We start from the raw sequence: 72089 nt of genomic DNA, 5'->3' as shown, positions 1-72089 counted from the left end.
TGTTCTATTAAAGCTCAGCTGGCAATTAGAGAATTGTGCCTGCCCAGAGCACAGCATTTCTAAGCACATGGTATGACTTTAACCTGACAAGAATTTAGAAGAGGATTATGCTGACCTTTAAATATCAGCAGGTTCAGAAAAGAGGAAATGGGGCAAAGCAGAGAATGACTTCAAAAAGACAGGACCAGCGGTGGGAACACAGGAAAAAATACCCCACAGCGTATAGATTATGAATTAGATGGAGCTAAATTAGGAAAAATCTGATCTAGGAACAATATGGGGATGAAGGAGATTGCTTCTCTTTCCCTCTTCTTTTCTGGGCACTCATCTAAAATCTATATAACTGCTGTATGAATTCTGTCCTGTACAACCTGTTCACTGATACACAATATTTAAAAGATGGGATCAGACTTATAAGACTTCTGTTTTCATAGAATGACAGAATCAATTGGGTTAGAAAGGATATTAAAGGATATCACTTAGTTCCAACTCCCCTGCAATGGACATGGACAGTGTTCAGCAGACCAGATTGCTTAGAGCCCCGCCCAGCCTGGCCTTGAACACTTCCAGGGATGGGGCATCTACCATTTCTCTGGGAAACTTGCACCAGTGCCTCATCACCCTCACAGGAAATAATTTCTTCATGATATTTAATCTAAATCTACTCTTTTTCAGTTTGAAGTCATTACCCTTTGTCCTATCCTACACACCCTTGTAAAAAGTCCCTCTCTGGACTTCTTGTAACCCCCCTTCAGGTACTAGAAGGCTGCTAGAAGGTGTCCTGAAGTCTTCTTCAGGATGAACAACACAACCTCTTTGAGCCTGTCTTCATAGGAGAGGTTTGCCAGTCCTGTGATCAACTTAGGGGTCTTCCTCTGGACTTTCACTAACAGGTCCATATCCTTCTTATGTTTGGTGTCCCAGAACTGGATGCAATACTCTGGTTGGGGTCTCACAAGAGCGGAGTAGAGAGGGAGAATCATCTCCCTTAACCTGCTGGTCATGTTTCTTTTGATACATGTAACTGGCCTTCTGGGTTGTGAGCACACACTACCGGGCCATGACTAGCTTTTCATCTGCTAACACGTCAAGTCCTTCTCCTCAGGACTGCTCTCAATCTATTCTCTGCCCAGTCTCTATTTGTGCTTGGGATTGCCCACCAGGTGTAGGACCTTGCACTTGGCCTTGTTGAACTTCATGATGTTCACAAAGGCCTACCTGTCAAGCATGTCAAGGTTGGTCTCAATGGTATCCCTTCCCTCCAGTGTGTTGACTGTACTGCACAGCTTGATGATGTCGGCAAACTTGCTTGAGGCGCACTCAAGCCTACAGCCTGTGTCACCCACAAAGATGTCAAACAGTGGTGATCCCAATCCTGACCCCTGGGGAGCACCACTTGTCACTCATCACTGGCCTCCAGTTTAGTAAATCCTAACCTCAACGAGGTAGGAGTTCAGAGGTATAAATAAAAGAGAAGGTGAAGAAGCCACCTTAAGAACTAAGATTGTTTGTGTCTTCTGAAATGAACAAAAGAATCATGAAAAACTAGACAACAAAAAAGCAATCTTTTAAAGAAATTATTCAGAAACAGATGTACTATTTATTTCAAATGTTAGAAGGCTATATTTAGGTGTCCAGAAAGACAGTTGTCTCCTTATGGTTTAGTATAATATTCGTCATCTTCCCCCAAAAAGGTGTCTGGTGTTATATTGCATTGAAAGTGACTAATAAGTAAACCTCCACTAATTAAAAAGAATTCTCACAGCTAACACTATTTCTGTATAAGAAATATCTTATATATCTGCACATATGATGTATGTATTGGGTGAAATCTAGGTTCTGCATCTACACATAGAAAATTAAATTTGACTGTATTGATCTCAGTCTGAATCCTATCTTAAAACTTTTTGTTTGGTTTTGAGTTTTTATTTATTTTTACTATCATCTAATTAGCAACATAAATATGATGGTCCTTACTTAAGAGATTAGTTATCTTTTGAATTCAAGATTTATCTCTTCATGAATCAATACATTAAATATTCCTCTATTTTTGAATGGTTTTGGTGCAGTTGTTTGTCTATGTCTAAGCAAATTGGAATGCACAGTAAGTAAAGCCAGATAATATGTTTTGTCCTTCCTTTTATTTGCAAATTTTATAGTTAGTGTACTACACCCAAGAAACAGGAGATGTTTCCTTACAGAGTAACTGTAAGGAAAATCTCTGACCTAAATCTTGACCTAAATAATTGACACTGTGGCATTTAAAACGATAGAAGCTCAGAAGTAACTTTTTATCTGTAAATAAGTAACTGACCGCTTTTCACAAGTACTGAGCATCTTCACTGCTTACCTGGGGTTTTTTTCCCTACTAAAAAGGTGTGTGATTCATCTACTTTAAATAACATACCTTCAAGATGCATCTCAAAGTCTGAGCTAGTCACTCAAAAGTCTTTTTGTAATCTCTGGAGAAAAATAAATACATGAAAAGGAAATTCATTCAGTCTTATGACAAACAATAATAGGTAGATCAGATTAATCATTATCTATAAAAAGCTGTTTGGTTCTTTTGCAATAAAAATATCCTTAAATAATTTTATTAGATTCAGATGTCAGCATTTTACATACATAACTCTAGGCTTAGTTTTAAATCTAAATTTAGAGCTGATACCCCCTATAAATTTTCTAATTTTTTGGTGTGGTAAACTTCCCATAATTTAAGGACGTTATTTTTAATGACATCTCATCGTGTTTATAATAATAATATTCATCTGTAATATTGCCGCACTGAAGCAGATTTAAGCAAGCAGCTCTAAACCATATTCATATAACTCAATGAAAACCCCAAGCTGATGTTATTTTTACTCAGTTTTTTATTGATTTAAAATTTTAAAAAGTCAGACCTGCTCATGTTGTTCTCAGTCTTTTAGACAATTAATAAATATATAATTATTTTTCATTATTATTCGAAGTTACCTTAATCATTATACAACTAGTGAACTACTTCCCTTTCTCTACAATCCCATTTTTTTGTTAGTAGTATAATGATCAGAATCAAATGAACTCTTAGGGATACAGAACATTCTTCTGCATATATACCATATTGAATTTGGTAATGTTCTTTGCAGTATAACATCCTCTATGTAAAAAAAAAACATGTAGTAAGAAGTTATACAGTTAGAAAGCCTTTATTCTTGTAAACATTTATATTTTTCTCCACTCTGTCTAAATTTTAAAATTCAAAATGGTAGAATTCAAAGTCAATGAAAGCATGAGTGAAAAATAAAAAGTAATGTCTGCAACACAGTAGATTATTTTAAGGTACAAAAGTAGTAGTAGATGAATGCGAGCACAGAAGGAAGAGAACTTTTCAGATTATAACAAAGCATTCAATGTTTCTGCCAAAAAATATGACCTCCATTTTAAACAGTAGATTACAGAATATGAATTAAATATTCTGAGCGGTCTCTGACACTTTAAAGTTAAGTATTTGCTATTAATAAGCAAACAGATCAAAGACAATACTTTACAGGTGAAGAATCAGAAAAACTAGTGAGCAGAAGTTAATGATTATAGACAAAACTTAGTTTCAGCCTTACATTGGTTTAGTGGACATACACTATAAGAGAAAAATTATGAGAAGAAGTAGGTCATGTTGACTGATTCACTCAGTTCTCTAGCAAAATGTTCACAGCTGGTTGTCCAACTACTTGAGAGTTTGGCAAATATACAGACAAAAGACAGATAATATTGCTATGCACAGATATGTGGAATAACTATAAAATAGGCCATATTTACTGCCTGTATTTGGTATATTCATAAATTGCTTCATCATTGAGCACTTATGCCACAGATGATGCAAAACCTCTTTGGGGAAACACCTTAGAAATGTGCAGCCACTGAAACCTCAATCATGAGTAGATGACCTGCTAGGCCTGGGTTTTCCTTGCTGCCTCCCTGCAGGGTGCTCCCGGGGCTTCTCCTTGCTATGAAATTTGTGAGTGTACAAAATAAAAGAACACTAATCTCAGCATTCTTGTTGTTCATTTCTAAATGCAAATCTATTCATGATATTTCACATATCTGGTGAGAACGGAGAATAAAAGCCACAGTAATTCAGAAATTATAGAAAGTAAAATGCCAAGATTTTGAAAGTGCTTACCTTGAAGCAAAGAGTGTAAGGAAGTAAAGCAAAAGTTAATATTGATTTTTTTCTGTATTAATCACAGGGTGAATTCTCAGACTGTATGTGAGTAGCTGCCTAATCAGAACTTCAGTTACGTACCTGGGGAAGCTGAGGAACATTCATCTGGAGAGGCTACTGAATCTGAAAATGATGAAAATGTATAAAAAACAAGCAAGATAAATGAAGAGGAGGTGTTTGCTGCCATAATCTATAGGGATCTATCATTGAAGTGGGTGCCACGTGATGGTGCTGAAGAAGTGGAAAAGAAAATCTGCATGAAGTATTAACAAGAAGAAAGAAAAAACATAAGGTGAAGTATTTGGAGAATCACTAAAAAAATACAAAAGACTAGGAAACATTAGTTACAAGATCTACCAGAGAAAAAGAAGCAACATCAAGATTAATTGTACAGGAATTTTTATTGGGCAAGATGGTTTTCATGGCCAGACTAAGGAGCAGTTTTAGTGACACAAAAACATGCTGGAGACAGTGCTGCAGGTTGTCTTTCAGTGTTGCTCAACAGAGTGCAGTAGTATAACTCTGTGAAGGAGACAAAGAGATATCAGCAATTATAGAAAATAATAATAATTTAAGTGGTTTAATAAATGGTAATAGTTTTGCAGTGTTTACACAGGAGCAGTTTTTTTGTCTGCTGGAAAGCAAGGAAGATAAATTGTTTATGTAATGTACATACTTCATCAAAATGGAGAAGACACATTCAAGAAAATGAAACCAAGAAGATAGTAAGTGGAGTAGAACAATTTCAATTGCAATACAATGTCCTCAATTAAACAGTAGCTTCATTACAAAGTCAGCTTTAGAAATATTTTAAAAGCTTTTGAACTACACTTTATGTGAACAATTATGTAATTAAGTGCACTTCCAAAGTTTTATTTTGTAATGCAACAGACATTGCTGTTAAGTTCAAAATAAAAACTTCTGAAAGGTCTTAGTTTATATCAGATACATTGGATTAGTAGCTTGCCATTTGTTATGATGTGGTAATGATAACAGCTATATTACCCACATAGTGAGGAACATTTCACCCCTTTGAGTTATTATTTACCGAAATACAATTTTCCAATTTGAAAGAAAAATTCCGATGGAAAGTTTCTGAGTTCACCCATATTTCATGTGATTGCAGTTTAGTAAAAACTTCCTTTCAGTGATATAAAAATTTGTGGAAATTTCCATTCTGATAAGAGGAATACAGTATAAAACCTCAGATTCAACAGAGTAAAATAGTACTAAAAAATAGTTGTGTGCATTGCTAATGAATAATACATCAAATGGAATTTTTTTAATACACTTACATTTTACACTTTTGTATACTTATTTTCTTGCATATATATATACACAGCAAAATACGTGATCTGCTTGCTGTGGACTAAATTTATAATTAATATTTTCACCTGGCTATTAATACTAATTTTTTCCAGACAGATATACTTAAAACCCTAGTTTTAAGTATATCTAAAGCTACAGAACCAGTAACTTCACCAATGGTAATAGTTGGTAAGTATCTGAAAATTACTTTGGTTTTGATTATCAAAAGATAGATTGAATTGCCTTAAAAAAATTACTGCTGATCATTTTAATGTACTTGGGATTCTGACATATCAGAAAAGGCTGAGAGAGTTGGAATTGTGCTGGATGTAGAAGAGAAAGATTGAGGAACTTAACAGATTGCAAAATACTTAATACGGGGAAGTTAGGAATACAGAGCCAGATCCCTCACTGATTATTCAGAGAAAAGAAAAGAGGCAAAGGGCACAAACTGAATCTCAAAAAATTCTGTTTAAACATTAAAGAAAAGAGCTTTGTCATTGTGAGGGCTCTCAAGCAATGAAACTGCTTTCCCACAGAGGTTGAGGAGCCTCCACCTTTGGAAATGTTTAGAAACTGATTGGGCATGGTCCTTGGAACCCTGCTGCAGCTGACTGCTTTGAGGGGAATTGGACAAGTTGATCGTCCGAGATCTCTTAGAATCTCAAATATTCTGTGACTGTGTATTTTGGGTTTATTGGTTTTGTTTGGTTTTTTTTTTTTGTTTGGCTTTTTCTTCTGTTTAGTATTATACATAAGATGGCTTAACTTAGCACAAATTATTTCTTTTGAACTTGAATTTCTGTCCGTATATAAATACAAGAAATAGGGATCTGATCTAAATAAAGTCTACCAAGTCAACCAAGAGGATGTCCACTGACACAAAAGAATTCTTAATCAAACATTCACTAAATGTATGTAAGTCATTTTACACACAGAACAGAATCACAGCAAATGATTATTAAGTAAAATACAGTAAAAATAAATAAACAATCCTTCTCTCCAAATATATTGAAGCTTCATAAATATTTATTTTTATTTTTTTTTTTTACAAAAAAAATGAAGATGGGTCATAGCTGAACCTGTATTGTTAAAAGGAATATTGGGATTTTTTACTGGGTTTATTCTGGTGCTTTATGTAGATGATGTAGATTTTTCATTACATCTTGTGCAAAAGTTTTGTTCACACTTATTTTGATTGGATTTAACTAGTTTTAATTAATGATTGTTGTGATGAATAATAGAGAATTTCAAATGAACAAAGAATTAAAGCAGAGGTGAGTGAATTTTTCTCTTAGTAGCAAAATGTTTCTCATCAAAGAAAGCAGAGTTTTAGTGACTTTAACCCTCTAAAATGGATGTTTTAAATAACAATAGGTTGTCTTTTCTCATTTTAGAATTTATTTATGTAAACAATTCCCCTGAAATAAATAAAACAACTAGAGACTTCCAGCCTTTCCTCAGAAGTGTCTCCCTTAAGGAAGTAATCACCTTGACACAACTTGTCTCTGGAGAACAGATGATTTACCATAGCAAATAACCAAGTGGATATGTGTGTATATATATAAAACAGAAGAGTTTTATCATTTCAGTTTTCCTCTAATTTTCTAAAACATCTGGTAAAACAAGAGAGACAGTGATAAACAGAAATAAGGTTTCACTTGTGATTTAACTGTTTCACAGAGGAAATAATTAAAACCACCGAGGGGTTTTTATCATATACCTTTTGATGACTAAAAAATAAATAATTAATTTTTAATTATGCTCTTTTTCTAGTCAGTATGCTTTTTTTTGCCACAGCATACTAGACTTCTTACCCACAGATGCACCAACCCTCGTTACCAAAGCTGTGAAGCTGGCAATAATAATTCCTCATAAGCTGGTGTTCGTTCTCCAGCATGTTGTACTTCCTCTTGAACAAGCAAGAAACAGCAAAACTTGTTTTTGCCAACATGCCTGAGATATGCAATTCTGTGCTGCTTCAGTTTGGGCAAGCAGGAAATATAGACTACTCCCATGAGTGGGAATTTTACATTCCTGCTGATACTGCAAGTTGTTTTCCCTCTGCAGCTCTGCTAAAGATTTCAACATCTTTTGTAGAACAGATTAAGTAACTTCAGAGTGTGTAGAACTGTTGCAAGTTTCAAATTCTTAATGTCTTTAGTATTAAAACTAATACTTAAAATCACTGAAGAGAGTACCTACAGAATAAAATGAAACATAATAAATTCTGAATAACTGCTGTCATCAACAGACCACCATGAGAAAAACTCTGACCTCCTCACCTGCATGTATAAGTGCAGGCAGACAATGCACATCTGAAGCACCTTCATATAAAGAAATATTTATTTAGGTGAAAAATCTGAACAGATTTTTTCCTATCTTTTATTTATTATAAGTGGTAAAAATAATGTATATTTTGACATTCATGTGTCCAAATGAAGTCCTTGCTTTTCACATGTCAAGGAAGAATTTTCTTGATCTGTGGATAGATAACTTGTCCCTTGTTTCCTTCTTAATTCTAGTTACTAAGTTCATTAAAAGGTAGATAAAATTGCCTTAGATTTTAATTTTTAATATTCCCCTTGTTTTTCTAATTTAAAGCATTAGCGTTGTTCTGTCATATATAACAAAATTACCAGTGGCAGAGTAGTTATTCATGTGAGAATTATTTTAATTAAATATACAGTATTAAAAGATTGCAAATTTGTGGTGTGACATCTTTACTTTGAGGTCTCCAAGAAGCAGTCTATCAAATGATTTTGGGATGATTTTCTCAAGAAGGTAAAAGGAGACACTCTTTAAATTGTATCTTTTACCATAGCAATCACCTAAGGAGAGAGCTGATGGTATACTTGGTATAAACATTAACATTCTGATTTAGTAGACTTTCAAATCCATTTTGCACTAAAATAAATTACTATATGCAGTACTGAGCAAAAGAAAATCAAAACCACTTTAATATAGTTATAGGAGATTAAATGTTTTAGTGGTTTTTTTAAAATATTTCTGAAATAGCTTTTCTTAACAGCAGAACACAATACAGTCATAACAGGAATGAAGAAAGAAAATTATCAAAGTAAAATTTTAGGGTTTTGATAAAGCTTTTCTTTCTTCTAAAAATATGGGCTTAAAAAACAAACAAACAAACAAACCCACAACAACTAAAAAAAACCTCAAAAAACTCCAAATAAAAAGTAAAACCCAAGCAGTCATCCTGTGGGCAGATTGGTCTGTGTCTCAATGCAACAAACCTCCTATTTTAAGAAATGAAAATAGTTATTAAACTCTCAGACTCGGGTTATGAAAATGAAGGAAATGAAAGTACACAAGGCCAATGTATTTAATGTCTTAATACCTAAAGAATGTTTTTGAAGTTCAAAAACTTTTTAAACTCAACTTTTCCACAATTAATTTGCCAATTGAAAACACATACACTTAGCATGAATCTCTGTCCTCCATTTAGTTCTTCTTCAAAACAGTCTCCCATTGTCCTACACCCATTATCCTACTCTCTATGAATCTTAATTGCATGCAGCAGTGCACCACTTACTCACAGACTCCAAAAGCCGTGTAACTATTTACACACTGTTACATTATGCTTTAACCAAGATCCTCACACAATGAAGGGAAATAAGTATGGGAGGAAAGTTCTCAAAGGGAGAAAGGAGGCAACACTTATCATTGGCAAGACAAATTTTCATGATAAATTCAATATACTTGCATGTGTATATCTACATTTGTATATTATTATTGTGTAAGGTTAACATTCGAAAATACTTTTATCTTAAATCTGGTCTTGGTTCTACAGAGCATCATGCCCATAACTGATGTCAGAACACATACTGCCACTTCAGAGGACTGAAGTGATTTGCCTACAGTGACCTTTATGAATGTTGTTATATTTCATGCCTGCCTAGTAAAGGAGTGCACAGGACTCTCAGTTCTCATGATTCATCACTAATTTTTTTCATTGAATACTATGAAAACAATTATGATTATTACAGTCCCTAGACAAGAATCCACGCACAATATTCTCACGGAAAGATCATATGGGTTTTATTTCATCTTATATATTTCTTGCACTAAAATTCACTAAAATATCTGTGTGGAAGAATCCTCCTTCTCTAATTATAAAACACATACACTGTCATTGCAATAGTGCTTATTCCAATGAATTAAACACACTCTGCAAAAGCTGTGTCTTTGACATTTGAATACAATTTTTCAAAGACCTCTCCAAAAAAACCCCCTGTATTTTGCTGGGAAGGTATGCAGCCTACAGATGTTTTATGTGTAAAGCTGGGGGGGGAAATTCTGAAAATAAAATACTACTAAAACAAAGAAAAACAATCGCATAATTTCTCAGCTACTTCCCTTTGCCTGGAGTAATCTTCTTAATGCAAGATTGTGGAGCACAAGCTAAATTCTTTAATCTTATACTGTGTCTTATGCATAGTTAACATTCATAATTTTTTCTATGCAGAATAGGATATTTCTATGCTTCTTTTATGTATTTGGAAGAATGAATTTTCTCCCCACCCTGGAAATACACTTAGAGCATCAAACATCATTTATGTTCTGTGGTGACTATTGCAATGCTATCTACAGTCAGTATTGATAACCCCTAAATAACATTTCAAGTTCATCTGACAGCTCTCCAACAGATTAAGGCTGCATCTGATACAGTGTCTATGTATGGGATTCAGCCTGAAGACCCCACAGGTTATGTATACCAACCAGTGGTCTGAATTGCTTACCTGTGTTTGTGTCAATAAGCAGACACTTAATGAAGTAAAGCTGAAAGTCACAAAGCTGTCCTGAATGACTTCTTTCACCTGCATCAATGTTGTACATACCACAGAGGAAAGCAAAAGTTAAAATCAATAAAGAATTTGTGCAGAGACATAAAAAACCTGCTGATATTGCCATCTTAAATCCTTTGTACTCCTTTCACAATAGGATAAAAACTGAGAATACTTGAAAACACTATTCTACGTCAACAGTCCACAAGCAACATATCTAGGCTGAGCCTAACTGGCCACTGGATGTTGCTGTTGCCTCAAAGAAAAGTAGCAGTAAACTCATTAAACTGGCTGCTGATCCTATAATTCATGTCAACAGTAAAGTTCAGAACTAATTCTTTCAGGACTTTTTCTTGGTTTTAATTACCTGAATCTTGTAGTTGCCATGCAGTAGGTTTTGAGAGCGTGTACTTAGTCTGTGCTGAAGGAAGATCTTTTATCAGCCATAATGTTTTCCAGCTAGGAGAACCATTCTACCTTTGACTTTCTACTGCTTTCGATGCTTTTTGTTGAGGAAGGCAATATTTGTTCCTTCAGGTAAACACACACACACAAAAACCCAAAACAAAAAAGCCCTCACGTTTCTTTTTAAATCAGGTTTATCATATTCAAAGCAGAAATGCTTTATTTTATTTTTTCTGCACTTTTTTCCTTAATTTCTACTGTAGTAAATGTCATATTAGTATCTATTAAGATTAATTAGAAATAAAACGCTTAAAGGTTGTGTGATAGAATAAATAGTCTATTTTTGTGGCATGACACTATCACTGTCTGAGATATTATGAATTAAGATATATGATTTTGATGTGATCAGGCTGTCTGCTTTTCCTGTTATAATACTTCAATGCTACATTGATACACATTGTACGACACTTGCTATCACAGTTTATCAAAATTTCTTTGTTCCACAATAGCTAAAAAAGAACATAATTAAGGATCCTAATTTTATGAAACCAATGTTGGAACGGGTCAAATATCTTGGGCAACAAGTACTTCAGTTCAGAAGAAGGAAAATTCTCTAGTTATACTAACAAAACACACAGATAACATAAAAAAACCTTATTCTGTTAGTAGATGTTCATTCCAAGAAAGAGAGAAAGAGGAAAGCTCTGCCTAAGAAAAAGCACATAAAGTGGTATATTAAGAGGTTTTTTTCCCCACAAACACTGTCCCCAGTAGGGACAGCTCCATTCCTTCTCTTCTACAAGTAGCTGACCTTTCTCATTTAATAGTCAAATGGCTTAAACACGTGCAAATATAATCCTCTCAACAGTTCTCTTCAAGCCTGGTCCCACTACCAAATCAAATTTGGGCAATAAAACGTCACTGCCCTTACTTGAGCTGTCTGTTTTTTGAGGTAGGTAACAGACAGTATCTCTCCTACTTAAGTAAAATTAACTGAAAAAGTCAAGTCAAGCAGAGTGTTCGCCAAACACATCACAAGAAATAAGAAGAAAAGTTTTTCTGAGAAAAACCACTGACCAAAGAGAAATTGATATCAGTAGAAATGTAGTGATGATATATTTACCATGAAATTCTCTTTTCCCCCTCTTAACAGTACAAAGGATAACAAGGATAACAGTCTTCAGCTTAATAATAAATCTAACAATTTATTAACTTCATAGCTCATCATAGATGGAGTTTTAATTTGTATTTTAAGAAGAATGCAACCTACAATAGACTGAGATTGATGAGAAATTAATCAATCAATCAAATCTTTATCAGGGACAAAGCACTAAAAAATTTAAAATGAACATAAGAATCTCATTAGCTTTCACAATAACTGACAAATCCTAAGGAAGGGAATTCCCATACAGTTGTTTTTGGGTTTGGGTATACTTGCTATACTTGCACTAACATATATGGAACTACAGACATGAATGTTTTTGACCAATACACATTTCCTGAAAGGACTGGAAAAACAACAGATGACTTAGGGAATTGAGATGGTGCTTTCTGTGTCTCCTCCTATCTCTGCCTCTCTCAGTAATAGAATAGAATCTGAAACACCGAGGAGCAGTTACTCTTCTGTCAAAGAATAAGTGTTAAGCAGGAACAAGAAAACCCTATTAAGGAGTAGAGGAAAGCAATAGATCTCTCCAAATATATCTACTTATTAGAAAAGGCTACTCCTAAAGCAATTTCTTTGTAAAGGTAAAAACTGAGGATAGGCAGGTAGTAAAGTATTCCTGGCATCTGACTTCACTTTGTCATTACTAATACATGCTTCTCAGATTTATTTGAATGAATAAAAAATTATGATATAAAAAAGAAAACAAAATCCCCAGCTATTGACTGACAAGAAAGAGAGAAAAAAAAAAAGAAACATCACATTTTATCCATGTGGAAAAAAAAAAATAAAATTCACGTTACCCATGTACAAAGTTGAATCATAGAACCATATTATAGTTTGGGTTGGAAGGAACCTAAAAGATCACCTAGTTCCAACCACTGTCTCCACAGATATGGGCACCTTCACCTAGACCAGGTTGCTCAAAGCCCCATTCAACTTGGCCTTGAACAATGAAGGGGAATTTCTTTGGGCAACCTGTTCCAGTGTCTCGTCATCTTCACAGGAAAGAATTTCTTCTGAACTAAACCTACCCTCTTTCAGTTTAAAGCCATTGCCCCTTGTTCTATCTCTAAATGCCCTTGTAAAAATTCCATTTCCATCTTTCTTGTAGGCCCTCAGGTACTGGAAGGTAGCAATTAGGTCACTCGGAAGCCTTCTCTTCTCTAGGCTAGACAACATGAACTGTCTTAGCATTTCCTTATAGGAGAGTTGTTCCATCCTTCTAGTAATCTTCATTGCCCTGAATTGGGAAGAATCTATTACCACTTTTTTTTAAATATATAATAATAATAATATAAAAAAAATACTAAATATATAATTGCTGATCTCAGGTAAAAAAGCAGCATGCACAGAAATCAGAATAATGGACAAAGGCCACCTGTGCCAACCTTAGGCTAAGTGGATTATGCATTCCTTTTTAAACTCTATTAGTCAGGAAGCTGTGAAAATGAACTATATGCTCACCAAGACCTGGAAATAAAAGCTATTGTATAGCTGTCAGCTAGGTCTTATCTCTTACCACTTTTCATTCAAGCACACTTGCCATATTTTAACACTGGTCTTCCTTAAAAAGAACATCCTAAAATTTAAATACTTCATTGCCATACTGCATATTCATTTATAATGCAAATTCTGAAAACAAATTCATGAAATCTGCTGCATTACCATCACTGACGGGAAAAAGTAGCCTATCTTTTAGCTTTTTACCTGAGGTAAAAGATGATGTCATCCTTGTTTTATAAATGTTTTCATGTGGACCAAGGCTTTTCTCCCTGGGTTTTTGTAGTAATATGAGAGAAAAAAATATTACTTGCTTATAAAAATATATGGCTTGCTTTCGCTTTCATATGTCTGAGAACCTTTTGAAATTTAATTTTTTAGCATGTTATTTCTCTTTCATGTTATTTGGTTTAAATTAAGATTTTTTCACTTAGATTATGTCATTATTCAGAAAAATATGTGTAAGGAAGATGGGAAACTTTGAGAAGATTTTTGAATTAATTTAAGAATATTTTTGAACTGTCTTCTTAATTGAAGAAATAATAAGCAGAGAACTCATAAAGTCACAGAGTGAAGTTTGGACATTTCCATGGATAGCATTAATACCAAAGAGATTCAACTGCTCTGAAACATGAAGGAAGATAATAACGTAATACATCTTTAAGGAAATGTGAACGCTTCCAGACAAAGTCTGAAACTGTTGTTTACTCTCTTGTATTGTTTGTCAGTGGAATGATCTTCTTATTTCCTGATTCATTTATGCTAAATCATTATTAATGTGTTTATTTCCCAAGGATTTAGAGACCAATCTTCATTTCCAGGGAGCAAATGTTGAAACAGGAGATTCTACAATCTCAACCAAGCAGAAAACCACATCTCAGAGAAACAGAAAAAAGAATATAAACCTAGGAGAAATGTAAGAATAATACCTTTTTAAAAGTGCCCTTAGTGGTAGTTTCCTAATTTCCATCCAACTGCTAAAATAAGGAGGTGATTAAAGAAGTGATAACATCTACTTTTAAAACCTTTTTTTTCACTGATAGTTAGTAGAAAGAAATATCACCTAATTTAGTGTTACTTAATTAATAAAATTCTTGTAGTGACTTTACCTGGCTTTTTGAAACACTCTCAAAGTATTTTTCATAACAATGTTAAAATAAAGGCTTTAACAGACTAAAAACCAGACTTTCAAAACTTTGGGTTCCTCAGCAGAGTTAAATAATAATATGTTTCTATAAGAAGGCTCTAGAATACAATTGTTCCTTCTTAACTTTCACCATATGTAAAATATATCCTTCTAATATTATTGCTAAAACTAAATTGGCATGAAATTATTTTGAAGATAAGACAGGTGTAGTTTTTACTTTGGAACTTGTAGAATTCAATTCTGGATTCCTTTTTCATGTATGCTTAGGAAAGGAAATTAAAAACTACAGCTCTGTTGGTCATGGAATGGCCTTTGTAATGTCATCCTGCTCAGGTAGATATCTACAATAATTCAAAAAACAATTATCTCTCTAAAATGTACAGGACATTCTGGCAGCTATCAAAAATGAAAATGTGCTTCGATGTTACTTAAGCTTTGGAGTTTGGGGCACCTGAAATGCTTTCTTCATGAAGATGGCAGGTAAGGCTCTGAAAAATGAGATCGGCTGAAGTCATGACGGAACCCAGGGGAAATACTACAGAAAATTAAAAATTACATTAAATGTATATATTAAAGAGATTGAATCCTGTCTAGAGAGGCTAGATCAGATATAGACATCTGATTTTAAGTGAGTTGAGTATCATTCCTTATGTCCTTAGTAATCAAGTGATGTGTCAGGGTTTTTTTGCTGTTTTCTTTATGGTTTGTGGTTTTTTGTTTGGTTGGTTTTGTTTGTTTGTTTGTTTTGTTTGTTTGTTTTAATTTCCTTGTTAAAAAACTACTCAATTTAGATATTGTCTCAATGAAGTACTTATTCTGATCAAATAGACAACTACTCTGGGGGAATTACTACTGAGTGTTTTTTTCTTGGCCCAGTATTTCCGTCCTTATAGACAAAAATTTAAAAGAAACCCCCAACTATAGAGAACTAAAAAGTTGTTCAAGGAATAGTTGTAGTTTTCTTTTTTTTTTTTCCTTTTTTACAAATGTTGGTATTGGAATCAATGTGAGGTATCTGAACTGTGGTATAGTACAAGCAGAAGCAAAACACACCATTCTTCCAAAACATGATTCTATAGCTTTTCCCTGAGATAAGTGACAGTATGGTCTGAATTTAAAAAAAGAAAAAAAAAAAAAACTCTATGAACTTCTATTCCTTGAAATATTTAAGTCCTAAGGTAATTGTGTATAGATTACCTGTATTAGTTTGCCACAAGGTGTCAATGTATCCATGATTAAAATATAAAATTAACATGCTTTCCACAGTCTAAAAGCAAATATAGCTTTGTTTGTAGGTATTTCTGCAAAAGCTATACCAACTGTATGACTAAAATAACGCAAAAATGAACTTCATTGAAGCAATGTGGGTGGGTCTGATGGCTTAGTGCAACACTGAGAAAATCTGTGTTAATCTTGACATCAGTTTGGAAATATGAAATAGTTTCTAGAACTGTAGGGTGAATTCCTCACACTATCACTGATCTTTAGTTATAGCACACTTGAACTTTAGTATCTTCACTAAAGACTATGATATCACTACGAACTGATTTGATTGACAGCCTGGGTCAACACCTGTTGTCACAGAGACAAGAGAAACACTGTCACACAGACATCCAACACTTCCAAAAGTAGTCTTGAGGGGTCAGTGCCCAGCCCTGCCAAGATCCTGATGCAGACACTAGAGAGAGTTAATATTATGTTTCTCCGGGCTGGGCTGTGCTTCTTTACTGGTGGTGTTACTGGGTTTGTCTGAATGAGCTGTAATGTGTTGTGTATGTGTGCATGTGTATGGGAGAGTATGACAGAGCATGTGCAAAACTTTTTGCTGACACAGAACATCTCCCACTTGTCCCACTTCATAAATCAAACTTAACAGTGTTTTTTAATTTTCGTGTTAATTTACACCTAACAATCCATTTGTTCACCATAAGAAGTTTGTCCTGTTGTTCCTTCAGACTCCCATGTTGCCATTGAGAGACAGCAAACTTTAAGATGTGATTTTCATCTGTAGTGTTAAAGTATTACAAAATACTATCTTTTGTTTTTCACTATTGGCTCGCTTTTTGCATTCTTTACACATGAGTTCAATAATGTATTTTGATAGCCTACTAATTTCCTCAGATTTCTGGTTCCTGGATCATGTAAGCAAATTAGCACAACTGCACAATGAAGAAGTATTATAAGAATTATTATTATTTACATTTCAAGGGGTAAACTGTTCTCTTATTGAAGTTAGAAAGAAATTTTACCATATTATACACATGAATATTTCACATTTTCTCCAGTTTTCACTATATGACTAAGGAATAGAGTATTAAAATGATTTTTTTATTGGCATTTTGTTTTCTTTTCTAACATTTTTTTTTGTTTGAATGTATTCTTTAAAATTGAATTTTACCTGACATTTACATATGTGACATTCCACTAATACTTCATATGCTCCATATGTAATGAATTATAAAGAGGTGTCCTGGGCCGTAGAATTCACCATTATTCATATCAATATCTGTATATTTGACAAATTAGTCAAAACTGATCTGAGAAGATATGGAATGGTAGTGCATATACATAATAACCAGAAAATAATCATGAGGTCTTTGACATTTACAGTGAAAGCAGATAGTCTTGACTTCCATGGTTCAACAAAAATGAGGAAGTCATACAAGATTACATTGTCCTATAACCATGATTGCACATGGATGTTTACACTGATGTATTTTTAGCAGAAGTCTATCATCGGTAATGGTTATCTTTTTATTAATTTCAATAGAAAAATATTACATCAGAGTTGATTTTTACATAATTACAACATTGGTGAACACACAGATGCAGAGGCTTTCGAGGGTTGCATTCACCTCAAACAATGCTATTTTTCTGGAGTTTAGCTGTCACATTTTTTTAACAGAGATAAGGAAATGAAAGAAACTGGGAGAAAAATTCACCTTTTTGTGTGACTGTTGCCATATAGGCTGATTATAAAAGCAGCCCATATGTTTAGTTTAAGTGAGATATTCAACTTCTGTATAGATAAAGTTAAGTGAGATGAATAACATCTTCATTCTTGGCAAGATGTAAGGTGAGCTGAATTGCTGCTAAATAGGTCACTTTTCTTCTTACATCAGCATGGCAAGAAAGCATTTTAGTCACATTTTGTGTGATGTGCTTAAATGAGACAGCTTTTTTATCACTTTTCCCACCACTCCCCCTAACAAGTTTTTTTCATATAATAAATACTAACTTTATTTGTAATTTCAAAATATATGTAATACTGCTGACATAATTCATATATTTATCATTTTCTTGATAAACAGAAGGTTCACTTCTTGTCATTACTGAAAAATAGACATCATAGCCTTAATATTAATTATTTGATTTCTTGCAAAGAACATAACAGATGAGAATTATTAAATTTTAATTTTCAGCCTTGCAATCTGTTGTACTCAAAGCTTCTGTATAGGTTGACATTATTAATTTGAAGTTTATGGAAATTCAAACTGATTGGAATCTATATTGGATATAGATATATCCACTTCAGATAGACTAGTTAAATCATACTAAAAAAAATCCATAAGTTTTAAAGGAGTTATATTATCTCACACAAAACAGACTGTATATCTTTTTTTTGTTTGTTTTTATGTTAAAGAGAAGTCACTGATTGAGAGGAGCACTGTGTGCTAGAAGTCTATAATTTAAGCAGAGGGAAAGATGGAGAAAGGCTGTGGAGAAGAGCAGGGTGACAGCAAATCACAGTCCAGTACACTCTGATAAGATTCTTTCAGGTGTTCTACACGTGGAGTATTTGACGCATAACAAAACATTTACTATTTGAAGTTTCACGAGATTTTGATTTAGCAGAGAAATGCAACAATGCTACAAACCACACTTAGCTGAGTGCAGCAATGGCCATATATAGTTGAATTATAGTACAAGCTAGATGTTCACTGCCTGTCTGTATTATATGACCATTGTCACAGCACTGGATGTTCCCACTTGCCAGGAAGCCCATTGCCCCACTCAAAGTTCCTTTTGTTGGATGCTTAGTTCTCATATGTTCTCCCGGGATTGCTCACATATACACTTCTTCCCATGCTGTTCTGGCTCGCTCAGGAAGACATTTTCACTTTTCAGATTAACTAAGAGAAATGCAGTAACACAGTTTGTTGATTCACTCAGCCGATAGAATTGGTTGATTTACTCGACTGATCTAGCCAACAGATCTAGGTAGACCAAAGGCAGCCATCCAGTCCCTTTTGTCTTATGTTCAGCTTTCTCTGCAGCAGCCGTTGTCATTGCTTCCTATATTCTTCCCTGAGCTACATGTGTACATTACCCTTGCCAGTCTCCTATAAGTCTTTTTCCACCACTCATTCATTAGTCCTACAATGCGAAGCAACCTGGACTGAAAGCACTCCTGAATAAACTTCAGGGACCATGTGGAACCACGCAGAACTTACTGAAAAGCAGAAAACTGCTGAACTGCCTGGCAGCAACAACCTGTTTTGAAGGACAGGAGGAAACTTGTTTATAAATACATCCTCATTCCACCCAGCTTCATACTTATTCTTTAAATTTTGATTGTTTAAAAAGTCGAATAGATTTGTTTGTATTCTAATAGACACTTCCTGTCTGCACACACAACCACCAGTTTTAAAAGCCTTTAGTTTTCTTTGAGGAGATGAACATGAAGAAACTACTTAATCTGATACCCTGAAAATTCTGTTTAAGGTTTTGTTTCTGAGAAGGAAAACTTTTGAGAGTATTTATTCAATAAACTGATGGCATCAGTCCAAACGTCCCCCCCAGTCCCTTCTTCTTCTCTTCTCTTTATATGCTCACCATAACGCCATGGGGTATGGAATACTCCCTTGGTTAGTTGGGGTCAGCTGTCCTGGCTGTGTCTCCTCCCAGTTCCTTACGCATCCTCAGCCTCCTTGTTGGTGGGGTGAGGTGAGGTGAGGAGCTCACAAAGGGAAAATAAGCCACTAAGTAAAGTGAACTTTTTAACACGTGGCCACTGTACGCCAAATCTCTTAACACACACAAACACATACATTTTGAAACATCCTCGAAGGGTTTAGATTCATTATGTTGAAAACAAAGTAAAAATATTTTTAATTGTTTAGAATGTCATCACACAGTAAAATTCGATACCAATGAAAAGATTTTACATTATTGTTGAAATCCAACACCTTCCAAATACTTTCTATTTGTTTAATACAAAAAAGCTGCAAAATCAAGTCCTAAAATTTCTGGAGCTTATAATGCATAGAACGATGTAGTTATAAACATTACCAAAACAATTCAATTTTAAAATTTCCAAGTCTTATGGTGACCATGGTGGAAACAATGACCTTTCAGGGTTTCAGAAGATCTATGATGACTCAAATTAGAGTGCTTATGTGCATTTTAAGTTGACTTTAAAAAAAAATAAAATTGAAGAGCAAATTCTTCCTATCATTTACAAAACTATTGATGAGAAACAATAACACTGCTGATTTTACAAATTTTACTTGGAAAGCCAAGTGAGTTCTTTTAGCTCCTAGATACTGAGTTGTTAGGTACGCAAAGGTCCTAGTATATAAATTCTGTCACAGTTTAGTCTACAAACAATTCCTGCAAAACTTGCAAAACTGTCAGGCTGCTTCTATAATTTTTTTCATTGTTTTCAGGTAAGACAAAAAAAAAAGCCTTGTAAAAAGCCCTGTAAATGGCAAAAAGTGTGTTTGTTAATACCATCTTTATGGAGCTCCTCAAAAGCTGAAAAGGGAAGAGAGACTGTTATTAGGAAATGTTTAATGGATCCTCAAAATTTAAACTCATAAAGAGTGGATTTAAATTTTAGGGGCCCTTGAGCCTGAGGAAAACAGTGAACTGGCCAGTATACTTGCTCAGAGATTTTCACAGAAATTTAGAACGGCATCTTTTAAGAATGTTTTAAAGTAAGTATTCCTTTGAGAAAAGTATTTCCAGCAAGGAAAAAAAAAATTAGTCCTTCTCACAGTTCCTGTAAACAGGTTTTAGCATGAACTATGCATATAGAACAAGCAGAACTCAGTGAGGAATTTTATTTACTGTATTTTTATTCAAGCATAAACTGTCTGGTGGAAAAGTGTTTTGCTTGACATCTCAAAAAATGTGAGTTTTCCCCTGCTTTGACAGTATAATTCCCAGTAATAGTGAAACTGCAGCAGGTATCTTGGCAACAAAGCTAACTCTTTGACAAACTCAGTGATGGTTTCCCTGAAGATTTTGTTCATGTGGCAGTACTTTTTGGTATTTAAAGCATCAGTACATTGTTCATTGTCTGTCATACAGGTTTACATCTGATAGCTAGCTTGAAAAAACAGCAGGGAGAATAAATTCATTTGCTATGATATTTGATTGCTCAGAATAAATTCATTTGCCTTGAGATTTATATATAGATATATATAAATGTATTCGTCACCATAAGACCACACTAGAAAGAACTCTTCAGTATTCTCAGAATTTTAAAGACACCTCTGTAAGACAAAAGTCCGAACAAAACTAGTTAGTACTAGCTGAAAAAAGCAATCTAGAATCCAAAAGTTTGCAACTAACATGCAAATTATATTTGCACTGCATTTTTGTTCATTTGATTACTGTAACAGCTACCAAACTAGAATAACAAAATCTAGAAGTAATTTGATTACTGTTGCAGATCTGTCTTCCAGTAGTGTAGAACATTCCATTAGCAAATATTGTACAAGCAGCTGCAGGTACAGAAATTCTGTAAAATTACCATTATCAAAGATCACACACATTGTAGTGACTTAGAATCAGAATGCAACTAGGACACCCTTTCAGGTACTACCCTCAAAGCTTTTCTCAGGATACAGAGAACAAGGATGTTCTGTGTTGTTCAATGAAACATAGACAAACTTTGATACTGCAAATAAAAAATGTTGTTGACTTTGTAGAAACTCTTCCAAGACTTATTTTATTCTGTCAGTATATCCTTTATTACTCTTTAAAACATATTTACATCAATTATTGGTTAATATTCACGATTACAGTATTTTTCGTACAGAGAACAAGCTTTTGAAGGGTGTTAGGAAATTACAACTTAACGAAGGTTTATAGTACATAACCCTTCCTAAAATGAAGCTCAAATAATGAAGATTAGATTCTGTCTAGGTTTTCACAGTACCAAATTTTCATTCAGATTGGATTGTTTTTTTTGTTATACATGTACCTTTAGACTGTATATTTCAAAGTGATCACTTAATTGCCTGTTTCAGTTAGTTGGTTGCATTGGTTCAAGAACATTGACATGAGCTGATGTTCAGAGAACATCTTATTATTTTATCACAAGAGTATTTTGCTTGCTCAGGACCCAGCTGAACCTAAATTCTGTGTGAACATTTGCCTGTTCATAAGAAAATATTTCTTTACCGTTCTAGTTTGTGGCAAGCAAAAACATTTCTCTATACCTTCTCCATGGTTTCACACAATTACACTGAACTTTCAGAAGTCAACCCTTGTCAAAATAATGATAAAAAATCTTATTATATATACACTTAACTACAATTTAAAGTTTCTAGGTTTCATTATGCGAATGTGCATATGTTCATTTGTTGCTTTGTTACACATATTGCATTTATTTACTTCACTAAAGAAAAAAACCTAAATAATTTCAGATTCAATAAACTTCAGAATTTTTCATTTTAGAGTTTTAGACAGAATTTTCTGATCAGTAAATAAGGCATTAAAATAGATTTGATTGAATCAGTAATACTATAAAAAGAATATAGGCCAATACAATATGTTTGTATTTGAATATTCCTCTTGTGTACCAGATGGTGTAGCTTAAGTACTATGATAGGAATTATGGTAACTTTTTCCAACATTATGTGTAATCAAGTAATTCTTCAATGTAATATATTCCTTATTAAAAAAAAAAAAAACAGAAACAACAAAATAACAACAACCAAACCAAAACCAAACTATTTTCTGTTAATAGCCAATTATTATTCAAACACATTACAATAGCTGTTCAGGTTCATAAGATAAACTATTTCCATACCCTCTAGAATTCCTTTAACTCACATATGCAAGAGTAATTAGTATTCTGGATTGTATATTTTTAGGAACAACCATATTTTAATACATAGAACAAATTCTAAAGTGGGGAGTCTCTTATTCTCATTTGAACCAAACTTAAAGGTTTTCATAACACCGGTAGTAGAAATAAGAACATAGACCTGTTAACAGTTTGTATCATAGCTTTCCAGAGCTTTTATATTTGTAACAGACATTTGACAGAGAAATGGAAAAAAATGGAGAATTTTGGTTTGGATACTTCTGAGAGAGACACACAGAAATTCCTGAACTTAAATTAGACTTTGCCTTCCATTTTTTCATTTCCTCTCTTCCTAAGATATAAGTAATTTTCAGAATCCAACTTACATGATTAACCAGGATGAGAAAAATTTCTTCACCTGTGTTTTTTTTCCTTTCCGTTCTTTTTTTAATTTTAGTAGAATTTTTAGGAGAAAATACACTGTAAAATCTTCTGAGGAATCACCAGAACTTTTTACCACATTTTATTTTGTTGTTATTGTGTTTATATTTTCCAAAAATTGATATTTGCAGATGAACAGACTTCTGAAAAAAATTCAGAATTATTCAGAAGTCGTTCAGGTTAATCATCCAGCTCTGTGTTATCGTGGATTAGTTACAGAGTTTTGTAGATGTTAACCCGGTCTTGTCACGACCTAAAGAGTTGCCTGGTCTGTGGCTGTATAGAGGTCAAGAGAAAGGGTCAGTAAGACTCCATAATACAAAAGGACCTGGGGGCTTTACCATATACATTTCTCTACTGGTTGTCTCAAAAATCACTAGCAATTATACCTATGATTAATAAACTGCATATATGTCTCAAGCTATTACAAATTATTATCAGCAGTCAATAGTAGCTGTGATCAATAGTATAGAAACAAGCAGTTGTAGCCAACAATCTATAATAACAAAACCCAATAATTCCAGCTCTAAAATACATATATTATCACAGGTTACAAATTTATCACTAGTGAACCAAGCCTATTGATAATATAACAGCAGATATACTTCTGAAACTGTACCAGAAGGCAGTGCAACCATCTCAGAAGTGGGAGAACAAATGAAACTGATCCCAGAAGTGGGCCCAGAGGGGGACCAATAAAATAACTTACAGAATCTTGCTTCAAATATTATATATGTCATGGAATTCAGAGTTAATCAGGCATCCTTACAGTTCAGGTAGGCTTGTTTAGGAAAATGAAAAGTACGTGCAGCACAGGAGGGCAAGCTCCATTTTCAATAAAAATTAAGCAATTTTTAAATCACAAAGACATAAAAAGGTGTAGGATTATACCAGTTTGAGCAGTCAATAGATGATGTTAATTATGGATTAATCTCTGACAATTTATCAAGTTGTAGTCAGTCTTCCAAGAACACATTAAAAACAAGACATGAGTACTTTGAGGATGAACTGCATGTGCCTTATGAGTAAATGCTAAATCTCATACTAGAAAGCCTATGTTAGACAGGAAAATGGGAAACAGTATTGAAATAACATCTGTTTAATTAAAAATAATATTATGTTAACTGACACATCCCAAAATTTAATTAAAGTACCAGTGTTCTACAAACTATTGTAAACTAATCTGAATTGACAAGAGGGGCAAATTTCAGATATCACTATAGGACCGTATAATTCAGCACTTGACAGTCTTAAATTCTGAAAAAAAATAAAAGAACATAAATAAAAGAACAATAAAAGAACACACTTATAACAAAATATCTTGTGGAAAAAATATGCTGAGAGTATTCATATTATCTGCCTTAGAAGCCTGAAATGATAGCCTGACTATGGAATATTACACAAATAAATGGATGCAATGCCTTTCTTTAGACAAATGTTAAAGCTAAGAAAAGATGTTAATGTGATCAGACATGTATGGGCTCTCACACAGATCTTAGAAACAGGTCCTGGGTGTGAAAACACATGAGAAGTTGGAAGCTAGGGTTCTCAAAAAGAGCAAGCTGTTTGCAATATCCACTTTGGTGGATCAATATAAGAAACACTAAAACATACAGTCTTGTTAAATCACAGCAAGTTCTGCAAAAAAGTTCTAAAAGATAATATTGTTTTTAGTTATTGCTTTCTAGAACTCCTTGATATAAAACAGTAAAAAAAATTGATTTTCAAAAATTGTGAATGGTGGAAAAGAGGTTAGCTGATTGAGGAAATGCACAGAAGATGAGATGAAAAAAACGATGAACAGTGACACAAAAAAACATAAGAAGTAGCCTTTTAGAGCTAGGGAAGTTTCATTTAAAAGCCTCTGCTTGTTACTTGATAAAATCCTAGTAGCTTTTTGAGACCATGTAAAGTTGGCTCAGCTGCAGGAGCAGTAGGGATATAGTGGGTATTTTGCTAAACAGTACTTCTCATTCTTTTTATCTCCAGGATGGTGTCATGTCTTGGCAGTACTGATTATCACTTCAAAAACTGCATTCCCTCTTCATCTAGTATAACGCCTCTGAGACTCTCAGTGTGGGAGAAAGGGGTCTGATAAACACAACTGGGGAATGAAAATCGTGAATCCAGTGCTTTATTCCTAGGTTTGCACCTCATTTCCTCTCAACCTGCATAGTGTCATTTCCTTCCCTTTGTTTCTCCTTATTCTTTCACACTATGGAAATTACACATACATGTGTAAAGCGGTCGCTCAAAGTTTAGCTAAATGTTGCATAAACATTTAAAATGAGTTAAAGCCCTATAAATCAATCATAAAATTCCTATTAACAAACTTAGCGTGCGGACACCCTTGTGTGTTTGATTTGTCTGTCAGCATCCCAGGAAAGCCAAGACCCTTGTGCCCAAAAAGTCTGTCAGTGTCCCATTATGGGTAACCAGTTCGACTGATTTATTCAAGGACACACTCCAATTGCATAAGGGAGACCTCTCAATGAGTCTTTCCATGTTATGACACCTCAGTGGGTCTTCCACTTTATTTGAGTATGTTACCCACTGCCAGTGACTACCAGTGCCTGTGAAGGACTTAACACTAACAGTTTATGTAATAACACACCTTATTCATAGAAAATTGTGACAGGTTAAGGTTCAAGTATTGATGGTGATAACATCTGTTAGGATATGAATATAACTTCTCCGTTCCCTCCAATTTTACCCCCAACCATATTTCCAGAGATCTGCATGGTTCTATCAGATTTCAGTAATTTCACTTTTTGCCAAAAGTTGTGAACGTTAGAAATCGTGTGTGAATTTTATCGTTCTTTTAGCATTCATTAATGTTCAGCTTTTTTACATAGTTAGAAAAAAATGTCAGTATCGTGTGCAATTACCAAGCAGACATTTTCAAATCAACTCACATGCAGGATTTTAGTGTCATCTGAGGAACTCCCATGCCCATTTACCTTGCCCTTCTATGACTCAAAAAATAAAGATGCTGTTGGTCTTCTCCCATCATATAAATATTCCTTTGCCATGTGTCCCAGTACTAACCTGACATACCTAAGACCTCTAATTTTGCTTAAAAAATAAGTCAAAAGAGAGTTATAGAATGAATAAGTGAGTCACACTTAAATTCAATCAGTCCTTAGTTGAAAATTAATTTTGGTCTCTAACCAGGCATTAGACCGGTTCTAGTCCAACAGTCAAAAACTGTCATGAAAATAAGGACGAGGACCTTTCTTTCTACTAATTCTGCAATGCCAACAGAAGGATGAGAACAATACCAAGTGTGTCTCTGTAGCATCCCAAATTGATCACCTGCTTTGGTGAGTAAAGGCAACACAGAACAATCCTAATGACTGTATCAAATTGCATTCCAACTGGTTTAAAATACCCCAAAAGTTCTTGAGATAGATTTCTCCACCGATTAGATAAGAGTCCTGACTAAAAGTCAATTATATTCTTGTTTTCTTCTTTATAGTGTCTTCACTCCAAAATGTCAAAAAGAATTCAGGAGTAGAAGCCACCAGAATAGTACTGAAAAGGCAAATAGACTATTAATGACATATACAAGAAGGTACCTTCCCTTAACTTTTGAAAGAAAAGTCTTAACCCAGTTTGTAGTGTATGGAGAGCAGAAATTTCACTATTGTTTAGTTTCTGTTAGCAGAGAAAGTAAGAAGAGAAATCTAAATAACTTGAAGTTACAAGAAAGGCCAGTTTATTCAGTAATATAATTTCCCATAAATTGTGGAAGATGGCTAATGATTGAAAAATTAAAGAAACTTCCCCTACCCCTCCAAACAGTTTTATACAAAAACATCACAGAATCATAAAATAATTTAGGTAGATAGAAACATCTGCAGATCATCTGGTACATCACTCTGATACTCTGATCAAAGCAGGTGTGGCTTTGAAGTTATACCAGGTTGATTAAAGTAAAATTTAAAGTATTTCGATGGAAAGAATTTCCACATCCTCCCTAGGCAATATCTGACTACCCATTTTGTGATAATTTTCCCCCTCGTATCTAATTAGATTGATGTAAATTGCATTTCTTGCTTCTAGTCCATTCTCTGTGCACCTCCAGGGAAAGTATCTCCCATGAGGTAGTTGAAGACAGGAATAAGATATTCCCTTTGTAACTGTAATTCATACAGTTTGTCAGAAGGTCTGATCAAAAGTACCCTGTTGATCCTACCATGTGTAAACCTATTTTCCTCTTAATCATGAATATTTGAGGACTTACAATAGTGGCCTGACAGTGATCAAGTCCAATATTCTACTCCATTTAAATTTGTTGTTAAAAATAGAGGTCATCTATGGGAGATGTCTGTTAATTCTTAATCTTCTCTGATTGTCAGAGCAGAACAATGCCTATGCAAAGGGACGCCACATTCCTAACTTTATTAGAATGATATTGAAGAAATGGAAGACACACCACACTTCAAACTATCCAGAGAAACCCAGGAATTTGTACAACTCATTTATATGGCAGGTATAAAACTGTCTCTAAGCCTAAATTAAATCGATAATAGAACAATATTTCATTAGAAGTTCTAGTTACTTATTAAATTAACTGAAGTGCTGTCCTATTTATCACAGTAGTATACAGTAACTCCCAGAATCTGAAGACAGGGTAGTAGGAATAACAGTGATAGGTTATGCTGTCTTGGGGGGAAAAGGAACACCAAATAACGTGATAAAACTAAACTCAATTTATGAAGTGGGTCAAACAAGAGACAAGCTGTGAAAGTTTTACAAGTACCTGCATATACACGCACACACATGCACAGAAACAGTTGAGACCTGTCCCAGTCACCACACCGCTGAACTGAAACAGCACAGCCTGAGGAGGCATAGCACTCCACGTGTTCGTGTAAAGCTCTGGGCAGGTCTGAGCTCTGACACCTCATGCCTCCCTGCCTCTACATATGTCATACAGCAGCTTGACAGTGTTCCCTGGGTCTCTATGAATGGGTGGGTTTCAAAGCCAAATATTGGCACAGACTGCCAACCAAACAGATTCGTAATCTGCTACACCTCTTCACCATTTGTGGATATTGTTTTTCTGTCATCTGTTGATCCATTTCCCCTGCCAAGGATCATCATTCAGGTTCTGTCTGCATTTTCATGTTTGGCCAAAGCCTACTGCATTTGTTTGGGTTGTAGTTGGCTCTTGACCAAGACAGCTGTGGTAGGCCTATATAAGATACCCTGAGAATCTCTCCCTGCTTTCAAGATCTGGTGTCTGAGATTCTCATCTTTTCTTGAATGGACAAATATCTGAATATTTATTACTGGTAGAATACTAATTTTCTGTGTGGGAAATTAATTATTCAATTGGATTATGGAAACAGGGAATGTTATCAGATCCATCCATTTGCTATATTCCTTATCTTGATAGTGAAATATCAAATTAGCTAAGGGCAGAATTTTCCTTTCGTAGTCACTCTGCTAAAATTGTTATGGGGAACTTTGACATTACTGGTGAGAGTGTCTTCTCTGGGGCATTTGGCTAGAAAAAACATCTTAATTCACCATATAACCTTCTATAAGTACATAAAGAATTTATGTACTTAGCTCTGTTATAAAATTATTTTCATTTTATTACAATAGCCTACCCATTTTCATTGCATATTTTATTCAGTACAAAATCTCTAAGTCTAAATTGTTGGAACTGAAGAGGAGCATATAATCAGAAAATTTTCTTCCTGCAATAAATTGAGATTTTCAGTATTCTGACCATGGGAATGTTTAAACAGAAGCTTTTAATACCAAAGTAGATCAGAATTATTAATATTATAAATTTTAAGGTGATCAAAGTCACTGTTAATCACTTAGGAAAAACTATAAGGGTCTAATAAAGCTAAGATGATCCCAGATATAGAGGCAAAAACATAGAATATTTTATTGAACACGCAAGTGCAATTTAAGGGCCTTGAGGGGGTTGGACATGTTAATGAGGAGGACGAGTTATGCTAATTAGGAGATGGCTTTATGGTAACTGGAGGATTACACAGGTTTCTGCTACACAATTGATTAATATTTCCCTTAACCAGAATTACATGGGGGGGAGAAAACAAAGGGGTTTCAACACGGTTTGATAACTTCATCTCAAAGTCCTTCCTTATCCTTCTGCAGTGGCCAGGTTAATGCACATGGTTGTACATCAACAGGTCTTGGGAGGAAGGTCCAATCCTTCAGATTAAGGGATTTCTATCAGCCTCTGTCCCCCAAGGTTTACTGCATGGACTCACTAATCTCCTTTCTGTTGACAGCTGGGTTTTGGCTCCTTCAAAAAAGTGTAAGGAATACATGGAGTATGAAAGGCATTTCTAAATCTCTTTTATCTCCGCTGTAACTGGAAGGGTTCTACATTAAGACCAAAAAAAGAGGCTTCCAAAAGATCATAATAGGGTGAAAACTGATCACTGAAAAATATGTTTATGTCAAAAGTGGTTTGGAATACTTGTTACATTTTCATGACATTCCTAGCAACTTAAGAATGTACAAATGACTGGTCTGCACCTATGTTGACTGACAATCTATTTTGAAGAGCAACTGGTAGTACAAACCAAGTGAAGCAAATTAAAATGGGGCACATAATATTCTCCCAAAATGTAATCTTCAAAATTCTTCCAAATTCCTATGGTTATAGAGACTTTTTTCTTTTTTTTTTTATCATATACATATTATATGCACAAACACACACATATATACTTAGAAAAATATGTACACATGCATTGTACATATAAAATATGTACATATGTATCAGGACAACAAACATAAAAAGAGGGCAAAGAAAAAATTTGTTTATCCCTACAAAATAAAATAATATTTGCCTAACATAATGTTAGGAAGGTCACAATTTAGTTTTCACCAGAATATCTATTTTACTGTCATTACTAAACTCATGTGACCTCAATCAAAAAGTATAATAGCTAGCTGATGAACTAAAAATTCTCATCAATCTTGGAATCACTGTGAGTGCTGAAATCTCATATACTCATTCCCAAAGTTAGCACAAAATGTTCTTAGCAGTTTAACTCAAGATGTATATCTCTCTTGTCACTTTAAATTTTATGAAATCAGCTATAAATATTTATTCTATATTTATTCTATATCATTTGTTGTATCAAATGATAGAGGAAATCATGGCATTCAGACACCTAATTCTACCACACTGATGTCTTTCTATGTCAACATCCTTTTAAATTACTGGAAACCCTAATGAGTTCCCATTTAATCATTTTAATATTCTTCCACATTCTTCTGACATCCATGATGATGTGTTATATATATTAAGTATGTATCTTATGATGTTTTCTAAATTCACTAAAAGAAATGTGCACACAGCACTGCTGAAAAGAAGGGATTAAAGTAATTTGATAAACTTTGTTACATTTGCAAAACTGAAATTAAAAGGGTTTTTTGTCTGTTTACTTATGGTCTTATGTAACAGAAGCAAAATAAAAATCAACAATAGCATCAATAACAACAACAATAATAATAAAATTAAAAACCTCTCCAAAAGGTGAAAGCCTTCACTTTTAAGCCAGCTGGAAGGGAAAATAGTGTGAAATATAGGAAAAAGGCCTACATAATCATGACAGCTCTGCTTCACTAGTAAATGTTTTGAGAACCACAAATCTTTAAGATTTAAGTGAATGTTTTTGTTTAGAAGTACCTTTCTTAAAACAAATACGTGTTAAGTATTTCATGATCAATGATGAGATTAAATGCATTTTTAATTCATAGTCCATCATATATCCGTCTATCTTCACCAATATTCATATCTGAAGTAACAGGCTGGTAGACCAATGCATGGAAGACCTGTATACAAAGGCAGGTGTTTGTATCCTGATATCCTCTGCAAACTATTGGCGCTATCACCCTATAGATACATTTGTTTGTGATGAACAATATGTCTGTGAATGTTCAAATGTGCTAGAAAACAGTAAATCTGGGCCATTTTAATTGCTTTTAATTAAAAACTATTAGGTCAATGATATGTAAGAAATGGGGGATCTCAGCTACTAATTTAAGAGCTTTTTGTATAATTGTACTTTTTATGTCGATCTACTTATTATGTTTTGAAAAACCTTTCAATATTATCCTAAGCACAGTAAAATATTTAAAAGAATAAAGTCTTTGTAGAAATATCCATTATGATTTTCTTTCTGAATTACTTTTGGGGAAAAGAAAAATTCATAATGGAAGTAAGAGAAGCAGGTGAGATTTAAACATCAGAAAAAGAAAAACAGAAATTGAAGAAAAACCCCACCAAAACCCAAATAGTTTAGGCAAATAAACTCCTGCAAGAACATTAGCACATGAACATCACTAACATAAAAATTAAACCAAAAAGAACAGAATAAGTCTCCTAATTTAGGTTCAGGCTATATTTAAACATTTTAATGAGTTACCTGTGCTGTATAATAATATGAAAAATAAATAACCTACATGATTATGGCAATCATGATATCCCCAGGATGTGGTGGTGAAAGGAAAAATCCCTTTAACTGGATTTTTCTCTTTTAGGAAAAGCAAGGATTTGTGGATTCTCTCAATAAGCACTCTGCCATTTTTCCAAAAGGAAATTTCAATAATAGCAAAGTTTTTGCTGTTCTTTTTTCTTATATAACGCATAATTGTGAAACAAAATAGAAGAAAATAGTTTGAACATATTTGGAAGTTTGCAAAACAGATGATAAACAGGTTTTTAGGAAGACTTTTTTCTGTTCTTGACAGCTTGTGTTCATTACTCCAATTTATGAGTTAAGTCTTTTATCATGAAAGATTTTCTTAACTTTTCTGTGAAAGCTGAGAATGCTCTATCTACTTATGAGAAGTGTAAGTTCAAGATGAAACAAACAGTTTTTGTTTAAAATTGATCTTATGTCTAATAACTAAATGTTTTTTAGAATTTTTCTATGGTGCAGATGCACAAATTCTGTAGAATTCCAGGGTAGGTAACAAAGACAAAATTTTTGAATTATGATATAAAGAATGCTCACAGTGTCTCCTGTTTCTGAATTTTCTGGTGAAATTCTAACTAGAAGTGCAGGACTTGAAACTTAAATCACAGCCAGTATTTAACTCAACAGCTATAGAGTTGCCTTCTTAAATACATTTTATAATTTATAGAATGAATTGTATACAATTAAATTGTTTTATTTGTCTTGTAAACAATGAATTTTTTTTTAATATTTGTTCTATTTTTTGCAAGATGCTTCTTACAAATAACACAATCAGCACAGCTGGTATTACCAGGAAAAGCAAACAATCTCTATGATCTCAAACAATTTTTTTTCCTATTTTGATGTCACTAGTGTTCTAATAAAGGCTGAAATCCTATGGGTTCTACCTACAAAGATATGCCATTTCTGGATGAGAAATATAGACTCTACATTTAGGAATCTGTTACTAGAACTACATAATTGTGACTATGAAACACTTTCAAGGAAATATCCAAATGATTAATTGGTGTCTTCAAAACTGACACGTTAGCCCTTTTGTCTGTTATCACCTGCAAAAATATTTGGGCAGACAATCTTCATAATTTACTCATGTATTTTTATCTTCAGTTATTCAGTTAAAGAAACAGTTGTTTAGTTAATCATATGTTTCATAAAGCTTGTTTATGGAAACACTTGTGATTTTCAAGAACATTCTTGCAATAAATATATGTTCTTTAAGTATTTTACAGTAAAATACTGAAATGCATGCATGATCATGTTGACCAGGAAATGAATTGATTACCAATAATTTGAAAATAAGCTTGATCTGTCATTATAATATGGTATGTTACAGCTCTGCTAATGTCCATGTTAAAAAATAGATTTTCAAAACATTTCACCTGTTCCAAAAGTGAAACATCTAAGAATAAGTATATGATTATACTAATCATTTAACAAGCTGTACAGTATGGCTGTAATTTACTACTCAGAATTTAACAAATTGCCTCCTCAAATCAAACATCTGCTACTGTAAGTGACAGTGATTACCAAAAATAGGTATTAGGAATCTCAGCCTATAAAAACATCAAAGAAGCTTGATATACTGCAATGGAGAAAGCATGAAGTTTTGTAACATTATTTTTAACACCTTGAAAAATTACATATGTTTCTGACTTTTAATAATCTTGATCTGAGGATCATATTTTCAGATTTTTTTTCTCGGTTGGTTAAGTTGTGAGTTTATTAGAATTTAATTATGATTCTATCTGCCTGTCATTAATATATATTTTTTAATTATTATAATTTTCTATCACATTATTTAGCCTTTTCTGCCATTTCTGTTGAACAGAATGGGTTTTCTTATTTTTTTTCCCCTCTTTATTCTGATATTTCCATGCTACAACTACTTTAGTTCCCACATGTTGCAAAGAAAAGAACTTGACATTTAACAAGGGACAGTTTTTGCATTAAAAATAAATCTTTTTCTTCTCCTATGAAAGTCTGCTCAAATCCTCTGGGATTGCAGCTTTTGACATGCTTTTTGTGTCACAGACATGTATACACTGTTCTTGTAAAAATCAGTCAAGGACAAATTGTCAGCAAATCAAGAAGTTCAGATTGATTAGCATCCTTGTAGTCAGCGTATCAGAAGTTCTGAGCTGTGTGCTGCTCCAGATGAGGTTTCTTCACCAAGAAAACTGCTGTTCTCATTCCAGATTTGAGTTCAGGAGTGAAGAATTATGTAAACTACTGTGCATGGGTTTAAAACCTGCAAAATATTACTTATCTCTTTGTTTTTTATTGCTAGTGCAAGAAGATAGGTTTCATATTGATTATACTCTGAAAGATCTCAGAACTAGTCAAGGTTCACTTTGGACAAGACATGTTCTACCTTGCTGTAACAACTGTCTACCTATTTCCTAGCTATTTCCTGCCCTGCTTCACCTTCAGTTCAAGGAATACTAACACAGAAGCAAGGCCTGACCAAGTAAGGTGGTCACAGTGTAGCAAGTGACAGCCTCGATGTTTGTTGAGGTTGGGGGATGCTTTGGACAACTTTTGAACTTTACCTGGATACCAATGACCAAGAAGAAGGCTGGAGTGAGCAAATGAGTAAAATAGTCCCAGTTAGATTCAATGAATGAGGATGAAGTAATCCTAATCTCCAACATCAAACTGCTCGTGTTGACTTGGAACACAACACACAGAAGCCATCACCCTTCTGCTTGAGGAAGATTGCAACATCACACTTATGAACCAGAGGACAGGAGAAAGGTGACAATAAGATTAAAGTAAAAATGCAGATACTAGTATATTTTCCCATGTATGAATTTTAAGCACATTACAGTGACTTTTCTGTATTAATTAGGAGTAAAGTGTTAGTGTAACTGAAGTGCTAATCAATTATCATAAATTACAATAAATTATAGGTTGCTTACTTTGCTAATAATTTATTTAGGGTAGCAACAAGTCCTTGATTTCATAGAAGTGGTATTCTCTGTTTTGTCTGTAGCAATATTTTGAATATAAAGTGGACGATGCTCCTGAGACAAAATATGAGTAAAGCACGTTGACCCTACAGGTAAACTTTCTCTGAAGTTACTTTATTGTACCATTTTATACCCTCTGTGAAAGATGAAATTGGTTGTGAACTCTGTTTATGGGTGACTAATCACATTACTCTCCTGAGTGACAGGGTGAATTTTACTTAAATTTTGGTTTCTAGCTGATATGAGACAAGGAAAGACAAGTGTCAGAAACGAAGACAGCAGGACTACCTGTTTCCATGGAAATATTTTCATCATGTTTCATAAACAAGAGAGCACTCTACTTCTCTGATATAAAATAAGTAAACTCTGATCAAAAAACTTACCATGCATGCAAGGAGTTAACTTGGATAAATGACAAGCACTGTTGCATTTGCCTTTTTCCGTTTGCAGTATTAACTTTGTCTTTCATGAATTGTCTACCAATATTTCAGGCATTCTGTAAGAGACAATTAGGTAAATAATGAAAATTTTTATTTTCTTAATTTATTAATATTTTTTGTTAATACAAGATGAGACTGCAAGAAATCCTAGGTTAACTTAAATTTGATGTCTGGACATTTGGTTAGTTATGAATTGGTTCGTACTCTTTCAGAAATGATAGACAAAAGTACTTGTGTTCTGATTTTAGCTCAGAAGTTGGTATAGCTTGTCCAACTGGTGGTCAAGAAAGAGGTTCACTGCCTTCCATCTGTTTCAGAAAATACCATGTGAGTTGAAGTGCTCATCTGTGATCTGTTGAAGATAGGCTCATCACTGTCTTCTACATAAGAGGACTGAGAAACATAACTATGTTTCAGGAATGTAAACACTATCAAAGTGCAGGCAAACTGGAGAAATACTTATCTTTACATAGACATGGTAAAGAGATGGAAGATGAACAAGCCAAAGTGAGAGAAAACTAGAAGAATATTTCATCTGCAATTTGAAGCGCAGAATTAGAAAGGAATAACCTTCTATAGTGTTGTCTGCTCAAAGGACTCCACATTTTTTGATCCACTATTTCCACTATTTTTTAATCTAAAATGAATTAAGTGTTCAAGATTTCAGTGCTTTTGGTAGCTGTTGAGACTGCATGAACTTTCTGGTGTACCTTTTAGCAACATATATCACTCTATAGTGTCCAGAGAACTTCAGGAGTAAATTCAGCGACTGAGCTACTACAGGGCCACAGTGAATAATTTTGACATTCTTTTATTTTGTTGTAAGTCATGTTTTTGAGATGAGGTATCACTATACCCATGATTTATATCTACTTCATCTACATCTGCTAATATGTAGAACATTTGTAGAATGTTTTTATTGACTCAGAAATGTTATTACTTCTGGATTTCTTTTCCAGTTTTGATTAGATCAGCCTGCATTTGCATGTAGATTAGAATGTGAAGTAATATATTCAGTCTCCCTCTAAGTGTGGATAAACATTTGTTTCTTGAACAGTCTAAGAACTGACTGGAAGAAACTGTTCTGGTTACAGTTGCTATGATTGTATTTCTTCAAGCAGTTGAAGACTTAGTTGACTCTAGAACCATTTACTTTCAGCCTTGCTGACAGCATCATGACTAGAGCTAAAATAAAAACTAAAACTGTTACTTACTAAAAAAGTTGTTACTGAAGATAATCTTTACTCAACAAATTTGGAATCATCACACGAATCAGCACACTTGCCATTTTGTTAATTTAGTAAGGAAGACATCAGTGCTAAAAGTAATAAAACTAATTTTTATTAATTTAGCTTTTTCTGTCCTGCATTTCTATTAGAATAGTCATCTTTCTTCTTCTTTAAAGAAAAAAGACAGCAAAACAAAAGCCAGTTTGGAGTGCAGATTCACAAAGAAACAGTATAATGATTTCAGGGCTTTTACCTCTATTTTGAAACAGTAGTAATTTATGAAGAGTGATTTGAACAACAATATTAAGAAGATTAATTTTGATTTGGCACCTATTACCACAGACACCATAAAAGTGAGTTTTCCTTAGATAAAATTTCACATTTTCTCAGGCCTTTGACTTCTGCAATGCAGTTGGAGATTTTGGATTTCTGAAAAAAAAAAAAAAAAGAGAAAGCACCACAAGTAACATTCAGTCATTATAATTTTACAAATACATGGTATGCAGGAGCAGTTTTGTTCACATACTGTGCAACCATTATGGAGAGTTGTTAGCAGGGTATGTTAGAGAAGTATCTGTTGCATTTTTTTGAGATAGCAGCTCTTCTGAATTTGATTGCTAAATGACTTTTCTGTGCTTAGAATAAGAAGGTCTCAGAGCAAATTTATATGTGCTATTCTTGTGGTGGTTAGGTGACAAATTACCAGAACCGAAAACTGGAGCTTTCCTTTAGGAAAATAAATCAGTGTGTTAACAAATTGCAGATAGCCTCTAGAGAAAATTAGTTACATTATCAAAGAGAAATTACATTAATTTCAGGAGACTCTGATGCTCTTTCTGTGGTTCTCACACAATAATATTTTGTTTAGGCTCTGTAACTGTAGTCACAAAAAGATGTAACAAAGGAAATTATTAATTTTATCTGTATTAATATAAAATAATTTGAATATGAGCCATAAAATTTAATGAGTTTTGTTGTTTCTTAATGACTTGAGTATGTTGGGTAGAATGGGGAGGAGAATTGAAGTGAAAGTTGTATGTTGAGATAGAAACAATTTAATACTTGAAAATAATAATAGTGACAATAAAAAGGAAACAAGTAATGCACAACACAATTTGTCACCACCTGCTGCCCAACACCACACTCCCTTTGCCGAATCCAGATCGACCCCCCTTCCAGGTAACTCCCCCCAGTTTATATACTGGGCATGATATTCTATGGTGTGGAATATCCCTTTGGTCAGCTTGGGTCATGTGTCCCAGTTATGCTCTGTCCCACTGGCAGGGCATGAGACAAGGGAAAAAGAAAAGAAAAAAAAAGTCTTTGACTTAGGATAAACATGACTTAGCAGAAAACAAAATATCAGTTTGTTATCAATATCACTCTCATTCCTAATCCAAAATACAGCACTGTAACAGCTACTGAGGAGAAATTAGCTAAAACCAGGACAAATATCTCTGCATGAGTTTTGCTAGTATAACACCAAACTTTCTAAAGACCTGAATTTCCATGGGAAAAGAACCCCAAACAAATGAAACAAAAATCCAAAAATTCCTGACCCCAAACAACCAAAAACTCCTTCCCTAAAAAAACCACAAACAGATGATATCAAACCAGGATATTCCACAATATCTAAAATGATGTTAAACACCTACAGTTAGCAGTAGAATCCTGCTTTCTATCATATTGGTCTCTATCATCAACAAATTTTTTTTTTTACTGCATGTATAAAAAATACTAGGTTTATCTCCCTGAACACAATGGTCTTTGTGGGTCCTTTCCAACTCAGGATATTCTATAATTCATCCCATATTAAGCACTGAAAAAATAGACAACTTCTTTAACCTAATACAGTTGTCAACAGAAACAAGCACGGCAAAGGACAATCGACCACATGAAACAATAAATAAGACAGGCACAATGGATCACTCACTGGACTAATTTAGAGCTATCCTGAAAACCTCTAATAATATAATCTAAAAATAGACCACTATCTCCTCTGACTTCTAACACAGTGAGAATGTCCTCTCAGCATGTCTCACCTTTTTTCAAAACCAGTGGGAAACTTCAGCATCTACAGAAAAGCACTACATTTAGAAGACTTTACAGTCTTGACTAATTGAGTCACTACTGCTTTCTGAGAACTAGGTTTTTTTTATGTAGCACATTTAGAAAATGTTTCTAATGTAAGTAATGCGTATTTCTAAAAAAATAGATGAATAAGGAAACAAATTATTAGGAGATCAAATTCCACTTGCAAATGTAGCAGATACCTTTTGTCAGAGCGAAGAAATAAGCTAAAGTGTCAAAACATTTCATTCTGACAATTTAACAAAGAAACACTCTGTCTTCTAAATTAAATATTCCTAAAATCACTTTAAAGCGCTATATTTTAAGAAAAGAGGCACATTTTTAAACTACAAAAATAAAAAAATTAATTTCCTGTATATTCCAATTTCATCTAAAACCACTTTTTTTCTCTTTCCAAGTAAAAAAATGTTTGTCTTGTGTCACCAGGTCTTGAGCTTTTTAAAAAATATGATTTGCTTTAGTGTGATCCAAACTCCAATTTATGACAATTGGGTCACAAAAAAGAATGGATATAAATAGCACAAAATCTGAAGGGAGTTACTGAATTATGGTTTCAAAGTGAAAACATTGGCACAGATATCCTGTTTTTCCTTTCTTTGTTCAGGTACACTGTCCTCCACTTTTTAGTTAAATCTGCATAGCCACTGGTTGAAGTCTGGTGGGTCCGTCAGTGTAAAGCAAGACTCCAGTAGATTTCTATGTTGTTAGAATAGAAGATTTTCAGAACATTTTTCACAGTTCATTAGTCAGGAAATTGTGGTAAAGAATAGTTTAGACCTACATAAGAATGTCTTAGAAGAGATGTGTTCTTCAGTTTTATTCTTTGCAAACACTGGGCATTGGTGTAAAGTTAATCTACTGCCGCTTGGCTTACTCCTGAGAAAATCCATAGGACCTGCTAATAGCACTCCTAGACTGTGGTTGCACTAACAGGTTAAATAACTTTTAAATCTATAGTAAGATTAATAGTCTTCTAACTGCCTTAAAACCTGAGATGAATGTTTTAAGTCTGTAAATATTAGCCTGGTGTTTAAGTAAAGAATTCTTGTATTTCACATCATGTGTATCTCTGTGAAAGGCTCCTGTAAAGTCCTGGGAAGGCACATTGCTTGTTCAGTCTGTGTTTGTGCTCTTACTCATGCAGTGCTCATGGGGGAGTCTGTCCTTGGAGCCTCCCTTACATAAATAAAGTTATCAAGCTCTCTATTCACCCTTTTCAACCTTTACAGTAATTCTTACTTCAAACATTACGTCCTTATAGAAAGCTGTTGATATTTTATGGACTAGTCCCTGGAGTTTTCTTTGTCTTTAAAACTTAATACTTTCTCTTGGTATCATATCTTAATATCAAAATATAAAAGCTGTTTGATCACAAAGTATTATGGACAGAAATACCTGAGTAAATCTACATTGCTATATAAAACAGCAGTGAGTTTGAGTACAGGATCCCAGATCATCCTTTATCCTTAATTGTAAAGTGTCTCCCTTAACTCTATTTTCAAGCATTCTACACAACTCCCTTCAAGTCTGATTGTCAAAAGCCCATACACAGACAGGAGCATAACAGTTTTGTCTCCTTACATTTTATGTAATCCTTCATCGCTGTCTCAGTAGCCCTTGCAGCCTCAAAAACTGCAAGAAGCCCTGAGGCAATGTATTGGAGAATAAAACAAAAAACAGTGTACTCATACTTTAAAAAACACCACTTCATTTCATCCCTCATAATATTTCTGAACCTTTGGTTTTGAATAAAACTATGTTCCTATCTGAGGCACCTCACGTGGAGCCCTGGGGAAAATGAGGGTCAATATCACGCCTTTAGACATACCTCTCATGTGGGGGAATGTAAGCTGTTCTGTGCCATTTGGGCAGGAGCAGCAGGGAGACCTTTGACAACAAACAGTATTTCTTAGTTCCTCTTACACTGATGTATAAAACATCTGAGAATGACCCCAGTAAACTTCCCAGGACGTCTACCAAATTCCAAATGTGCTTACGATGGTTTGACATGCATTACCAGTGGCCTTTAAGTCTTGCAGTTATAATCTAACAGATGCAAAAAGAAGATGAAAGGATGCCTTTAATGCAAAATTTAGAGAATGTTCTCTCAAAATTATGTCCTTGAGGTATTATAGAAAAATCTCAAAGCACTTAGATTGAAACTCCTTACTGCTTCTCACTGGAAGTAGTGTTGATTATCAGGATAGCACTACAGGTTTACTTGATCCAACGCTGCAGGCACCAGAGAAAACTCACTATACAGTGATTATGGTGACCTCACTCAGTGCCTATCCTTATCCTGCAAGGACGCAGCAAAAGTTGAGATGGACAGTCAAAAACTGAATGTGTTTCATACTGACTTCGTTTTGGATATTGCCTCACAAGGTGAATCTTTTGACTAATACTGAAATCAAACACTCTATAGGGCCACAGCTGTGGGTTACAAAGACTTGGATAAGTGAGTTTTTACACATAAAGATAAGGATCTCAATAACTTTTTAGTTTCATCCTTTCTTTGTGTTTTTATGTTTTCTGTTATTAACTGATTTTTTTCTTAATAAGGAAACTTATGGGTTTATTTATGATGAAGTTTTCTGTAATAATTACTTCATAACGAGGAATTTGATAATAATGAAAAAATACTGTTGTTGTTGCTATAACTGCAAAGAAAGCTGAAACCTCCAGTGCTCCTTAGCATGTTTTTAAAACTCCTCGCTATAAATAGTGCCTACTGAACTTCTGTTTAAGATTTTCTTTGGTGCAACAAGTAATCACAGCACACAGTACACAAAGCATTACCCAATATAAAATTACTTTGTTAGTTTACTTTCATCTTCAACCTTCTGAAGAGCTACCCGAACTGATATATGCAACCTTTAGCTTAGTTAAGCAAAATGTCTCTGCTATTTTTTTCCTGTCATCAACACTATCAAAGGATTAGTTCTGTTACATGTGGTATTGTTTGTATTCATCCACTATGGCAAAAGAAAGCACAAAAAAGAGAAACAACAACAGCCCCTCACCTCTATCCAAGTCTGCTTTGATTTCTTTTTATGTCCCACAGCAGTATCTTTAATCAAATTCCAAACAATAAGAATTTTTCCTTGACTTCTTCTGTCCTTGAACGAAGTTGCAAAACTGCAATCTGCTTCACCAAAGGATTAGTTTTATTGAAAATTTATCTTAAATGTGTATAGTTCATGCAGCTTGTTTTCTACAAAAAAATCACCCCATTATTATTTCTTTGTCTAAGTCTAAACTATAGTTCTCAACAAAATAATATCTTCTGAAATAGTAGATACATTTATTTGCAATGTCTCAATTTTTGTTCTGCATTTAAATATCATGTAATTATGTACTTATATTTGGAGATGACTGGAGACATTTTGTAGTCAATCTTTTTTACTTTGAGATTATATGACAAATGGAGATGTATAATGGATTAGGAAACTGAATTTAAATTTATTCTGCATTTATACTGAGATACACATCTACCTCTCCTTTTCAAAGAAAAATCACGTAATGCGTATGCAGAGAAACCTATTTACGGGAATATTATCATCAGAGGAGGTAAAGACACATAATAATGCATTAAAATATTCTGTAGTGAGAAACACAGTAATTTTGCACCTTTTGAAGTAAATTTGATTTTATAATAGCATCAGAAAAAGAACAAGGTTTAAAAGATGAAGAAAAAATAAAGTCTCAAGTGTTAGCCCCAATATTTTCTTCATAAGCCTAACTAATGCATGTAATTACAGAGATATTCTTTCTGCCACTCTCTGTCACACGCATACACACACATGCATACACATGTATTCAACATGAGCAGCAGTGGTCTGGAGCTCAATTTAATTACTCCCAAACAAACATTTATTAACATGTACAGTGTTCTAAAACATTCTTTTGAAAGTGTAATCTTTATTCCAGAGGACAGAAATGTCCCACGGGAAATTTGTCTGATCTTCCAGCCCTCGACACTGACACTCAGTCATCAAAAATGGAAGTAGGTTTTCTGCAGACCAGCTGAATGCAGCCTTTTAGTCAACACAGACAGCTATTAATTTTATTCTAAAGTAGACACGTATTTTCAGATAGCAGTGTGGTGATCAGCAGTGTATTTCTCTAGATAATATTTACCTGACATCCTTTGATTAAAACAGGATCCTAAATTAGGATGTAATCTGTGACAGAAGTTAGATACCTCTGTCACTGACATCTAGGTTTACATGTTTGAACATAAACATTAATTCTAATACAATCTGCCATTTTCTTTTATTTATTTTAGCTATCGTAGTTCTGTGCATGCATTTGTTGTACAAAGAACTCCATTCTAATGAATATTGAAAGAGTTGCAGACTGCTATCTCGTATATACATTATGTTTGAATTCAGTTAATCACCAAGAATCTTAGGAATTACAAAAAATTCTTAATATTTTTTCACATAAAATATCCATGTAATATCACAATGCATGTTTACAAAATTCAGGCAGACTAAGGTTTTTCAGTTAGAAGCATTATTATTTGGAACAAATAGAAATCCGTATTTACAATGTCCCTTAATTCTTGATGCAGTTCATTCACTTCTGAAATATAAAATGTGGTGCAGCTGAATGTGTTTGAAGCATAAACCAGCTTATGACATCATCAGTATTCTGTCAGAAACAACACATTGCTAGCTATAAAAGCTGGGGAGTTTTATTTTTTTATTCCACAAAGAGTATGCATATCAATGTCAATGCATATCAATTTTATCTCAAGGTCTTTTATTTTTCATTGGAAGTAGCAAAGTACAGAAGATTAGAGCTTTTAGGAATTATATCATGATTTATTATACTAATAGTTCCACCTCTTCCAAGCTCCTATTCTGAATGTTTTTCTTCCTTATATCATCATAAAGGTGCTGTATTTTTATCAGACACTCATGCTACATTCTATATTAATGCTGACATTACTGAGGCTGTCAGGTAATAAATGTTACCTTCTGATTTCCATTTTTCTGAAGCTGTAGATCCTTAACAGGTTTCTTTATTCCAGAACAAAAGATTCTCTTACAAGTGCCTTAAAAAAGTTAAAAGTGACTAAAAGTAGTCAAAACTACTATCTACTTAAGGCAGTTACCCAAGGACTAGTGAAAACTCATACTTGAAGACAAGTCAATTTTAGAAGCTGAGAAAAGTGTAATGGAAATTTCAGAAGGGATTCTTTAATGAACATTTGTAATTTTTAGAGCCAATTGTAAAGCCTAAAAGCAAAACACTGACAAGGAATTTGTTATTACATTCCACTAAATACTCTGAAAACTGTAATTTATGAGTTTTACGTCTAAGTAATGATAACTTTTACCCCGGTATTATGAATCTCTACATTTTGAGTTAGCTTTCAAAAAATTCACAGAACTAAAACATTATTTGTAGCATTTGTTAAAAATAGTATTTGTGTTATCTGTTGGAGGAACAACCCAATGAGACACAAGCAGTCCAGGGGGTTCCTGGAGTGCTTTGGTGATGACTTCCTCCTGCAACTGACAGAGAAACCAACGAGAAGTGTTCTGCTGGACCTCAGACTCACCAACAAGGAGATACTCATTGGGAATGGGAAGATCAAAAGCAGACTTGGATACAGTGATTGTGAGGTGGTGTTCATGATACTGAGGGCAGAGAGGAGAGTGAAAAGCATGCTCAGAGCCCTGAAACTCAGAGCAGACTTTGGCACCTCCAAATATCTGCTTGGAAAATCCCATGGGATAAGGATCTAGAGAGGCAAGCGGTCCATGAAAGCTGGTACATATTCAAGGCTCACCTCTTCCAAACTTGAGAGCTTCATCCCAATAAACAGGATGTCATTAAAAAAGTGGCAGGAGGCCTTAAAAGAAGAACAAGGAAGAGTACAGAGAGGGATAACAAGGATGGTAGGAATCTAGAAACATTGTCCAAGCATGTAGGGATGAAGTCAGGAAAGACAAAGCCCAAGTGAAATTAAATCTGGCCAAGGATGTCAAAGACAAGGAGGCCATCTACAAGTACATGGGTGACAAAAAGACTGGGGAAAATGTGGGCCCATTTCTCAGTGAGACACAAGTCTTGGTTACATAGGACATGGTAAAGGTGGAAATACTAGCAGTCCTCTGTGCCTCAGTCTTTACTACCAAGTTTGGCCTTTAGGAATCATGGGTCTCAGAGACCAAGGAGAAGTTCTGAAGCAATGGAGACATTTCCTTGGTCAAAGAGATAATGGAATACTTAGGCAAACAGGACATAAGTAGGTCCATGAGCCTGATGGCATGCCTACACAAGTGCTGAGGGAGCTGATATCAGACCTGATTATTGGAATAAGTGTTTGAGGATTAGAAGAAAGCAAATGTCACCCCATCTTCAAAAGGGGCAAGAAGAAGAATTAGGAATCTACAGATTGCCCCTCCTTACCTGCATAGGGGAAGAAAATAAAACAAAAGACTCATAAGTTGAGATATGGGCAGAGAAATCACTCAGCAATTACTGTCATGGGCAAAACAAACTCAACTTGGAATGATGAATTCAGTTTATTAATGATGGAGTAGGATAATGGGAAATAAGAACAAAACTAACCCCACCTTTCTCCTATCCCTCCCTTCTTCCCAGGTTCAATTGCACTCCCAATTTCTCTATCTCCTGACCCCAAGTGGAACAGTGGGATGTTGAATGGGGGCCAGTTGCAGGTCTATCTTGGAGCCAGCTGGAACTGTCCCAGTAGGACATGGGGGAAGATTCTGACATCTCACAGAAGGAACACCTGCAGCACCTCTGCTGCTAAAACCTTGCCACACAAACCCAATACACTGCTATTCAGAGGAACTTTCAAAATGCTGTAGAGACAGCATGAATATTAACAAGGACAAGTAAAAAGTCCTGCACCTGGGAAAGGACCAAGCTCATGCACCAGTATATGCCACAGGCCACCGAGGTGTAAAGTGGCAGAGAAGGACTGGGGGTCTTGATGGATAACGAATTAAACATGAACCATCAATAAATCCTTGTACCAAAAAAAGCTAATGTTGTCCAGGGTATAAGGAGGAGGCGGTGAAGGCGATCCTTCCCCTTCCACTAAGCACAGGTAGTCCCATGTCCAGTTCTGGGATTCTTAGTACAAGGGAGATGTGGGCATACTGGAAAGAGTTCAATTAAGAGGCACAAATTTGACGAAGGGACTTGATCACCCTCTTTTTAAAGGAAAGTTGAGAGAGAGGAGATGTATAGCCTAGGGAAGAGAAGGATTGGGAGAGTTTTATCAGTACATAGGGTGCAAAGGGGAAAGAGCCAGGCTCTATTTTAGTGGTGTCCAGTGACAGGATCAGGAGCAGTGATCAGAGGCAATATAGGAAGCTTCCACTGACTGTCATGAAACACTTCTTTAGCATAAGAGTGACTGATCACTGGAACAGGTTGCGTGGAGCGGTTGTGGAGCCTTTATCCTCAGCAATATTCAAAAGCTGTCTGGACATAGTGCTGGGTTACTGGCTCTAGGTGTCCCTGATGAGCAGGCGGGTTGGACCAGATGATCTCTAGGGGTCCCTTCCAACCTTAATCACTCTGTGATTCCGTGACTCCATGACTATATCTGAAAAATAGAAGCACTGATACTGGAACGACTTAACACTAGTAAACTTACACATTAGTAAACAATTATAACACTCTAATCTGCTTTAAAAGAAATTTGTGGGGTTTGTTTATACAGAAGAAAATGTTTACTTCTCATTCAGTTAGAAACATTAATAAATATTCTAGCTTCCTTTGTGTGCAAAAGATATGTAGTTACACTAACATTGTCAGATTTCTTTCAACAATATTTTTGGGAATGGATTTTTTTTACAGAAATTACCCTTAACACTGATTCTCTCAGCCTTTTCTCTGTAGCAGTTTGTTTGTTGCAGACATCTATGAGATAATGAGCAAAGAACGTACGACAGCATCATCACGGCCTTGCAACTGTATGAGAGAAGCTGCTGAATAGATAGAAAGCTTTAAATCCCCATCCTGAGGAGTTACTATATAAAGATGTGCTAGTGTGTTAGTGTGAGACTAAGCATCCTTGAATACATGACTCAAAGGCGGTGTTTAGTGCAAAGAAGGAAAGACCAGAGTTAAAGTTTCTGCAATACAATCTGGTTCCAGGAATACGTGTCCACACCATATGTCAGCCAGCAATGAAGGTCTTAGACGTTGACAATTTTAGGTAGGCATCACACATGTAAGCAAAGAATTAATTGTGTGTTAACCTTATGCCATCACTGAAAGTGAGTCGCTCCAGAGGGTGATTTATTGCACAACTTCAATTTTTGTTCCACTGTGAGGGAAAGCTTTGGACAACAAGACATAGCCTCAAGTTATGCCAGGAGATGTTCAGGTTGGGCATCGGGAAGAATTTCTTCACTGAAAGGGTGGTCAGGCATTGAAAATGACTGCCTAGGAAGGTGATGAAATCACTGTCTCTGAAGGTGCTCAAGAAACAACTGGATGTGGCACTTAGTGCTGTGGTGATCAGTCAAAGGTGGTGATCAGTCAAAGGTAGGACTTGTTGATTTTGGAAGTATTTTCCAACCTTAATGATTCTATGATTCTATAAATCCGTCAAGCTCAAGACATCAAGCATCAAAAGTGTAAATTAATATCGAGAAGAAACCTGCTATCTCACTATATCACTAAATCAGCATTCTGTTGCAATGAAGAGATGCATTTCTTGTATACACTAGAATATCAAAATCAAAAGGTCATGTTTAGATTCTGAGGTAAACAAAAGCCTTCATCAATAATCCGTTCTGTGTCCCTCATTCTGAAGCACTTGTATGTGCTGGCTATTCTTAACTAAATTTGACACAGGACTAAGCTCATATGAGGCATGATTTGTGGTACTTGTCATCCTACAAGACCTGCTTGAATAATCAAGTTACAGTAAAGTACTTCCTTTTAATCCATTTACCAGGAGGCTAAGGACTAGTCTGTAAGTTTAAATAGTAGTTTAACTGACCCACAATATGCCACCAAGGTAATACCATTAGTAGGTCTTGGCTGCCTGTTATTAGTATCCTGCTCATTACAGAGAAGAGAAATAATTGAAAAGCAGGCTGTTTTGCCTTGGTATTCAGGTTTTTACTAATATCATGAGCAGTCAGTGTCCCAAATGTTTTATTTCCTGTAGGAGTCTGACTTCTACTCTGACACATTATTTCCTGGATGGTTTTCTTTTTTGAGGTGCTCACCTTAAAAACATATGTATGGATGATGACTTGATTAGTTACCTGGTTACTTGGGTTGCTCTCATCTTAAAACTCTGGTTCATTTGCTTAGCAGGCTTGATTTGTAAGTAAAGGCACATGCAACACAAGTTTTCTTCACAGAACTATTTAACTGCCACATATTCAAAAAATATGTAGCATTCAAAGACTATGTGCTCTTGCAATCTACTTTGGCATGATTATATAGAGACAAAAATTAAAAAAAAAAAACAACAATAAATTGAACAAACTCTTAAAATGCATAACAGACTGACTAGCTTGCATTTCACACAAGAAATGCAAGTGGCACATGCAACAACACCATTATAAATTTGTTAAACAAAAGAGAAATGAATGCAACATATCAAGTTTTGCAATATGCTAAAATAAATTGGTTATGAAAACTGTGAAAAGGTCCCAAGGCATCCATCTCTGCAAGACTCTCAGCCAAAAGGTTTGAGGAACCCTCTATTCAGTTCCTCTTTATATATCAAACACAAATTGCTTGTCATCACCTTTCACAGATGATTACCATCTATCATTTTTTATTTGTCATTTACACCAGCTCCCCATTTTCCTATGATGCTGTATATCTAGCGCTTAAATTTTCTGTCATGATACCCCTATGATTATGCCTATGTCACCTGTTAGACTTCAGTGTGTGTCCTTAACTCTCAGCAAAATACTAATTAATTGTTTGCTTTTTTCATCCTAAGTTTTTTAAATAACTGGACTTCACTACTCTTATTAAATAAAACATCAAGTAGTCTTTGTTGGGACTGTAGAACATGCTGTGAAAATGCTTTCTTGGAACAAGCTCTATGTAACTTTTCTGAATCATTGTTTTTGAAGATAATATTCCTCCCACAGTTATTGGGGTATTTTCTTCTAATTCACAACTATCTACTTGAGATTTAATTATGAAAGTACTTTCGATGGAAATATCAGCGTTACTTTTGTACATTTTTTAGTAAGCATTGGGATTTATCTTTATTACTCTGATTGTCGCTTACAATATTGGAACTTGGGACAAAGTGTTTTCTTCTAGAAAGAGATAATTGAATTTACAGAAAACTTGTTAAAATATAAGTTTTCCTTCAGAAGGTTTCAGAGAGAGCTTGTGTACAAGGTTACATTTTAAGGAACGTTTGATCATCAAAAATAATTTGAGACAGATTTTCCTTTGAAAGACTGCAGTCTTGACCAGTAATACATAAAAAAACTAAAGGCTTTAAAAATAATAATTTCCTGAAACGAAACAAAACAAAACAAAAACCAAACCAAAACAACAACAACAAATAAACAACAAAAAACCCACCCCAATCAAAGCAACCAATCAACCAAATAAAACCCTCTCACAAATCAAAACAAAGTATGATTGAGAAGGAGAAACCCAAAGAAAATTCTATCTAGAGACTAATAAGAATAAGGGATGAATTTTCTATGAGAATATATGCACTAAACAATCATAGCATTAAGATGACACAGCAACATGAAGAGAAATTCACTAGAACAACATGCCTAATAGAGTCAAGAAGATATTAAAGCTACTTTATAAAGTTGTTAACCATTCTGTGCATCAAAATTCAAAGATCAAACTGGGGAAAGAACAGAGGAGGGATCCTTGGACAATTAGAAGTTTGAACAGACTTAATTTTATGCAGAAAGAAAGAGCTTGAATGGTTTATCTTGGCAAAAAGAATACTGAAAAGACAGACAACCTCTATAAATATACAATGGAAAATGTCATAGAAAGATAACAATTAGCTAATAAAGGCAATATGGGCTCAAACCCCAATGCATATAAAATGGAATTAAGTACACTTAGGGTACAAAATTAGCAAAAGATTCTAACCATCTGGGCAGGGAGGTACAGGAGCAGGCTTGAAATCATACTAGTGGAGGAAAGTCACTGAACATTTTAAAACCACTTGAAAAGCCACTACCCTCACCACCCTGCAAAACAGCTCATTCCTGTTACAAAAAAAATTATGAAATGTGGCTCCCTGCAACACCAGGCAATTTAATGACCTAAGACATCGTTTCTAATCCTAGATTCCCTTCAATTAACTAGTGTACATGGTGAGACATCAGGCATTGGTATGGATTTAATGACCACCTAAACACTCATGGTGGGGAAAAATATAACTAGTCCACAGCCTCTCACATATCAAGTACTTAATTGGGGTCAGTAAAATGTTATGTATTTTCTACAATATACAGAATAATTAAGAATAGCTGTTCCTCTTATATCTAGAGAATGTTCCTGTCAGAACACAACCAAATCTCTGTTTACCTTGTTTCTTCCATTTAAAAAGGATCTCATGTTTTCACCTGTATAATACTCATCTCAAACACTGATAAACATATTCATTATCTGACAAGGGTATCCCAGGCAAGTCTAATGAAAGTAACCACTAGTACTTTTGATTTAAAAAATAAAAATATTTTATTCCTGGTGTATTTGGGAATGTTGATTACAGAGCTAATTGGTCCCATATTGTTATAAGTCTCTAAATAGGATTTAATTCTAAAACTATTGCAAATTTGAGCCATAAAAGCATTTCCATAGTTGCTGAGTACACTATGAAAATTACAGAGATGATGAAGTTTTATTATGAGGTGAGTCACAATCAACATAGCACTGCAGAATCCTAAGTATTGCAGGTTTTTTTTTTCTTCTCAATCATGCCTTGGGTTTTTCTGGTTTTGATTTTGGTTTTTTGTTTGTTTGAGGGCTCTGGTGTTCTTTTTCTGTGTTTTGGGTTTTAGATACTAGGATAAAAAAATCACAATGACAATAATGAAACACTGAAATAAGTTGCCCAAATAGACTGTGAGATATCCATCACTGGATACACTGAAGACTTGGTTGTGTATGATTGATTAATCTGACTAAACTTTGAAACTGGATCTGACTTTGATATTGTGCCTACTTTGAACTAAGCATTGGACTAGATGACCTAGAATGGTCTCCTGTAACATAATTTTTTTCCATTGACCATTTATATGTAGAAATAATTATACCTGTATCTGAACAGTGCCTGAAAACATTGTGAAACAACAGTGCTTGTTGTAGCTTTAACCAGTTTAAAAGGGATGTAATCACTGACTATTCCTTTGAGAGATCTATAAGATCTACAAGAAAGAATTGGTTATGTCAGGAACAATTTGGAGGGAAACACTGTAACTTTATTAAATTAACAACTGTATTTGGAGAAACAAACAAGTATACTTTCCTTTGTGTCAGGTCTAAAACAGAAGCATCAAACATGAAATAAGCATTTTTGTAGAACAACATATTTCAGTTGCCTTACTCTGTCCAGTTTAGGCCTCTCCTCATTGCCACTGAAGTGCTGAACAACTTGGGCGAGTCTGGAGGAGGCCAGGAGAAGGGTCAGAAGTGCAGGATTCGCCCTGTGAGAAAGGCTTGAGGGCTGCAGCTTGTTCAGCCTTAAGAAGAGATACCCTGAGAGGGAACAGCAGCCTCCCTTGTATCTGTGCAGAGGTCATGAAGGAGATGGAACCAGGCTGGCACGGAGAAATTCAAATTGTATGTTCTATATGTGGTAACTTGTGATCAAAGAATGATTTGACATGGAGGGCAAGGAAACCTAACTGCAGAAGGGATTAAACTGGCTGAAGAAGGAATGCCAGAGATAGAATGACTCCCTGTGAGGCAGTGAAGTTTTCCTTGGTGATGAGATAAGCAGCTGCAGCCTTGTCTTATAGCAATCTTGGAATCATGTGAACCCTCAAGGGCCAGCTTTCAGCAGCGGAGCTGGTGCTGGGGGATGAATCCAATGGCAGGCTAAAGCATCCCATGCTAACCCTCACATGATTAGTTCTACTGCAAATATCTGTAAAGAATAAGCTTCTGATGCATTTTTTGTTGACTCCTTCTAGAACTCTGTCCAATGCCAAATTCAATCCTCTACAGTATTGTCCCTCCGTCTCTTTTTATTTATTTTTTTTTTTAATATATTTAAGCACAAACATGTATTTATTTTACCTCAAGGAATAAAACAAAAAAAAAATCCAAAAAGTGGGATTCTGTTTACAGTAAGGTGTAAACAGAAATGAGAGAGTTTCAGACTGGAAATTAAAAGAAACCTCTTCCCCACGGGATTAGTCAGGAAGTGTAGGACATTGTCCAGAGATCTGTGCAACCTCTGTTCTTAGAGGCTTTTCAGATCCAGCTGGACATGGACAGCCTGGATATGTAGCACTATATCTGATGAGAAACTTGTTTAAACATGTCTTAAAATGGCTCTTTGTAGTCCCTTTGCAAACACGTGTTTCTTCTTCCCAACACCCCCCCCACAGAAACTGTTATCTCCCATGCAGGAGTGTCCTGGGAAAGGTGTCCTGAGGTGTCCCATTGGTCCTTTGTTTAACCCCTTCCTATTGGCTGTTGACCCTTTACCTGATGGTTTCTTTTGTGTGACCCTGAACTTGTGATTGGTTCCCCTTTGACCCTCCTAAAAGCCTTATAAACCCCTTCCCAACAATAAACTCTCTCTTGCCTCCTCTCCACGCCCGGTGTGCTGTCTCTGTGCCTGCCATGGAGCCACGTGGGTGGTGGGGGGAGGGGAGGGCACCTCTCCCCTCCAGGCTCGGGGCCTGAAAAACCCTGTGTCTGGAGTCCCCCTTCCCCGTCCACCAAGACGTCGGAAATGGTTCTTCAGACGGAGAAGGAACTAGAGCTGGGCTCCCCCACGTCGAGGATGGGGAAAGGGAAACCCACATGGATATCTCGGTCTGACCTCAAAAATCACCTTGCTTTGAGCAGAAAGTTGGGCTAGAGATATCTTGATGTCACCTCCAGCCTGAATTATCCTTGAATTACACTTTTCTGGTTTTTAGGAATGATGAACTAACAAGTAGAACTTACACCTCACCTATAATAATTGCAATCTGGACGGTCTACACCAAAATAAATTTGATTCTTACTGTTTGCTGCACAAACTATGTTTATGTTCTCCAGATAATTGTTTGTAATTACCTCACATCAGGTGGGAAATACAAGTCAACTACTCTAACTTCCAGAGTCTTTCAGCTGTAGCCTTTACTACGAATTGACGACTGACCAAAGATCCTGGATGATTTTAAAAGAGGTCTACTATGTGTATTGAGTATCTCAACTATAAGAAGAAAGTAAAAGCAGCTAGAATTTATCATTTTGTGTATGAGGGAAAGGGAAAACATTTCATTCAAATGTACTATAAATAAGAATAGCTTTCCTGGGTATTTTGGGTGTTTCGCTGTTTGTTTTATATCATGTTGCAGTTTTCATAGTCTATTATCTGAACTGGTATTAAAGAACAATACAATATAGTTCACTATTGTGTGATGTTTTTCTCTAGAAATACAGGTTTTTCTGAAAAAATGCAACAAACAAAAGAAACAAACAAAAAGAATAACCCACTTAAAATACAACAAAACCAAACCACATCAAAAAAGTAGAATATTATAACAGAATTATATATATCATTAAGTTTCAGTTCATCTAGAACTTTAGGAGTCCAATACTCAGCAGATGAGTGGTACTGAATTCATAATTCTCATTTATTTACTATGTAGCACATTTAGTTCTTTAAAGCTTCTTAAATTCAGATTAATTGTTCTCTGTTATATTAAATAATATTACAGATGAATTTAAAAGCTGAAGTAAATTTAATATAGAATAAAGCCTAAAATTAGCTAATTTTAGACTCAATTTATATGTTTTGAAAGTATGGCTAATTTCTTTGTTCGCATCTTATTTCTGAATCTGCCTTTAGTGTTGACACAAAATAGTTGACACTATTCATGGACATGAATATGTTGTGAAGTTGTTTTAATGTGATGTTAAAAATAGAATTGTGCAGTTTATTTACATGGTAACTTGAAAGAGGATCAAACTCAAATGAGGTAGCAAATGATAAGTGAGAAGTGAAATAAATCATATATAGATAGCATATAGAAGCACTAACACTAACTATATTCTGCACTCATTAAATGCCACTAATTTGGCCTACTCATGAGTTGGTTATGGTGTGCCAGACAGCTGAGGCAGCCAACTGACTGTGTATTTCACTCTCTCTTAATCCAAGGTCCAGAAATTTCTGCAAATCCACTTTCAGCTATTTTCTCTGTTATGAGTTCATCTGTCTTTTACAGCTGGCAAAGACCAGGCCAGTCATATTTAATAACTGAGCTTTGATTAAAATTACATATAACTAATCATGGAAGAATGACAACCTATAATAGCAGTAGTATCGATTTTTACAGCCATGGTAAAATATTTGGCTCACTTCTTATTGTTTTTCCCCTAAAACCAAAGTTTTTTCAAAGAATATTCAGACGTCAATTAGAGGTCTGAACACTGTTGCTCCCTAAAACAGCATTTCTGTTCAGGTTTTTGTAATGAATGTAATATTTAGGTTAAAAAAAAGTGTTTATACAGCTTTAGATGGACTTTAGAGCCCTACTCTGAGCATTCTATGTGCTAACTTTGAGAGTAACAGGCTTCATAAAATAAAAAATATTTAGACCTCAGTGAGTTTGTTCTCAGCTGGACCCACTAGAAACTTGTGTTCTTAATGGATGACTCTGCAAGCAGTTCAACTCATTGTGTGTTTGCAATTTCTTTTAATAATCATTACGTAAGTATATCATAAAATATAAGTAATGGATAGATGTAATATCTAATGAACTATTTACTATGCCTAGAATTTCTCTTTCAAAAAAAACATGAAATAAAAGTGGAAACAATCATATATTAATATGCCAAAATCTTATTAGTGTAACCATGTAAATTACAAATTCCTTCCTTCCTTCCTTCCTTCAAGAATCCCCTGACATTGCGTGCGCAATAGCAAATCTTATCAGGGGGTCTGAAGGCAATGGTGCCTGGTGTATGCTGTGAACATGGAGAAGGTTTCCAATATAGGAAATTGAATTTAAAAAAATCACGTCTTTTATCAATTTTCCAGTAGCAAATATATGAAGTAAAGTGTCCCATAGTGATGTGGTATATCTGATTTAGAACTACAGGTGATCTCTATTTCCGTGTCCCACAATTTAAGAAGGATGTAAAAGTCCTTGAGTGCATCCAGAGGAAAGCAACCAAATTGTTGAAAGGGCTCAAAGGCGTGTCCTATGAGGAATGGCTGAGGACTCTGGGTTGATCTGCTTTGGAGAAAAGGAGGCTGAGGGAAAACCTCATTTCTCTCTTCAGCTTCCTGAGGAGTGGAAGCAGAGAAAGGTGCTGAGCTCTTCTCTATGGGGTCCAGGATAGAACACATGGAAATGATTGAAAGCTGCATCAGGGAAGGTTTAGACTGGATATTAGGAAGCATTTCTTTACTGAGAGTGTTGTCAAACCCTGGCACAGGCTTCCTAGAGAGGTGACGATGCCCTATGTCTGTCACTGTATAAGAGGCACTTGGACAGTCCTCTAAATAACATGCTTTAACTTTTAGTCTGGCTTGAAGGGGTCAGGAAGTAGGTCCCTTCCAGCTGAAACTATTCTATTCTATTCTATTCTATTCTACTCTATTCTCAGAGAATGGCTTTGCAAAATAGTGCCATTGGTGTGAGTAAAAAAAAGTCACAGTAAATAAATAAGATTACAGAAGTAGGCAAATGTACAAAGCTATATTCAGCACTTTAAGTTATCTCAGGTCTTATTCAAAAAACATTTTTCAGATGAAAACCTCAGCAAGTGAAGAAGTACCTTTAATAAACACAAGTGTGTTTCCATAGGAGTGGTAACAATGTAAATTGGACTTGCTCTAAATCTGGGAAAGAAATAATAACTGTAAACACTTTGAAAGAATGTAGAAATGAGAAATGAAAAACTGGAATAAACATGCATTTAAAAGGTCTATGACATGGATATTTTACTATATTTTTTTCTTCTTTTCTTTTGCATATGTTAACTGTTGTAATTTGGCATATTCCTCTTCACAAACTGCTTGTACAGCGCTTATAAATTCATTGATACAGCATGATCCTCTTTGTTGTTGATTTTTTACTTCTCTGATAGCAAGTTATACAAACCTAGTCAGAAAGGAAAGAACAGCTCTGTGTTAGCTCTAGGGATAGACAGGAAAATGATAGCAGCTCAAATGGAAAGTAGGCTACAGTATTGTCAGGACTTAGATGCCTACAACCATCTCTAAAAGCAGACATTTAAACATCCAGGCGAAGTTTGTCTAATCTAATTTTAAGTGTCAACTATTTTAATATTTATGTTGGAACTATTCATGCTACATTCCTTATAAAGCCAATTAAAGAGATACAAATAAATGTTTGGAAAAAATATTTCATCTTACTGTAGACTTCTTAGTTAGTTAATAGTTGTATTTCAGATTCCACTGATCTATTTTACTTGTTAACTTTAAGATGAGGGATTTAAATTCTGGAAGTACCTGTTCTTTTATGATAATTTATAAAGAATTCTAGAATGACTGACTGTCACAAGCCAACAGCAAAGTTGGTAAGCACTGTGAACTGGGAATAAACTTATGTGACAAGAAAAGTAGATGGTTAAAGTTCTTTGCTAGGGCAACAACTGAACAAGGACTTTAGAAATTAAGAGTATAAAGAGGTGGACATATAAATTCAGTAGTAAAGTCCTTTGTGGATAAATTTTTCTGACTTTTGAAAGTCAAAACTCCTTTGAATAACCTCTTTAACCTCTAAGATAGACTCTTTTTGGTTTAAACAGGTTTTTTGTATCTCACCACAGTCTGCATATATTGCTCTCTCTCTACTTTTTTTTTTCCTTTTTAAATCCTATTTTCTTGAAATTTAAAGATGCCTCTAAGATAAAAGACAGTTATTTTAAAAATAAATAGACAACAAAATCAATAAATGAAGATTAATTAAATTTACCCTTCACATAGTATATACTTTGAATTTTAGTTATATTTCTCTTCTTTTAATTACAAAGGAATTAGTCATTGTAAGAAAAAGACTTAGAAGGAGCGGTCCATTCCACCTTAATGTAGATGTCTAAAACTGGTTAACTGAATCACACTTAAAAACACCTATGCTTCTTTATTTGACATCTAGATAATTTAAAAGAAAACTATTTTTGATTACATGAACAGTGAGCAATATGCAAAAATCAAGAAAAAGAACATGTCAAAGAAAACCTTTTATTTTTAATCTACATTAATCTCAAAATAGCTTCAGGAGAATTATTAAGATATACATGCCAAATTGCATGCTGATAAAGCAGAAAGACATTCAAAGTGAATTTGAATTAAGACTTAACAGAGCTGAAATAAATAAGCTTTTTTTTTTTGTAAGGTTAAAATATATCTTTATAAGTGAGTAAGACTTCTATTCAATATTTTCATTATGGGTTTCTTCTTTCAGACACAGTTTGTCCTACTGCCCTTATCTAAGAAATGCATTATTGGCTCTTGGTTCATTATCTACATACCAATTAATTCCTTTTTTGCTTCATTTATCCTTTTTTCCTCTTGACTTCTGCCTCAGTAAATTATCTCTCCCATGGAGAACAGGTGAACAGTCAGTGAAAAAGAGTTAGATTTGGTAACTAATGAAATTGTAAGGCTACGTTGCCCGAAATTCTATAAAGCATTGCAGACGTCATCTTCCCTTTTAAAGCAAAACTTACCATTTTGTCTGCATTGTCAACCTTCACAGGATAAAGGTCAAAGATCATTATATTGTTTTGATGTTAAGCCTCAAATGGATTAAAAACCTGTGCTTCATCTATACCACTGGCATCCAATCACATTTAAATTAAACTGTTGTCATCCTGATTTTGATTACTTAATGTAGGATGACATGCTGTAATTATTCATTACTGAAGCACACGATATGCCAATAATGTCTTAGATATGTAATTACCAAAGTGGTTTTGATTTTTTGAAATTATTTTTACATGAGTGAATGTATTAGCTAAATTCATACAATTATATGGATTTGGGACTGAATATTTAAATGTTTTTTATGGCTTCATGAAAGCTATCTAACTAAATTGCTTTTAGTAAAAATTTAAAATCCTGAAAAAATTAGCCTTATTGTTATTCTTTCTACATCACAACCAAAGTATAATAACAAAACAGACATTTTTTTTCTCTGATTATTTAAAAACATCACAAAGATCAGATGGTCCAATACCTTGCTTTTTCACATAATAGTCCTAGCACTGCTTCTCAGCAGTTCATCCAGATTTATTTCATCTGCTTTTCTGAAATATTTTTTACAAGATTCTTTCACAGAACTTAACAAAAACAGTTGAATGTACCTTAGTATGCTCCCAAAAGGGACGGCTGCCTGTAGATTGCACAGTTCTCTCAATTGACTTTTAATAGACCTTTGGTACTTAATCCAAATGATGTTCCCTAGTTAGGAGAAAATAATTTACAAGTTAATTAGATGTTAATATATATAACCCACCACCCTCAGGTAAAGAAACAAACTACTCAGCTTTTTCAGTTTGTAAAGGAAAGGTTATTAGTCTAGAAGAAGAATCTGTAGAGTAGCTAAGTTCATTGGTTTTCATGAGCAGATTTATCTTGTTCAGGAATAGGATCAATCACCCCAATCTACTGACTTTCACTTAAACAAGTATCCTCATGCTTTATTGAGCCATAAACCTTCTAAACAATGGAAGCCTATCTTGTTTTCTAGGAATATGTTTCATTTGAGTCATGCTGAGAAGAGCCCCAAATTATCTATCTTTAAATGCAATTTAAAGAAAACCACCACCAAACAAAAAATCCCCAGATGAGATTTGAAGGGATTATATATATTGAATTCTATATATTTTAGTTTTAAAACCAGCTGGAAACTGATTACATTTCTTCAAATTTCTGTCTTCTATTTTTTTTTTCAGTTTAATTTTTAGATTTTCTTCTGCTGCCAATAAACATATTTTGAGGAACACTGTAAAGATACAGGATGGTAATGATAGTTTATTTCTAGAAACAGTACATATGCAAGTTCTAAATCATAGAGCTGTTTATTAATATTAAATATAAGAGAAGCATCTAAAAATACATCTAGTTTAGACTAAGTGGTGAGTTAAAATAAACAAGGAAAATTAGACAAGCCCTTTAAAGCTTCCAGCTATGACAGCTACTTATATTACTGGTGTAACATTGTCAAAAATATTCTCTATAATAACACTTCACAGATATAACCACTAAAATAGTGAGAATTTGTCTTCATTTACTATACAAATAAATAGACATGCAAAGCATCACCCCATAATACTTTCAAACATATTCAATCCAGTACTAGGTCAGCACATAATACATGGATCCCATACACATTTGAGTTGAAATAGTGGTCAAATATAAATCTTCCACAGAGTTAAAATGTTACTCTTCTGTATCATACAGTACCATTCTTTCTATTCTGGCCATTTTTTAAATCTCTTTGATTTGTAAGAGACCAGATCTTTCTTTCTTCCATGACTCTCAAATCTTCATTTGTTTTTTTACAAAAACTATTGAATTAATTTGCATTAGTGCACTCAAAATATTTTGAAAATTATTCACTACACTTATACAAGGCTTTTAGTTTATGACAGAAAGAGCAGGGAAAATGGTCTCAAAGCAATGAATCTAATAATATGGTTCCTATCTATCTACCTCACATAAGACAAATGTAATTGTGTTTGTGCTCTCAAGGGACCTCCACAAGCTTGCTTCTTGATCAGTAAAGGACATATATATGTGCTATTTTAGACTCTTCAAGTCATGCACAATATCCCAAGACAGTGAAGAACTTTGTTTTTTCCATTGCTGAATAACAATAACACAAATATTAAATCTTGAATTGAAAATTTCACTGTATGTCTCAAAACATTTTTTTAATACATTCTGGAGGTGGGAAGGAAAGGAAATGACAATGGAGATTATGAGCATGAAAAATGTCAAATATCCATGCTGTTGATTTTCACCTTGCTTCATTGCAGAAGTCTTCAGTATTTCATCCTTTTTTCAAGTTATAGACATCAGCTCTATCAAACAGTGTTATTAACAAGTTAATAAAGGAAGAATTGGAAGTAGTTCTGGAATACTTGTTTCAAAATTATTTCCCATAAAACAGTGCATCAAAAAAGGAAGAAATTCAGCACATGCAAAGCATTTTGCAGAGAATCACATTAAAAAAATGGGCAGAATTTATGGATAGTTGTTTTTGTAGTCTTACCATGAGCTGAACTTTAGCTCATCAGGAGCAGTGAAATGTTTATGGCTGTAAGTCTAAATCTTTTTGCAGTAATTGCTGTAATATCAAATTCCTACATAGGCAAGGAATCATACTATATTGCTGATTTATTGCTAGCTGACAGAAAGCCTAAACATGCTAAGAATGCCCTCATTTCTCTTGAGTAAAGAACTCTTGATTTTTGCTGTACACCAAGCATATCGGTCCAATGGGATTTAAAATATGTAGTCTTCTTATTAAAAGTTATGTTTAAAAGAAGGTGGTTTACTTTTTAAGACAGAGATTCCACCTGTTGACTTCTGCATACAAGTTTTAGACTAAAGCATTCATTCAGAAAATGAGATAACTGACTTCAACTTTCATACTCCTCTGAATGGATTCAGATTCATGCAGACCATTTTATATATATTGCATAAACCATTAAGAGGGGAAAAGTTTATCATTTCCTTCAAGGCAGCTCTTAGTGCTGCTAATATGAGATTTACAGAAATTAGAGAAAAACAAGCAACAAAAGCTTAGCCCTACAGTTTCACTGTTAGGACAGCAGTCACAAGCTTGAGACACTACCCCCATGATTGCTAATGTGTTATACACTAGATGGTCAGAGGGGAAAATCATAAAAAACATTGAGAATACTGTAGCAGCAAAATGTCTCTTCCAAATTACGTAGCCAATGGCTTCCCTGGCATTTACTCACCTCAGGAACCTCCCTGTGCCCATGGTAACCCCCTGATTTGCTGTGGAGTGTGCCTGTACCAGAGCTGTGTGCCTTTGGCAAGTGACTCACAAGGCAGTCATTCACTGGCTACCACATACAAAAGATAACAAAATTTTGCCAGCTGTCAGGATGAGGACTGATGTAGTCACCACCCCAGTGAACTGCTTTTGCTGCTTGGCAGGTAACAAATAGGAGAGGATGGGGTGGCTCCCATGGCTCCACCTGATAGGTAGTCAGTATTACTGAGCTGCCATCTGTTCCAGCTTCACTGGCATTGTGGATGGCAATGGCCCAGCCTGACCCGGTGATGTGTGACCAGTCTCAGATGGGACCGACCCTGCTATCTGGACTCCTCGGATTCAGCCTTTTAGGCTTTTACATTACCTTTTTTTCTGAAATTCTTCCTCATGAATACCTGAGAGAAACACTGTGGCGGGGACAGTTGATTTCTTACTCTTTATTCTAGGATTCACCTTGGATTATTTTCATGCTCATACCACAATTCCACATTACATCCAAGTGTTTGTTTTACAGTAACTCAGATACTTATTCTTTGTTTTGTTAGCCCTAGAACTGTTTTTTCATAACCCTCAAGACTAAATTGCTTTAAGGATCTTTAACTAAACACTGATGAAATGCTTATATCCTTGAAGCCCTCAATAGAGTCTGGTGTTCATATTTGCAAGGCTTCAGCTGTCATCCCTGTACTTGTATTTGACATCTAAGGTCTTAGATGAATCATGCCACTCTGAATAACTGATTATTACTACTGTTAGTTACAAATATAAATATATATGTGTGTGTATGTACACATATATATAATATATTGTTTCACTACTTTATTGTACAAAGCTAAACAGAAGCTTAAATAAGTAGGTTTTAGTCACTTTTAGTGACTAGTAGTCATCTGGTTGTTAGATAACGGCTGTCACAGTTTAAGAAGCCTAATGAAGCTCCAGGCAGGTCAAGCTCAGATAAATCTTGTTAATCTTGAGGCCTCTGTGGTTATCTCAGCATACAGTCATTTACAAGCAACAGCAGCACTGTACTTCCTAGGCTACAGGGCTATATGAAGTACACTCACTTGGAAGCAACAGGTATATGACTTGAATAATTTTACCCTAAGTGGATCAAAATACTCCAACAGATGAGTCTAGGTGACATACTTTCTTGGAGCATCTCATGGATCCCTTTAATCTTTAATTTAATTAAGGTTAAGGGTAATGTATTCAGAAGTTAATTCTGATGTCCTTAGAACTGAAAAAACATCATGAGTCCACCAATACAGTCATCATTTCTTTATCATCTAAATATAACTAGATATCAAATAACAAGTGCTGGTTTGGTAGTTTTAGCTCAGAAGAGATTTAATAGAACTTTAAAAGACTTAGGAAAAGGAAATAAGTCATTCCACATAAGGAGTGACTAAGTAAGCTACTCTGGTAAGGAGACAAAATAAGGGAAAAATAATTGCAGTCTATAAAAATCATTATTGACGTATTTTATTCTTTCCCCTGTAATTTCAAATATGAGAAGAATTACAAAACCCCAGCTGAAAGAAGTCAGAAGCAGGTTTGTAGTAGTGAGAGTTTGAAAGGAGGCCGAGATTGAAACCAAACACCAATATTTACTACAAAGAAGTGGCTGAGTAAACGGGAACCCAAGAGAAAGAGAAACAATGAGGGATTACAACACCCTACTCACTCAGGTGTTACTTATGAGGTTATCTTACCAACTCCAAATGCCAAAAATCCTCTGTAGAAGCAGTTGCATTCTTGGAGGGTCAACGGCTTTCTTGTGAAGTGAGCTAGCCCAAAAATAGCTCTGCTTTTTATGCAATTAATTGGTGACATCTACCTGCGCAGGTGTGGTCAGCACTGCCCAGTTAGAGGCCTTCAGTCCCTCCCTCTGTTAGGCAAGTGGCATCTCTTCTGTGCATGCATGGATACCTTGGAATTCCCCTTGAGCATGCCTCAGGGGTCTTTTCTAATTGAGTCTAGGGATTTACTTCATCTTCCTCCTCTTCAGTTTCTCCTTCAAGTGCCCTTGAAAGGCAATGAGCCAATCATAAGACAGCAGTTAAATATAGTTTATACAAGAAGCTCTCTTCAAGGACCAAGTTCCCGTTTATCAGTGCTTGTTTTCTCATAACTTGGTGGAAAAAGAGAAACCCTCACAGGTGGCTGGGCCAAACACATACCAAAAGTATCAACATCTGGTTAAGCCCTGATACAAGGTTGAAGCTATAAAAATGACATGGTTCTATAAAATAACATGTAAACATTGTCTCTGAAGCTCTTTGTCCTATTGTGTTTGCTGAGATTTGGCCAGGATGAAACCGGGTAGATAATAGCAGAGAAATATACTGAGGACTTCAAAATACATTAAATAAAACAAAACTCAGGTATTGTTTTTAAGTTTATTCTCTTTCTTAGACATCAATTTTAACAGCAGGTAGAGACAGGAGGATGAGACTGAATGAGACTGGTTTCTTCTCTGACCAAGTAAGAGAGATTTTGGGTTTTCTTCCAGTGTTTCTAGTAGCTTGTTCTAGGCTGTGTCCTGCTTAACATAAGAACTGTTATGAGATTGAGACACCTAGGCAACACATTCTTCATTTTTGGGTTTTGTTTGAAAGTCAGACACCTGCAAGAATTGTTACACCAAAGCTGTATTTACCTAAAACTTCAAAAGACCATCACAATAATTGATATCACAAACCAACTGTGAATAAAGGACATTGTTGGTTTGGTTTTTGGTTTTATTTTTATTCATTTAAATTAAAAAGCAAATCATTTAAATTTTCCACCAAAAGAAGGGGACAGTTTATAAAGTAAGCATGAAATAAGGTGGGAAATATTTATAAATATATTGGCACTAACATTGAGTGAAAATCTTTTCTGTGGCTTTCTATAACTACCTCAAGAGAGTGTTTGCTATAACTGTGTGTCTAGAGTGTGAATTTAACTATTGCTATTCAACTTTCAAGTGCTCAGCTGCATATTCTTTATTCATTTCATATACAGAGCTCTTAGCAGTGATACCAGTGGGCTTTTTACACACAGCATAAAGCTGTATATGATGTAGAGATTCATGTTGTGCATAAAATGTCTGTCACCCGTGGCAGAAAAAAAAAGCAGGTGTCAAGGGTTTGCACACACAAAAAGTATAATGTGCTTATTTGTATGCCAATATCCAAACGGACTCTTTTCCAAGGTGATAGTTATTTCCGTACAGTCCTTATGGGGATCCAGACTCAGGAGGTAACTAAACAGACACAACTATGATGAAGATGCTTTAGTGTTAAAAATTTTCAGTAAGAACATCTCTTAAGTAAAGGCATACTTCTCTCATGTGCCTCAGGGAACTCTGACAATTTAGCATTTTTATTTTCCTTTCCCCTACCATTTCAGTTATTTTCCTTTTTGCCTCTGCCTTCTCTTCTCCCACCCTTTGTGTCTCCTGAGAAAAATGTTTCCTTGGCTTGGAGGTGTTTTTTGTGGTTTGTTTTTTTTTTTTTTCAAATACCAGTAAGAATCCCTTACAGAATAAAAAAGAACTTGTGTGGGTAATTCTATTTCTTTTTTTTTTTTTTCCAGAACAACATTAAAATACTTTTTAAAGGAAACAGTCAAATATGTACTGTCATAGGAAAAAATGTTGTCATTTTTCAGAAGTACCTATCTCATTTTATCAGTCTCACATGTGAAGTCTATGTGAATATTATAATGCTATTTTGCTAAATGTATTTAAAAAATTGAGAAAAGAACTTTATTTTAATAGTATGAAGATACAAATATGAAGTAAATCTAAATATCTACTCTAAACACTCTGAACGCTCTTATCATTCAAAGCAGATACATGTGATATCTGCATATGATTTCCATACTTTATTTTCCTGATTTATTTCTCTTCAAAGGCAGAAGGAAACACTTTTATCTTATTTCAATTTATTAGAAAACTGAAACAGAGTGCACAATGGGCAAAATGTTTTTCTATACCTCTATTCTTTTGAAGATAGTCTGAAAATTATATGTGACTTTTGCAACTTTTTCCCTCTACTCATTTGCCACAACTTATTCCATATTACTGCTTTTCTATGATACATACATACATACTTTCTACAATACACACATTCTTTCTACAATATACTACATACTTCATAATAATGCATTTTATAAATGTGCATGCCTTCGGTATTCTCGTCTACTTTTTTTTCCTGTTATTGGAAGAATGATGTAGCTTCACACATCTAATAACACCTAAAAGGTAAATCAGCAATTGCAAGTTTAATAGCTGCTAAGTGCAAACTTTTACAAAATACGATTACTAGAGTTCAAAGTCAGCTCTTCTTGCTTCCAATGAACCATAAGTTATTCATGATCTCTCTTTATGACATGTTCATGCTAGTCATGTTGAGAAGATAATGTGTTTTTATTCACACATTTATTTTCGACTGGCTTTTTGCTCTCACTTTGAGCCAGTCTTTTCAAGTCAAAGGAACACTTCTATTAAACTTAATTGTCTTTGGATCAGGGTTTCTATGAGGAAAAATCAGATAGTATAGTACAAAGACAAATACAGTAGTATTGAGAGTTTTTTATTACATACAACAGAAAAGATTAGCTAGATGCACATGACCACTTCTGCCATTGAAAGAATTCTCTAGTATTACAGCAAATAATCATCTTAATTACATTTTTATCACTGGATGTATTCTGTCTTCATTTCTTTCAGATTCAAAGGTTATTTGTATAAAGCAAAATAAGAATTAATGTTTAATACCCTAATTTCAATTGTGTTAATTTACTAAATCAAGTAGCTGGATAAAAAGTACAAAGCACCTTGATCTTCCCTTGCAAATCAAAACATTAATCTCTGGTTTCGAGATAAAAATGATGCCACATTTTCCTCACTGCAGAGGCATCAGAACAACAGAAGCTGATTCTCATTTCATGTAGGCTAGACATGCATTTTTCCTTTTCATTTCAGAGAGATCTGAAGACACCTAAACTTCTGACTTATGTTCCCCAGATATCCTTCATCATTAATTGTCTTGGCCTAAATGAAGCTTTGGGGGTTAGTTTAAGAACTGGGACTGAAATGATCAAAGGATTCAAAGCCATGATGCATTACTGAAACTAGTCTAGGCTGAAACATTTGTTAAAGTGGTTAAAACACTGGTACCTAGAGTGGTGGGATAGATATGAGAAAGGGTGCATGGAAATTATCAAGAAATAACAATACAGCAGGGTATCCAGAGATGAAGATATATGAAGCATTTTAGAGGGAGTAAATAAATAAGTAGGAACAGCAAAAAGAGTCATGGAAAAAATTGCAGAAATTTAAATAGGGAGATGATATAAAATAGTATGTTAAGTCTCCCACCAATACCCTTATGTCGAGGTTGACTATTAGGAGTCAATGGCAAGTACATATGCAGTATCTGCAACATGACTCTTCTAATATGTCTTCCAAAAGTTTTGGAAGAAAAAACAGCTGCATAGGACAGTAGCTGACTACTAGCCTTTATAATCTAAAACATGATGGTGATCTGCATATATTTAATAACTACTATTTTATATTAGAATATGAATGTTAGCTGTTTCTTAAAAAGGAATGAACCAACACATAGAAAACCTTTTGAATTCAATAAATTAAGTAGATAAAAATGCAGTTAATTGGAACCTTAATATCACCAGATCCTTCTGTGAAGGAATATTCTTCAATTAAGATGGCTAACTAAAGTAAATTTTGCTATTTACTGCTTTCAGTAGAAAGCACAGAAAACTCAGAAATCCATTAAGGTCCTTGCATACTTTTAAAAATACCTGGTTTGACCCCACCTGCTAAGTCTGTCTCACCAAAATGGCCAGCCTGCTGTCAAAGATTCTCTTGACCTTTTTAGACAGGTGGATGGCAACCCTCCCTAGACCACAATCATTTTTACAACTTTAATGAAACTTTCATATTGTTTTGGAATTCGTAGAATCATGTAGGTTGGAAATGATCCTTAATATCAAGTCCATCCATTAACCTAACACTGCCAAGTCCATTACTAAACCATGTCCTTAAACACCACATCTACATGTTTTAAATACCTCTGGGGATGGTGGTTTAACAAGCAAGCAGCTTGTCCTGTGCTTGATGGTTTTTTCAGTGAAGAAGTTTTTCCTCATATCCAATTTCAACATCCCCTGGCACAACTTGATGCTGTTTTCTCTTGTCCTGAGATTAGCTCAGTTGGTTAGATCATGGTGCTAATAACACCAAGGTTGTAGGTTTGATCCCTGTATGGGCCATTCACTTAAGAGTTGAATTTGGTGATCCTTATGGGTCCCTTCCAACTCAGAATACTCTGATTCTGTCCTATCATTTGTTACTTGGGAGAGGAAACTGACACCCACTTCGCAACAACATCTTTAAGGTATAGAGAGCAATAAGGTCCCCCCGGCCTCCCCTTCTCTAGACTAAACAACCCCATCTCCCTCATCTGCTCCTCATAAGAAGGAACTTTTCCTTTCTGAGGTAAATTGTGCCACACCAAGCATTTATGGAAATGTAAGCATGCATAACTTCAATAATGCTACTTGCTTTTCATTTTCTCTACCCCTCCACTCTCTCACCTTTTCCAACCTTTCTCACCTTTGGTAAAATATATGAATAATCTAAACAAATTTAAATTATTACCTTTTGTTGCAACTTCAGAAACATCTTCAGACTCATGAAACATGAGAATTAAATGTTCAAAAAATTATTTGGTCTAGAGAGTCTTGGCCTCACTCTTGTACTTGCCTGGATGTATTCTTACTTTTATAATTCAAAGGAGAGGGAGAAGGGAAAAAGGAGAAGTGGGGGCAGTGATGTGAGGGAGGCAGGAAAGAGACCATTGAAAGGCAGAGAGAGAAGTAGAAGGAAAGGGAGACAGAGAACAAAGGAACCAATAACACTTCATCATCTTAGCTGAAGTATTCTACAAGTACTGTGCAGTTACTTTTTTTCTTTCCTTCAAGTTTTCTTCATTTTCCTTGCACACACACATACATATGGTCTAAACATGCTAGAAAATCATAATCTTCAGGGCACTTTTGAAGATCCTAGAGGAAAGGAGATGAATTATGAGCATTCTCGTGGTCAGTTTAAGAAATCATGATCTCTTCATGGCATATCAAAAACCATAATTTTAGCCCTCCCGAAATATGGCTGTGCCTGAAATGTTGGGCACTCGGGTTGGACCAGCTGACTATGCTGACTGAATGGAGTTGTCCTCTTGGGTTCTTTTGAATTTGGTTTACTGTTTCCAGCAGCACATGAGCCTCTGTAAGAGACTAAAATGCTAATGGTTAATGACTCAAACAATTGACTCTTTGCAAAAGCAGCAGGGTGCTTTGCTGAGGCCAGGTTTGCATGCCCCCCAGCCAAAGGGCAGGAAAGAGTTTTTTGTGTGTGGTTGTCAAACCTCTGATCCAGGTAAGACAGAAGTGTGCACCCACCACCGGAGGCTGCAAGCTGGGTTGTGAGCCAGGTAAGGAAAAAAGCCAATAAGAAGCAGACCCTGTGGAGGTGGGATAGTGCTTTTTGTCATGCCAAGGTAGTCCCTAACACAACTGGCTGAGTTATAAAACTCCCCCTTTCCCCGTGGGGGAGGTATTGGGACATTCAACTGTAGGCCTGTAGGTATTCATCCCTTCTGATGGGGCATGACTGGCTCAACTACGCTGACATGAGAGGCATCTGTTATGTCTTAGAAGATGTCATAAACCATCAAAGACCCTCAAAGAGCTCCCAGACTCATTTATGGGGCCTTCCACCAGAGGACTGGGCATGATCCACAGTGTTGCAACATATTCACAATGTTGCAACAGACAGAATAAAACTCACCCCCACCAACCCGGGGAGGTACCTGGGCCTTCCCCTGTAAACCTAAAAGTATATTAACCCATTGAACTCTATATTTCACTGGCTTCCCCCACCCTCAGTGGATTACAACTGCAACCATCTCTTTGTTGAAACTGCAAAAAATAAGTCTCATCACTCTCACGGTTGGTGATCTCTTTCTGCTCTTATCCTTTCTTCCTCCTTTTTTTCTTTTCCTTATACATTTTCTTAAGTGTTATTTTTATGCTTTTATATTGCTATATTTCCATAGGTATATTTCCATGGCTACAGATCTCCTTTACACTGCAACCAAATTGCTCTAAAATAAACCATATATATATATATAAACACTGATCATTCAGTATCAGTTCACTCTAATCCATCCCAACGGATCTATTAACAAGAACCTCAGTTACCCTCACCTTCAGGTGCGGGTTGTAACAGCCTCTGAGTCACTTTATGGAATAGGTACCCTGTCTTCACTTGTAGCTCATCTGGAGAGATGAAAGCTGACTTATGCTTATGCTACTTATGCTTATGACATCTGCTTAGGTTGCTCCAGACATGCCTCCACATTGTGGCAAGCAAATCCCTGGCGTAAGGTTCTGCTTCTAAAAGCATATATCAACCCCCTCATCTCTCATTTGGGTGTTGCATTAAGTATTTGAAGTGTCATGTGTTCTATAAATGCTACATACCAATGCTAGTAGTACACAGGATTTTAGAAGATGAAAACAAAAACACTAAGCACAGAAGAGAGTGATGAAGAATGATAATGTACATTAGTGATTGCATTTCTTTGCTAAAGTAAGCCTCTCCTGGGCTAACTTGTTATGCAGATATTTCCCCTTTGGCTGACAGAGTACATCTGTTTTAGTTAGTCTCCTTGTTGTGCACAGCATACTTTACAAACCAAGCAATTAGAAAGGAGAATTTTGTCTTGATATGCTGATGCTTTGATGACTTGCTATTGGAATAAGATATTTTGCAGTCAATAGTTTATTCTAAAATTATACCCAAGAAAAACAAACACGTATTCCCTCTCTGCATGTAATTAGTATGAGTCTTATATCTTTCAACGGGGAAAAGAAAGACGCCCTCCATAACACATATTCTAATTACGAATTAATCCAATAGCTGAGAAAAATTTAAGTATGCAATATGAAGTCACTCTTGATAATAAGGTTATTTTTCTTGAAGCTCTTATTTGTAAGTCTTTTTTTGTTTAGGGATATTGTAGTGAGTGTGTCAAAGAATGATAGTTTTAACTTCTGCTTGTTAAAGAGAGTATAAACTTTTAATTCAGAAACACACCTGACTTCATGTATTCCTGCCTTTTTCATTACAGTTATGTTCCTATAATTTAGTCTGTTTGGGGCTACTCTGTATCACCACTTGAAAGACAGTCTAAAAGTCAGAATCCTTTTTATACAGAAAGATAAGTAGTACTCCATTTTATGAAGTGTAACCCTCCATTTTACTGGTAGCTCTCCTACTAGTGGAGCTGGTAGGATTTTGATTTGAGGAAAAATTCTTACTCTTGACTTTTCAAACACTTCAGGTTTCACTCATTTAACTCTTCATTTGGGTAAACGGTTTTGTAGCTTAAGGGGAAAAAAAAAATAAAGAAGATTTTAGTATCACTTCTTTTTTTTCTTCTAAGTAATCAGACAACAAAATGGCTACTTTGGACTTGATCCCACTACATTGCAAGATATGAAATGTGATTGATAACTGCCTTTGAGTTTAAGTTTTTTGGTCATGGAAAGAACTGGTATGAGTTTTTAGACATAGTTTTCAATTGTGTATACTAAAATAATTTGCATTAATAAAAACTCTCTTTTTGGTCATTAGAAAAACAGTCTTCATAACATGTTTCTTTTTCATTGTGAGACGGGTATTTCTACAAGTGAGGTAAGTCTGTCTGCCTACTTCTGTTGGTTGAATGTACCATAAACCTTGCTGGTATAGCCAAGTTCTTAATGGTTAGATGACATGTAATTCTAGATGGCTACCGACATGTAATATTTCACTAATATCACCATAGCTGATGTACAGAGTAAGAAATATTCAAGGTAACACTTACTCATGAAATGTATACAATTGCCAAAATAGTAATTGTTCCTGTATATTACATGAGAAATATTTCATTTACCAACCTAAATATGTTGTTAAAAATTGCATAAAGTATATAAAACTGGTGTAAAAGTGTACAAAACTTGTATAAACTGTATAAAATGTATAAAATTGAATAAAGTGTATAAAACTGGTTAAGATACATGAAATATAAAAAATAAGTAATATAAGAAATAATAGAAAAAAAACTAATGCTCTTTAAGATAGTTCAGATTTACTATTACTGTATACTGTGCTAATTTGCCACATCTGCTGATGTAAGTACCATTAATTTTGTTATCAAAGTGAAGTAGCTGGAGGCAGACAGAAAATCTGCAAACTCATCTAGTAGTGATGTGTATTTTGAAAGTACAAAGGATGGTAGTGTTTCTCCAATATATTACAAATACTTCATAAATAATTGTCAAAGGTATAAACCTGCTTAAGCAAAATGTCTCTTTTTCTGACATAAAAGATTTCTTTTTTTCAATTTTATTCTAAGTGGATATACAAACATGCATTTGAATTAGACTATAAGATGTTGCTGCTTGCTTCCTTAGGCAGACACAGATGCATACATAGAAGAATCATTATTCAAAGTAGACAGGTTTTTGTCTTTGTAAATGTTATTTTTACATTGTAAAATCTCTTCAGAGCAAACATGCATTCTAAAGCTGAATAATATTTTAAAAGACAAGATGGAAAAATGAAAAAAATATATTTGAGAAGTTTATTCAGATGATAGATTACTGGAATCTGCACACTGGGTGAAATGTTACTGCAATGGATTTCATTGTGAATTATTAGACATACTGAAGACAGCTGTATATGGAAAACACTCCACAATTTTTGTTCCATGTATTTGCACTCTTTGACTAAAACAGCTACACAGTATCTTAGAGTCACTACTGTTATGTAAATATCTGCATTAAACTCATATGTATGAGTTTTTGTGTTTTTCTGATAAGAACTTGAATTATTTGGCTAATATTCACCAAATTAGACAGAGGGTATGAGGGCTCAAACATTCATAATTATAATTATAACATAGATATAACATTATTATTATTGATATTGCCATCCATGTATGGACTTGACAAACTCAAAAATTGGGCCCATATGAACCTCATGAGGTTCAACAAGGCCAAATGCAAGGTTCTGCAACTAGATTAGGGCAATTCCCAGTGTCAATACAGGATGGATAATGAAGGAATAGAGTGCATCCCTGCTAAGAAGGCTTTGGGGGTACTGGTAGATAAAAAAACTGGACATGAGCCAGCAATGTGTGCTTACAGCCCAGAAAGCCAATTGTAACCTGGGTTGCATCAAAAGACACATGGCCAGCAAGTCAAGGGAGGTGATTTTGCCCCACTGTTCCTCTCTGGTGAGACCCAACCTGAAGTACCACATCCAGCTCTGGGCTACAGCTCAGCATAAGGAAGATATGGACCTGCTGGAGCAGTTCTAGAGGAGGCCCACAAAAATTACCAGAGTATATCTTATGAAGAAAGTCTGATAGAGTTGGGGTTGCTTAGCCTGGAGAAGAGAAGGCTCTGGGGAGACTTCACTGTGGCCTTTAAATATCTAAAGGGGTCTTATAAGGAAAATTGGGACAGACTTTTTAGTAGGGCCCATTGCAATAGGACAAGGAGTAATCATAGAATCATAAAATCGTTTGGGTTGGAAGGGACCTTGGGA

This window comes from Pipra filicauda, unplaced genomic scaffold (assembly GCF_003945595.2).
Source record: "Pipra filicauda isolate LSUMZ 115617 unplaced genomic scaffold, ASM394559v2 scaffold24_size8852520_pilon, whole genome shotgun sequence".
NCBI lineage: Eukaryota > Metazoa > Chordata > Aves > Passeriformes > Pipridae > Pipra > Pipra filicauda.
The sequence above is the reverse complement of the archived record's forward strand: the minus strand, read 5'-3'. Positions refer to the sequence as shown.